The sequence below is a fragment of the Chlorocebus sabaeus genome, chromosome 25 (assembly GCF_047675955.1).
Source record: "Chlorocebus sabaeus isolate Y175 chromosome 25, mChlSab1.0.hap1, whole genome shotgun sequence".
Taxonomy (NCBI): Eukaryota; Metazoa; Chordata; class Mammalia; order Primates; family Cercopithecidae; genus Chlorocebus; species Chlorocebus sabaeus.
In genome coordinates, this window is record NC_132928.1 from 72726905 (window position 1) to 72798993 (window position 72089).

Consider the following 72089-nt stretch of genomic DNA (forward strand, 5'->3'; position numbering starts at 1 on the left):
ATTCACATACTGAAATACCCGCAATCAGATGGTATTAGGTGGTAGGGATTTGGGAGGCGATTAGATCATGAAGGAGGAGCTCTTATGAATGGCACTAGTGCCCTTATAAAAGAGGCCCCAGAGAGCTCATCTGTCTCTTCCACCACGTGAGGACACAGCAAGGAGACTGCCATCTATGAGCCAGGGAGTGGGCCCTTGCCAGAGACTCATCTGCTAGCGTCTTGATCTGAGACTTCTCAGCCTCCAAAACAGTAAGAAATAAATATCGGTTATTTATAATCCACCTACTCTACGGTATTTTGTTATGGCAGCCCAAACACCCTGAGACATTGTCCAGGATCACATAATTAACTTTTGATTATAGTTTCTTCATTCCCTAATAATCTACATATAAAATTTAGCTCTTTCTTTATGTCGGCATGTAATGTCATCTCTTGCTCTCTAATTATCCGTGGAAAGTAAATCTACAGTCTGAGTTCACATTTCAGTTCTGCGCCCTACTACTATTTGTGTAACCCGAAAAATTTTACTTCACTTCTTCCCTGTGCCTGAATTTCTTACATGTAAAAACGTAACATACAATGTGTTTGCGAAAGCTATTAATTTTTTATATTACTTTAAAATATGTGTGCCTTTTCCCTTGCCTCCCCGTGCAGACTATGAGCTTCATGAAGTCGAGAATCATTTGTATATTTCTGTGTTCATTGTGGAATCGAGCACCATGTTGAGTGTTTGTTGATTGACAAGTATTTCTCCTTTCTTTTTTCCTACCAGTTTGGGTTTTAGCCAGTGCATTATTATAAGCCAGACAATTACTGGAGTTACTAGAAGCAACAGAAAATATGCTCCCAAGTTCCATAAGCAAAAGCTATAGATCTAAATGACAAGCAACATGTATCAAAAGAGGCCGCACGTTCGTCTTTCTGTGTGATCAATTTTGGGCAGATGTGATACTACTTTTCTTATAAAACAAGCAGTGATTTTTATGTTCTGTATAAGGGCTGTATTCTATTTCTACATTTTGAATGAAGGTGGGTTTTACCCAAGTTTACTAATGATAGCTACAATTATTGAGTGCCTACTGTGCAGCGGTATACTGATAAGTAAGTTCTTCGGGAAGCAATCACCGCGCTTTGTGGCACTTGCTGATTTCCATAGTGGAAATACTCCTGCCATGGCCAGTTTCAAGCTACCAACGTAATGCCACCAAACACAATCTCACCTCACCTGCCTGCGGGAGCTGCTCCTGTCACCTCCCAAACTATGTCAGAGCTATACAACTATTCACAAGAATTTTCACAACAACCCTACAAGGAAGATATTATTGATATTATTGGCTCCCATCCTACCAATGACAAAACAGGCTGGGAAATTATTTGCCCAAAGTTGCATAGCTAATAAGAGGTGAGTTTGGGATTTAAACAGAGGTCTGCATGACTCCAGGGCCTACCGTCTTTCCACTGCACCACACTTCCTCCCCACACAGCTGTGCGCCAATGGAAGAATGTGGGGACCCGCTACTCACAAACTCTGGCAAGACTGGGTGAGCGGAAGTGTCTCCAGACAAAGACCTGTGACTGCCCCCAAAATCCAAACCCAGCCTTGAAAGACATGAACTTTCTCACAACCTATGAGATGGCTTCGCTGGGCAGTTGTTATCTTGCTCGGTTTTGGCACATTACCGTGTGATGCAATCGAGCCGGTCACGTGGCACCCACTCAGCGCATCCAGCGGCACCGTGAGCAGTCAGAATGTCTGGAAGAGGGCATGGGAGGAACCTTCCTCACGGAAGGGCTCAGAAGGGACACAAACGCCCCTGCCCTTCCAACAGCTGCTGGCCAGCAAAGTACATCATCGGCTTTCAGCCATCCTGTGCGTGAGTAGAAAGGGTGTTTCCAGCACATCCCCAAAAGGGTTTCAGGTAAGTGCTGCAGCTTAAGGCTCTTTCTTCCACAACTCCTCCCTATTTTTTAAATGGGGGACAAGAGTGCTTGTCTGTCTATAACCCCAGGGGATTCATGAATAATGTCCCGAAGGCTGTAAAATGACAAGATGACAAGAGGCACATAAACACATTGTTATCATTTTCCTCCACAACTTGGTTTTCTGGATGTTGCACCTGGATATAAGCCCCAGACAGAACCAAAGCAAACCAAATAATTGCTTTCCACACTTATTGCAGTTTTAAAGAGGTCCTGCTTTATGAAATAATGATATTGACAAAAATAATAATAATACCTTGTGTTTGAGTAACACCTTTCTTCCGAGGAGCTCAGAGCACTTTACAGACACAAGAAACGTTGTCAACAGACGGACAATTAATAGAAAAAAAAGGACTCATGTTTTAAGAAGTTACTCCATGGGGGATAATGGTTCTGTTATCCTCACAAATCGACTGGCGGACATAATATCCGTTTCTGCTCTAAACCAGGAATAAAAATGCCAGGTAGGACAGGAGCAAGGGTACCTGGAGTGAGCAAGGAAATCAAGAGGGCTCCTCTCCCGTCATCTACCTGAACACAGTCTAAACACAGCCACAGCCTGGGACAATTCTGACCCCAAGTGACCCCGTGACAAGAGGCTGCGCAGTGACCTGGGTGATTAATATGACGGGACAACCACCCGCTTTGTAGACTTTTCTCGAGGCTTCTTTCTGGAGTTCAGATGGAGGCTGTTGAGTCATCACAGCAGATGCTCAAAAGAAAAGAAAATCCAGAAGCCCATCCCCCTCCTGCTAAATGAACGGCAGAACCACCCTGCTCCTTACCCTCTTCCATCCCCTCTGCTCCCTGAAACCTCCTGCGTTTACCTCCCAGTACTCACCCAAATCTACAAGCTCTGCAAAGCCAGCTGCAGATATCACAGGCAACTTTGAGTTGTAAGAAATCATGAAGCAAAGGCATTTGCTGAGAGGCCACTCTGCACAGTGCAGTGTTGGATTGAAAAGGTGGGGAGTGAGACCAAGGAAAAGGGAAGGGAAGGGGAGCAGCACTGATTTAAAAGCTCAGTAGGGAATGTACCAGGTTTGTTACCTGGGCTAGCTCATTTGATCCTCATCAAATGCCCTGTGATAGAGGTATTGTTATCCCAGTTTTTAGATAACAAAGCCAAGGATCAGAGACCTTAACCAACTTATCAGGGGCCACACAGCTCTCAGGTAGCAGAGCCAGAAGGAAAATCCAGGTGAGTCTGGGTTTCCACTTCAACGAGAAGTTAGGGAGAGGAGCTGAGAGTGAGCGCTGAGAGCTGTCAGAGCGGGCATTGAAGACCGTGGTCAGGAGTTGGAGGCTGGTTGTAAGGTCATGGGAAACTACATCCAGGCCTCATCCAGATGAGCAGGGAGGAGGAATGGATCTGAGGGGCACTGTAGAGAAAGAACTTGGGGGATGGATTGTCCTTGGTGAATAAAAGGAAGAAGTTGTCAAAGAGGATCCAAGGCAGCAACATCCTTGTTGAGTCGAGAACCCCTGTGTGATGTGCAACTGAGAACACGGGACGCTTCCCCCAGAAAATGCACACAACCCACTCACAAACATCAGCGTCATTTTGGGGGAGTCGCTTGGTTCAAGATTAAGGTTCCTCGCCCTGTGAAGGGCCTGAAGTGGTGAGAACATCGGCATCCTGTGTTTGGCTTGTAGGACTCTCAAGACAATTGTATATTTATTTTCAGAGAAGAAAGGAAAGATCTCTGAAACTTGAAATTGAACACCTTATTTATTTTAATATAAAAGACGAGTTTCCTTTTTTTTCTATGTTTCTTCTGTAAATCAGATTAACAGGACCACCACGGATGCCACTAAGGGTCACTTTGCAAATCTCCATATTCTTCTATGCTTACAGATACCTATTTGCAAAAAGGCTGCAAGTTATAGTAACTGGATGAAAGACATTTGGGGACAAAGGTCAAAAACAAGGGGAGGTTGGGCATGGTGGCTCACACCTGTAATCCCAGACCTTTGGGAGGCTGAGGCGGGTGGATCAACTGAGGTCAGGAGTTTGAGACCATCCAGGCCAACATGATGAAACCCTGTCTTTACTAAAAAAAAACAAAAATTAGCCAGGTGTGATGGCATCCACCTGTAATCCCAGCTACTGGGGAGGCTGAGGCAGAAGAATCACTTGAACCCAGTAGGCGGAGGTTGCAGTGAGCCGAGATCACGCCACTGCACTCCAGCCTGGGCAACAGAGCGAGACTCCCTCTCAGAAAAAACCAAACCAAACCAAACCAAACAAACCGAGGGGAACAGGGTGGATCCACAGCTGCTCTGGAAAGTCAAGTCTCGAATGCCCCAGGAACATGAAGCCTTCACAGAGCCAGTGAAGGGGGTCTGTGTCCAGGATGTGGAGTGGGCTTGCAAATCTGGGAAGCTACACAAGAAAATTTCACTGATACACACGAGACAGAAAGAGAATGGGTAGAGGCTGATTGGGAAGAGGAATGTGCCTGGATGTCCCTGGTGGCAAGTCCCGTTCTACCTTTCCCACGGAGAAAGAGGGAAAGACAAAGGAGGGTGAGGAAAGGCCTGGGAGAGGAAGCCCCACAGTCACTTATCTATGGGGTGGAGAAATCAGAAGTCCCCACAGCCAACTTTAAACCCGCATTTCATCCCTCACCCCAGTGCTGATGCTACCTAGGCAAGCTTGGGGCCGTGTGCTGGTGCGAGAGGAGCCCAGGCGCCCACCACAGTGCCCCCAGGGAGTAAAACTCGGGATGGGGAGGGTGACTGCATCCAGGAAGGACCATCTCAGGCCAGCTTCACCATCGCGTCCGTGCATGTCTGCTGGAAACCCGCCTCTCCCAAGGTTGCCTAATTTTCTGTCTAAACTATGGGCTGACCCGCAGCTTACTCCTTCAACATGCTGTCCAGTGGGGGTGGGGCGGGGGTGGCAGCTGGGGCTTAAGGAGAGAGAGAGTTTGGTGGAGATAAAAAAATAATAAGCCTGATCCACCATTCTGGACACCCTTTCCAGCTCTCTGCTCCATGCAGCTGTGTGTGTGTAAGAAAAACAGGGGGGGTGTGTGTGTGTGTGTGCACACACCAGCAATCAGTGCGGCGAGGCTAGAGGCTTTCATCACTGAAACACAGAGTTCCTGTTTATAAACATTTGCTCACTGTTTTGTTATATGGGGGAATTAACCACAAAACATGACCTATGACATCAAGCCCCCCATCTTCACATCCTTCATACCGCGTGCACTTTCTCTGTCTACCTGAAAGCGCTGAGTAGAAAACAATTTCTCTGCAACAAAGTGGGGAATGCCCGGAGAACAGAAGGTGGCTCTACACAGACTTGAAGGCTTCAAGGGAGGCTGGGGAGGCATGGATCACTGACCCATGGGGCTGACTCCGGGAAAAGGCATCACATGGGCCATGGCTGAAGGCATGACTCTTTCTGGCGCTTTTTGGAGCCCCAAAAGACATTGGGACCAAAACAAATGTATCTCAGTGGCATTTGCAGTGCCGTAGCGGGCAGGGGGTGAAGGTCTAGTTTGTATGAAGAGGAGAGGAAGACCACGCAGAGCAGAAAGCAGCTGAAACCTTGGGAGAGAATGGAAGAGGGGATGGATCCACTGAGAAGCTCTGGGGCGCCCAGGTTGGGAGGGTTGCAGACTGAAAGGTGACCTCAGGAACAGAGTTCTGAAGGGAGGGGCACTGGTTTTTGAGTTTGTTTTCCTGACCATCTGAACAGCAGATGCAGGTGTTCTGTGAACGATATTCCACAGAGCGCTGGGGCTCCACAGTCACCCTGGAGAGCCCGTGGCAGGGGGTGGGATGAGTCCTGCCGTCTGAGAGCCCTGCCCTGCCTTCAAGAAGAGCAGTTCCTCTTCCATCTGCTTGAGGCCTTGGAGCTCCTCACTGGATTTCGTGATAAGAATTCAATCACCAGGAAAAGTCTGGAAGCCTCTGGATCAGCAATATCCGAAGTCTCTGATCTCAGCTTGGAGGTGCTTTGAGCCTCTGGCCCCGGTGCTCTGCACTGTCCCGGAGGAAGGCGCGGGCCACTTTTGATCCTAACAAGCAGTTCACCAAGGACAGGGCAACGGCTGAGAGATGAAGGATATCCAGATGCAGATGAGGAATCCCAGGCCCTGGAGAGAGACAGCTACAGGACACCAAGATTCCTGGTGGTTTTCCAGGGCATTGCAGTATTAGAGCCCTCAACCTCCTTCCCGAGGTTCTGTGCTGATCCAGTGCAGAAGTCGCATGCATTGGAGAAAGGGCTAACTCTGTGCCCAGGGCTGGACGGAGCAGCATCGCAGATCAAAAGGCCGCCACCCCCAAGAAGCCCATGAAAGGCAATCGCCCTCCAAGCAAACCCCTCTCCTTTCCAGGACTCGCAGAGATTGTGAAGTCCCAGCTCTTGCACCGCAACACGCCCTTTCCCTTCCTGCCTCATTACTCTCTTGAGGTTCCATTCCTGTTCCACAACCACCCGGATCTCTCCCGTACACCTGCCTTCCTTCCCAGTGAGAAGCAGGGGGGAATGCTGGGTGCCCATTCTTGAAAACAGACAGGACGTGGGGGAGGGGGAGCTGGGGGGATTGAGGGGAAGGGAGAGAATGGCATTCAGGGACTGGAGCTTGACATTCTAATGCTTTGGGCAGGGAGGCAGGAGGCCACCGTGCTTTACTAGGCCATGGAGAGGCGGAGCAGGCCTCTGAGCACACACTCAGGCCAGGGCACCCCAGTGCGGGTTGCTCACACGCTCAGGCCAAGGCAGAGCAGTGCAGGTTGCTCAGAGGCTCCCCGTGCCCAGAGCATGGACGTCAGTTTCACCCACTCTGGGCATTTGCTGCCAACTCAAAAATACCCTTCACTTTTCCATTACTTCTGCATGGCAAATATATGTATAGATATTATAGTCTGTGCATGTTGGGGGCGGGTGTGTGTGTGTATACAATCAAAACTTACCCTCTTTAGTAAAAAAAAAAAGTATTAATTATGTTTTGGATTGTCTTCATAGAGGTCCGAGAGCATAATTTAAGTAAATACTGTAGTCATAACTAGCAATGCTATATTATTCTTATTTGAATTTGAACTCTAAGAATTTTCCAGTCTGCTAGCCAAACCAACACTTGGGCACATTTATGGTTCTCAAAAGCTAAACTCATCCCAGTGTTCTCCTGACTACTATGAGAGGTTTGGAGTTCTGGAGCTCAGACGTGACACTGTTTCCCAGGATGTGTGATGAGATGTGTGTGGATGTATCAAAAGATCGGCCTTTGGGTCAATATGTATTTGGGGTCTTGCTTCTTGCTCCTTTGGGTGTGCCCCAGGTCCCATGGCCTCATTCACAGAGTTCTGAGCAAACCCATTCCTGTTCCCCCGCCTCATGGTTCGCCAGATGTTACTGGGGCAGGAGAAGGACTGTCAGCTGGGACAGTCAGCGAGAATGACTCTCTGATTGCCCTGGCTGGGAGCCCCTCCCTGATACCCAGGTAAGAGCAAACTGTTCCTGGAACCGTGCACACAGGGCATGGAAACCCTGCTTGTCACTGGATTAAAATGAAAATCCCAAATTCTACTCTTTCTGTGACGAACAAACTGCTGGGCTTCCTTTGACTTCATCATCGTGGACTATAATTCATAACTGTTTTGTATGTTATGCAACTAGATAATCATAACTATAGTATAGAATACTCTATATGTATGTAGTATAACGTGAACACACACACACTAAATGTTAGGCTGGTGTGTTCCAGCATAAAGACATGCACACTCACAACCACACAGAAACAACCCCTCTAAGGGTTCCACAGCCACCAGTGTCTCAATCAACCTTGGGCCGCCCGATCACCTCCTCGCCTCCCGAAGTCTGTTCCGTCCATTTGCAATTGTATCGTCTGCATTCTTGGGCACATTCTTTTCTTTCTTTTTTTTTTTTAGGTTACTGAAGTGAACTAATTTATTTGGTCATTTTAACACCAACAATTATAAAAGAATAGGCCAATTATTTTTATTTATTTATTTTTATTATACCTTAAGTTCTAGAGTACATGTGCACAACATGCAGGTTTGTTACATATGTATACATGTGCCCTGTTGGTGTGCTGCACCCGTTAACTTGTCATTTACATTAGGTATATCTCCTAATGCTATCCCTCCCCCTCTCCCCCCATCCCAGGACAGGCCCTGGTATGTGATGTTCCCCATCCTGTGTCCAAGTGTTCTCATTGTTCAATTCCCACCTATGAGTGAGAACATGTGGTGTTCGGTTTTCTGTCCTTGCAATAGCTTGCTCGGAATGATGGTTTCCAGCTTCATCCATGTCCCTACAAAGGACATGAATGCATCCTTTTTTATGGCTGCATAGTATTCCGTGGTGTGTATGTGCCACATTTTCTTAATCCATTGTATCATTGATGGACATTTGGGTTGGTTCCAAGCCCTGCTATGGTATCGGGCACATTCTTGACAGCAGAGAATTTCCATCTGGACTAGGTGTTGATGGAAACAGCATCTTCTCCTTACAGTTTTATACATCTGATAGCTGAAAAACTCTCTGAAGACTAGACTCTGGCTCCACACATTGTGAATCCTGTTTCCACTTTTCTATCGGCCTGGCTCTGGGGACATGGGTCACAGGACATGTTTATCCTGGGATATGACCTCAGGCCCTGTCCTCCCTGTGGAAATGCCACAGGTGCCAGCACAGGGAGCTGAAGGATGTCCCTGCAAGCCACTTCTACATCAGAACAGCTGGTGATAGCTTCATATAGGCTGAAGAGACCGCAAATTGCATCAATGTTCCACCAAATTCAAACTAAATATCTCCCGGCCTTAATTTTCACTTAACCAGATGCCAAAAATGTCCAAAGCCACTTCAATACAACAAGAAACTAATGAGGTGTGTGGAGGCAAAGTTGAGGTGAAAAGAGACAAAAGTCTTTATTTTGTTTTGCTTATTTATTTATTTTTTCTTCTGAGATGGAGTCTTGCTCTGTCACCCAGGCTGGAGTGCAGCAGCATCATCTTGGCTCACTGCAAACTCTGCCTCCCGGGTTCAAGTGATTCTCCTGCCTCAGCCTCCCGAGTAGCTGGGATCACAGGTGTGCACTATTACGCCTGGCCAATTTTTGTATTTTTAGTAGAAATGGGGTTTTACCATGTTGACCAGACTGGTCGAACTCCCGGCCTCAAGAAATCCACCTGCTCGGCCTCCCAAAGTGCTGGGATTACAGGCATAAGCCACTGCACCCAGCCAAAAGTCTTAATCTATTTATGTTATTTTTGCAAAACACATGGTCTTGGGAACTGACTGCTATGGTACTTCCAGGCCCATGTAAGGGATGAACCTGAAATGGAAGGAGCCTGAAGCTTAAAACTCATTAGCCTTATAGTAAGTTCACCTCTGTGCACAGGATTTGGCAACTAGTGGTCAAAAAGAATAAGGGAAGCAAAGTCTTCCAGCTGCAAGGAAAAGCTTACGCAAAGGTGCAGAGGCCAGAGAGCTCAGGACTGTTCGGCGAGCAGGGAGAGCAGTCGTAGGTGAGAACCATGCAGTGGATGTAGATCTGAAATACTGGGCAACTGCAGACCACAGAGGGTTGCAAATGTCAGGGTAAGATATGTTAATGTCAACTGTACAGCAAGAAGCTTTGAAGATTTGCATGCCCATGGCCTAAGGCAAGGACTACCCCTCTCCAAACCCTGCTTTAGAAAAAGAAATTTGGGATGGACAGATAGGAGGCAGAGAGACCAGCTCAGAGGCATCAGCAGCTGATATGCTGCAAATCAGGATTCTTTGGGAAAGGAGCAACACAATGATTGACAGAAATACACAAAGACTCACGCGCGAGCCTTGAGTCAGTGTCCTGCTCCTGTTCCTCCCCTGACCCCATTCACCCTTGGACTTGGCATAACCCTTTTCTCTGAAACCTGGCTGCTCTGATGTGTCCTCAGCCTAGCTTCACCTGTGGGGTCACAGTCTCTGGAACTACGCTCCACACCCCTCACTGTCCTACCAGGGTAGTGACTCTCAGTCACACTGTCCAGGATGCACCTGACATCCCTGGATGTGGTTTCTGCCCGTCATCTTAGACCAGGATGCAAGAGGAGGCGGTGGCTTAGTTCAGGCAGGAAGAAAGAGAGCCTCCACAGGACTGTAGCCTTGGGAACCGGTTGGAGGGACCAACTGGAGGGAAGGTCAATTAGGCAACTAAGTGTATGCAGAAGGCAAAGAAGACAGACACATCAAAGAGGACACTGATGGCCACAGTGGAAGGAAGAATGTCTGTATGTTTAGGCTGCAGGAGAAGCCCAGCACTGCAGAAATTGATGCATCTCAGCATGAATGTGCTCGGTTGGAGGCGGCGCACACCTCAGATTTGCCTCCAGCACAAGGCTTCATTTTACAGCTTCGTGTTCTGGGGCGTTGGTCATGGAGAAGCTGGAGAATCTTCTTTATCTTCTTGCCCCCCACCACCTATGCTCTCTCCCTGGGTGATCTTACCAGTGCCCTAGTTTTAACTTCAGCTTTGCATGGGGGCCCAGGCCTCTGCTTTGAACTATGCACTTGCTGCCCAGTGCTGGCATTTGACGGAGCTCTCTGCTATAGTTAGACCTTTATGTTCTTTATGGCCAGTACCCACTCTGACTGGTCAGTACCTCTGCCACAGTGATTGTTGAATTGCTTTTATTGTGATAAAATACACATAGCATGAAATTGACCATTTAAGCCATTTTTCACTGTGCAGTTCAGTGGCAGAAAGTTCATTCACATTATTTTGCCACCACCACCATCCATCTCCAGATTGTTTTCATCTTCCCAAACTGAAACTCTATACCCATTAAACACCAACTCCTCTTTTCTTTCTCCCCAGCTCCTGGCAACCACCATTCTACTTTCTGTCTCTATGAGTTTGACTCCTCTATTGCTTTCCTTCTTTCTTTCTTTCTTTTTTTTTTTTTTTTTTTGGAGACAGAGTCTTGCTCTGTCACCCAGGCTGGAGTGCAGTGGCACAATCTCCGCTCACTGCAAGCTCCACCTCCCAGGTTCATGCCATTCTTCTGCCTCAGCCCCCCAAGTAGCTGGGACTACAGGCGTCTGCTACCACGCCTGGCTAATTTTTTGTATTTTTAGTAAGACGGGGTTTCGCCATGTTGGCCAGGATGGTCTCCATCTCCTGATCTCGTGATCCACCCACCTCAGCCTCCCAAAGTGCTGGGATTACTGGTGTGAGCCACCGCACCCAACCCTACTCTATGTATTTCATTTGCAGTATTTGTCCTTTTTAACTGAATGATTTCACTTGGCATAATGTCTTCAAGGTTTATCTCGTTGTAGAATGTGTCAAAATTTCCTTCCCTTTCAAGGTTGAATACTCTTCCATCGTATGGATAGACCACCTTTTGTTTATCCATTCTTCCACTGATGAACACTGGGCTGTTGTAAGTAATGCTGATCTGGATATGAGTGTACGAATATCTGTTTGAGTCCCTGCCTTCAATTCTCATCGGATATACATCCAGAAGTGGAATTGCCAGATCATACGGTAATCTTGTGTTTTGTTTCTGAGGAACTGTTGAATATTTTTAACATCACACTTGTTATACAATACGTACAACTGCTACTTCACAGCTTGACTCAGGTGTTCAGTTAGCGTCTCATAGGGGAACTATCCAAGCCCAAAGTCTTAATGGTCCTAAGCTTATTCCTCCCCAGCTTCTCCCACCTGCATAAGTGGAATCACCACACAGCTGGGACCAGGGCCCTTGGCAGCATCAGCAACTCCCTCTCACTCTGCATCTCCAACCCATCAACAAATCTTATCAGATCAATGTGCAAAATATATCCAGAACCAAATCACTTCTTACCAGCCTGCTGCTGCCACTGGACCCAGCCCACCTTGACCTCTCACCCTCACTATTGCAGTAGCCTCCCCACATAGTTTATCTTTGCCCTTTTACCAGCTAGTCTTCATGCGGCTGTTAGCATGAGCCATTTAAAGCGTCAACCAGATCTCTTCCCTCCTTTGGTTAAAACTTCCAATCTTCTCATCATAATTGGACAGAAAAAAAAAAGACCCAAAGGTGTTACCATGTGCTGTGATCTGAATGTTTGTGTTCCCTCCAAAATTCATGTTGAAACTAAATCTTTGATGCAATGATATTAACAGGTGGGACCTTTGGGAAGTGATTAGGCCCTGAGCACTCTGTCTTCGTGGATGAGATTAGTGCCTATTCATGGCTGGAGGGAACTAGCGAGGCACTTTTGGCTCTCTGCCTTTTGCCCTGTGAGGAGCAGCAAGCAGCAGCAACTTGGACGCTGAGAGCAGCGCTCACCCAACACCAAACCTGCTGGCACTGTGATCATAGAGTTTTCAGCTTTCAGAACTATGACAAATACTTTCTTTTCTTCTTCTTCTTTTGTTTTTGTTTTTGTTTTTGCTTTTGTTTTTGAGATAGGGTCTCACTCCGCTTGCCTAGGCTGGAGAGAAGTGACGCAATCTCAACTCACTGCAGCCTCGACCTCTTGAGCTCAGGTGATTCTCCTCCTCAGCCTCCCAAGTAGCTGGGATTGCAGGCATGTGCCACCATGGCCTGGCTCATTTTTGTATTTTTAATAGAGACGGGGGTTTCACCGTGTTGGCCAGGCAGGTCTCGAACTCCTGACCTCAAGTGATCCATGCATTTCAGCCTCCCAAAGTGTTGTGATTACAGGCATGAGCCACTGCGCCTGGCCTAATTTCTATTATTTATAAATTGCCCAGTCTCAGGTATTTTATTACAGCAGCATAGATGGACTAAGACATCGTGGGCTGTATGAGTGGCCCTTCACTTGGTCTCACATCCTGTATGCATGCCCACTCCTGCCTTTTCTGCAAACACATTGATTAGGTCCTGCTTTGGGGCCCTGACCCTGGGTGTTCTCTCTGCTAGAAATTGCTTCCCACAGATCATCACATGGCTTATTCGAAATGCTACCCCCTCAGAGAGTGCTCCCGGATGATCCTATCTAGACTAGAATAGCAACTCTCATCACCAGCAGTCTCCTAATTCAGTTTCCAGCTCTTCAGCTACCTAGCACTCCTGCCCTTACAGTACCTGATTATTTACTGGCTGGTTGTTTATTTTCCCCCTAGACTATAAGCTCCGAGATGGAAGGGAGAGGGTTCTGATGGCTGCTGCATCCCTAGGGCATGGAGTAATGCCCGGCATGGAACTCCCTGCTCTCCAGGAAGAACGTGCTTCCCATTGTGAGATGCATCAGCACATCTCAGTCTCCAGGCCAGTTCAGTTCTATGGATACGAGGAAAGGGTGAAATGATAAGATCCACACCAGAGACACGTAGGTGGATTCAGTGCTTTGGGATTCCCAGAGTCTGTGGCCAGTTCTCTTCACCAGTGGAGTCACAGCCAACTTGGCCAGTAGAGTAGGGAGTGCACCCTACTTTAATTGCTTTAGGAAAACCTTGCACCCACAAATAGCTCTACCACTAACTAATCTATCACTATCTCTTAAATTTCACCATTAATAATGCAATTTTTTTTTTCAGGAAGAGGGGAGAGAGCTAAAATTTACTCAGTAGTTAGTAAATCTCAGGCAGCATTCAAGATGACGAGCCATCCCAGTGTGCCTGGTCAGAGGGATTTCCTGGGACTTTCAGAGCTACAACTAGGATAGCCTTGAACAACTGGCATAGTTGGTCACCCTACTTCGTTTCTTGGTTTACTTCTCTCATCAATCATATGTGCATTTTACTTATGAGAAGTCCAGGCCTTCAGTCATGCGGCCAGAGTGGCAGGATTGGAGTCAAGACTTCCATGACTCCCAGGTCCGGGTCCTCTCTACCACATCCCAAGGACTCCCTGACCTCCCTTCAGATGCAGTAATTCTGAGATAGCTCTGTGCAGCTCTCCCCCCAAAAATGTACTCTTCAGAGCACTCAGATCATGAGATATGGAAAGAAATGGATGAAGGCTTGCTGGAAAGGCAGGGACAGATACTTTGCAGGAAGAAAAGGACTTCCAAAGTGTGCACGGCAACTTGGGGTTTGAAAAATCTTTGTTCTAAGGGCCAGAACTTTAGTGTCAACCTGACACTGGGAAGGGGTAAGAACTGATGAAAATAGTCCTAACTGAGAAGCACTTTGAGCTTCTGGGAAAGAGACTGCTACACTGAAGTGGCCAGCTCTAGGCCACGTCATAGGACCTGGGTGGGCATCATTCTTTCTGACGCTTGTCTCCTCTATCCTAGTTATTTGAGATTTCAAAGTAGTCATCTGGTTTATCTTTTCAAGTGTGACCATATAATACACTATTCAAACAATGGCACTTCCGAGAATGAAAGGGGAACAATTCATAATTAGGCAAGGACAACAGTGGGGAATGGGACTCTGCCCCAGTTAACTGGGATGCCTGATCCCCGGACCAGCTCTTCTGATCATGAGGAACTTAGTTGTGATCTTGCCTTCTAATGCACCAAACAAAGCAGGAAATTCCCAGCCCCATGCCATTGCCATTGGGCTCTTCTGCCTCTCCCTGGTTCTGCCCCACATCCCAAGGTCTAAAGAATACCTTTTCCCCAAAGGTCTGAATACTCCTTTGAGTCATTTCCATCAAATATCAGCATAAGAATGCTTATTTCAACTACTCTTTCTTGATCACCACAGAGTTTTCTGAGCACTCACCTTAAACAGGGCCTCTTCTGGGTGCTACAGACATTTTCAAGGGAGAGAGGCCTCACCCACCCATCGGCAGTGAGCTGGCTGGCTGGTGGGTGAGTCTGTTGGGGGGTGAACCTGCCCCTCCTGACGTTGCCCCTCAGTGACTGACCACAGGCTTTGGAAAAACCTCTTCAGCAGGGTACCGCTTACTCTGATCTGCTTAAACATCGACTCCCACGCCCTGAGGAGGAGCCGAGCGTGCCACAGCAGCAGAATGCAACTTTGCTGAGATCAAAGTGCGAACCTGCTGAAGCTGTGTGTCTGAAATTACCCAGAAATCACTTTGTGCTCACCCATAGTGCAGAAGCGATGGTGAGCAAGAGTGCAGAGACCATGAAGAACTTGGTGCAGAGATGAATATTGTCTGCAGCTAGTTTTCTCCAGTCCCTGCCAGGGCACCTAAATAGTGTCTGCTTCTGCTCTACTGACGCCCTAGGCTCAGCACAGTGCCAACTACATAAGAGGTGCACAGTAAATATCAGTAAGTCATTGACTGCTCATCTCCATGGACCGTGCTGAGCCTGAAGTGGCCTATGTTTGGATCCATGCAATGGACCATGGTTGGAGGGCTCATGGCTTCACAATGAATCCTGGAATGTTAGCGCTAACAGTGTTCTTACAGGATCAAATCCAGTCCCAGTCAGCTTCAGCTGAGAAACTCAGGCGTGGGCCCAGAGAGTCTGAGATCCCTTGTCCAAATGTTGTGAATGCCAGAGGCAACACTGCACTGAGGTGTTCTGGGCAGTAACCCTTGCTCCCCTCTCCCTACCACATGCCCCCCAGGCCAGCTGGCCCTTCTGACCAGCACCATCTGTCTGATGTCTCTTTGCCATTACCCGGAGGCCTAACCTCAGCACCGACAGGCTGCTTGACCTGGAGCCTCGCCACTATGTCCTATCCATGCTCCCTGACACCCCTGCTCCCTAGCAAAATTACTCCCTTCCTCCTCCGCATGTGATTCATTCTCTCATGCAGCATCTCTTTTCTTTCCCCACTATACACTTGTTGGCTCAAGATGTGTCTGAATTCCTTACCTTTTTACCAGGAACAGTGTCTTTTTTCATCTTGTCTCTCCAGTGCCTCAATTGCGCCTACCACGCATGTCTTATACAAATGCGTGGCTTGCTGTGTGACCGTGGCCCAATTGTACACAGTCTCTGGGCCTTCTCTTGGATTTATAAAATGAACGGGGTACTACTGACTTATTTCACAGAGTGGCTGTGTCCTAATGTATATATTGTTGCATAAATATCTTGGAAATGCAGGGGCCAACAACAGCGCTTAACAATAAATGCTGTGTGCTGAGAGCAAGTGTTAGAGAACTTGAAAGGAGGCTCTTCTCTCTGCGATGAAAGAAACGGAAGGTGGCTCTGCAGAGCCCCTCAGATGATGCACGCTGTGGACCTGAGCACCGAGCCTGGGTGGGGGAGGAAGGAACTTAGGAGAGGTGTGAGGGCAAGGGCGCCTTGTGGAGAGGGCTTGACCAAACCCTGACCCTCCTCTTTGTAGAGCCCCCGGGCTCGTCTGCAGGGTCTGTGCAAGCCGCCTGCCCCCTGCGCCAGCGGGCGAGGGGGACAGCCTCCCCTTCTCAGCAGGACCCCCAGCCCTGCAGAGGGAGCTGGGAGCTGGCTGCTTTTAATTAGAGCCGCTTCTTTCCTGTTTTCCTTCACGGCTGGTTTCTGAGCTTCCCTCACCCTCTGCTATTCCCCCAAGCAATTTTTTAAGCATCCAAACTGTCTGGGATAAGAAAGGAGAGAGCTATCATTATGTGTGTGAGCTGTGCGGTGGCTTCCGCTGGCTTCCCAGACATTTGGAGGTCGTCAAAGGGGTGGCTCTGCTGTCTGGACATGGCCTGAGGAAGCCCAGTGCCAACTTTCTGCTTCATATGCCACAAGCTCTGCTTATGTATATATTGAGTACCTACTGTGTGCCAGGCCCCCAGATAAGCAAACATAGCCTCAGCCCGAAAAGCTGAGAACTACTGTCATGGCTCTCTTAGATCTAGAGCAATGACGGTGATCACCAGCACACTGACAGAGGTGTGAATGGAGCACCCCAGGCATGGAGCAGGAATGAGAATGACTGGCATGATGGGTTGCACCAATGAGAACCTTACAAAGAGAACACAGCCCCAATCTGGTTCCCGTTCCCTTTAGAACTCACTCTCATGCATGGCTTGTGGAGGCCACATTCATTCGGAATGCAAGAGGTTCCAGAAGGGCTGTCGGATTTAGCAAAGAAAAATGCAGCACGCACAGTAAGATGTGAACTTCAGATAAACAACATATTATTGTTTAGTGTAAGTATGCGCTAAATATTGCATGGGACATTCTTTTTATTATAACATTTAAGGTATATTTGCACTAAAAAAAGGATGTGTTGTTTATCTGAAATTCACATTTCACTAGGCATCCGGTATTTTATCTGGCAACTCTCTTCCAAGGTCAACAGAGAGTCCTAGACCGTAGACCAGAAAGTCCATTCTACCCGACACTGGGCTACAGGATATGTATCATATTTGTGGGGATCAGCCACACTGGGAGAAAGATGACTGTCTCATGTCAGCAGGGTAGGCGAAGAAAGGGTTCTAAAGCCTGATAGCATTCACATTATAGGTACCTGGGCTTGTTTTCAAAAATCAGCAATCAAGGGGAAACGACAGAGATGCTGGAGGAACCTGGTACTCCCAGAAGCTAGTGGCTTGGCCCAAGAAGGAAATGGTGGCTGCCTTTGGGGACCCGGGCAGTAGGCCAGTCATTTCCAGCCCTTTGATACTTTATTCAAACTCTCATGATCTGTTTGATGCCTGCTCTGGCTGTATCCCAAATACGTGTTATATGGCTTCCATCAGTATTTTTTATTTAGTGCAAGCTTAATTTAATCTGAGAGTGGTTTAAGAATACACATACTTCTCAGCCCATCAAAAGAACACGATTAAGAATCTCTGTGCTAGAAACTAGAAAGTTCTAGGAGATCACTGAAGGAGAGGCAGGAATGGGAACTGAGATGAAGAGGGCAAAGACTTAGCCACCGAGGGTCCATTTTTCGAGGAAGTGGCTGAGTGAAGTCTGGGAAAAAAAAAAAAAAAAAAAAAAAGACAACCAGACAACCTGAAAACCAGCTGGGCAGGAAGCAAGGAGAGGGCCCAGGCATTAGCCCGGCCCTGGGGGCAGCCCAGACACACCCTGGCATTTCTCAGGAAGAAGAAGGCACAGCCTGCTGTTATTTACAAAGCTGTTGAGAATTTTGAGGATCTCTTCCAGGTTCTCGCTTATGTAAATTCTAATTCACAGTACCCTGGGCCCACATGTCTCGTAAACCAGACCTGATATTGTAAACCCTCTCCATTCACGGAGCGTTTTAGCTTTGCCTTTGTTCTCCTCTCCAATTTCGCACTTCACAAACTTAGGTCTAAAGCTTTGCACGTGGTTGATAGGGAAGTGTCGTTTGAGCAGTTCTAAGAGGCTGTCTTCCTTCTTCCCCCAACCCCCACAGCTCTGGTTTCGTCTTGGATATCAATTATTGGCTTTTACATAAGAAGGCTAATGCATTTTCAAAGCAGGCAGATCACTCTCCCGTGTTTTGACAGTTTGGCTTTAGTTGAAATATAATTAAACTTTTTGAAAACAAGAACTTTGAAACTCGGTCTTCACACTGTTTGCAGTTTTTTTTTTTTTTCCCCCTGGCGCACTCAGTTTTTACTTGCTGCGGCACAATTGATTCGGCCTTCACTTTCCCCGCTCAAAACAAACACTGGTTTTAGGCTTTCTGCTCTCCCAGCACTGCATGGCTGAGGGTGGAAAAAATAACATCTGAAACAGGCCGGGCTTTTGATGATACCTCCTTATGACAGACACATCGAAAACCACGGACGGTGAGTCACCCACATTCTGTGCATACCCTCTCCGAGGAGCAGGAAGTGTGGCTATTTTAAACCCTGAGGCAATGAGAAGTTTTTAGACGCATCCTAAGGCACTCCGGCCAGCGCCCTGCATGCACATGGGGGCCTTCCTAAGTGTGGCCCCAGAACATCTGCAGCCCTGAGGCGACACACCCAGCCTTCTGCCAGCCTCTCTTTGTTTATTCCGCTTGTCCTGGTTTTGCGTTTACATGAGCAAGCCGAGTCTAAAAAACACAGAGCTACAGAATGTATAAAGTCAACAAAAACTTAAAAAAAAAAAAAAGAAGAAAACACCACCACCACCAACAATCGGAGCCTGGCGGTTGGTGGGGGCGGGTGGGGGCAAACAGATGGTGCCACAAGATGTCCTCGGGCGGCTCGCTGGGGACCGAGCCTTGTGGTTCTGTGGCCAAAAATAAATAAATAAGTCAGGGCCCAGCAGAAGCGCTTTCACTTCTAACCCAAGTCACTAGCTGTGGGTAATGAGTCCTCTTACTCCTCTTTCTCCATCTCCAAAGGCTAAACAAACAACTAGAAAAAAAAAAGAGAGAGAGAGAGAGAGAGAGAAGGAATTGAACTGACATGAAATGACTTCAGATGAAAGATATATACACACACACACACACATATACATATATATATATATATATATATATATATATAAAAAAAGAGTGGCGGGGGACTTGAGGGAAATGAGCCAGATGTCACCACGAAAGCAGTTATAAATCCTGACCTTGTTTGGTAAAAGGAGCAGGCTCGGCCAGGATGTGAGACATCTCCAGGCACTGGGAGCTCCTGAGGATGGTAAACCCCCAGACCAAGGCAGCAGAAATGGCCTAGAACCCATCACTGCGTGGGGGAGGATCCGGCTTCCCTGATGTTGGGGAAGCCTTTCCAGAACGCTGGCGGCGGATAGAACCAGCGGGCAAGGTGGCAGGGCCTGGGATTCAGGCAACACTCCGCTTGGCTGGAATGTTTTTTATCATTATTGACAGTTTTCTTAAAGAGAATGGAATTGTCTGGGAAATGGAAACCCAGCCTTCAGCATCTTTTAGCACATTGTGTTAAGACTCCCGAACGGGTTGGGAGCTGTATAAGCCACACAAGCATCCCAAATAATATACGCTCTTTCTATTGTTGCAGATGCTAGCAACCTCCTAACTCTAATCAAACCTAGAGAATGTGTTGGTGGAAGAAAGTCCTGGCGTTTTAGAAAGCAGCTGCACAAGACACCAGGCCGCCTGCAACCTTCCTTTGCCCTTTGCCTTGTAACCTAACACATTCCCAGGTTCCAGGGATGAGGGTCTACCCATCTTTAGGGGGCATTATTCTGTTGATGGTCAGTGGTATCCTTTGTCTCTGAGTCTCACCAAGCACTGAGACAGTTACTTGTCTGTCACCACAGTTGATTTGTTAGGACGTATGACCAGGCAATAGTTGCTCTGTATAGTAGAAATATAGTCAAATAATAGTGTAAATTGATAATACACATTTAGTATCTGCCAGGTATAAGCACTTCACTTCATGCGTGTTAACACTCATTTAAGACTCATGATAGTTCCATGAGGTAGGTACGATTATTAGCTCTACTGTACAGACGAGGGAAAGTACAGGGCGTATCCATGGTAGAGAAATGTTGGAGATAGGGTTAGAACCCAGGCCTCTGGCCCAGGTTCCAGATTCTTAGCTAACAGGATTAGAAAAATACAGGGGTGCTGCCCGCCAAATACCAAGGACAAGACACAAAAGCAAAGTGCCTTCCCGGGCCCTTCTTCCCCATCATCCCCCTATGGAGCCAATGGCCGTCTCTGTTATATCAAAGGTCCTGAACAGCAGGGAAAGGTGACTCAGAGAGTTCTGTTTACCCTATAGGCCTTGACACCATCTAAGACGTGGCCACATGAAGTTGAGCTTCCAGCTAAGGGGAGCCAGAAACACACCGTGCCTTGCGTGCTCAGCTTGGACTGTGACAGTACAAACCCAATGACAGCTGGTGCCTGGAAACCGTCTTGTGAGTAGGGAGGATCTTCTTTTGCAGACGAGAGGAAACAGTGTCATCCATTGGAGTGTGTTCCTATGCTTCCAGGGACCTGGAGTCATCTGCTGGAAGGGGAGACAGTGAATTCTCCAAGGAGAAGTTGGCTATGTGTTTTTGTGCCCCTCAGTAGTCAAATCCTATGGAAACAAACAAGGCTGGTCTCTGCAGATGGGACCTGCCACCCATGTAGGGTCGGTTTTTTTTCCCAGAATAACAGAGGGAAGGCAGGGCCAGAAACATGGTTTGGGGGTTGCTCTCCTAGAGACCCTGGACTGTTTCAGGGCTCATCACCTCCTTGGTCCAAGATGCAGTGGCTGGGCCCAGTTGGCAAAAGCAGCTCCAAACAAGAGGGTATGAAGAACCAACTCGTAAGTTCCTAGGGGCCCCAGGGAAGTAGGACAGAGAGAACCTCAACCACCAAGTTCCGCAAATTTCACAAGTTTATTACAAACCCCAGAAGTGTTGTTGGGTTGCTTAAAAACGATTTAATTTTTGCAATCTCCCAAAGAGAGCAGGTACCCCAAATTAAAACTGATGTTTGAAAAATAATAGCTATGAGGATGAAAAACAGTCCTTCTCATGGGAGGGGAGCAAGGAGGTGCACAGAGAAGCATCCTACTGTCAAAGCTGTAGGGAGCCCTTTCTTGTGATGCATGAGTCGTGGGAGTCTGTTGCCATGATGGGGCCCGTTCCCCTGTTATCTAACCAGAATGGTCACCTTCTTGTGATTCACCTAGAAATCTGATTCTTATCAGAACTCTGAGCAACACAAGGGAGGAGGAGACCTCCTGATGTCATGGAGAAAAGAATGAGCTATGGCATCAGATGGGCCTGGATCTGAATCACAGCTCAGCCACTTATACTTACTTTGTACCCCTGACAAGTTACTTTAGTTAACTGAGCCTCTATTACCTCAATTGCAAGATGAAGATGAACAGCACTGAGCTTGCTTGGTTCCGGAGTTGCTGAGATGAGATGATTGTGCTATTAAGCATGAAAACTGGTACCTTGACAATGGTTGCTACTATTACTGTTGCTTTTCATGCCATTATTGCTAGCATGAATATTATCCTCAAAGTGGCCTTCCTCATACAACTCTCACAAGTCCAGCGGTAACGGAATTGAGCATATGAAACTTTATACCTGTCAGAGCTCTCTTTGGAGGGTCCAGCAGTGGGGTACCAAGGTGGAGCTCCAGTTACAGCATGTACTTCCCCAGGCACAGGGCACCGTCCTTGACAGATGGCATCACTGCACCTGCAGTATCTGCCCCTTCCCAGAGCCTCTCTCTTACGCTTTTCATGTTACTGGAGAAGCAGTTTGCAGGACCACACTGTATTTCACTCTTACAGTGCAAAGCCAGAGGTGCCCAAAGGAGAAGCACCTACTCCTATGGTAAGAAAGTGGGCACAGGTGCAGCTGCAACTCACTGAGAGTCAGGCTGCCAGTCACACAGCCAGGGACACTGCAATGGGGGAAGGGGCAGCAAGGATGTGCCAAAGATATTCCTTTTCAAATGACTTCAGTTGAATGAAATGCTTCCGGTTCATAAGCTGGCCTCACATTGTATAGGTAAATACGAGCAGGGTGCATTGACAGAGCCCTTTTTGACATATTTCAATTGCATTGATTGTCTGACATCATTCAAGTCACCCATGTTTCCCCAGCACAGGCCACACACACAGATAGATTCGGTTGTTCGCACAAGGACAGCCTCCCCAGCCCTGTAGAAGTCATTGTCTTTTGCTGGGCAGGCCCTGTGGATGGGTTCAGCAGCAGTGACCGGCACACACGGTGGTTAATGGGAGTAAGAGGGAGAGGCCAGTGAAGGTCGGGGCTCGTATGGGAAATCAAGTCATTTCCCACCAGGAACGCTTGGCACACTGACCTCTCACCCAGGCAGCTGATATGATGGCTAAAGGGAACAAGTGACCGCACCCACTCCTGAGAGCAACTGCAAATTGCATGTGGCTGCGAGGGTCTCTGTAATCTGCTTCTGTTTGCTAAATGCCTCTCTACCGGGGGCAGTTAAGACACCCGGAGAGTGGACAAACTTGGAGGATGTTGCTCAGTTCCAGAAAAGGAAAAAAACATGTTACACGTACATTGGAGGTAAATCAGCCTGACTGGCTCTCGAGAACTTGACGATTTCAAATGTCCACAAATAATTATGCAAAGTGGAAACCAACAGGCAGAGAATCCAAGTAGATAGTGACAATGGTAAACACAGTGCTAGGCACTATTTTAAGAGCTTTTGTATATTTTAAGCGCTGTTTGGCTGGGCACAGTGGCTCATGCCTATAATCCCTGCACTTTGGAGGCTGAGGTGGGAGGAGTGCTTGAGGCCAGGAGTTCAAGACCAGCCTGGGGAACAGAGTGAGAACCCATCTATATAAAAAAAGTTTTTAAAATAGCCAGGTATGGTGGCACTCACCTGTAGTCCCAGCTACTCAGGAGGCTGAAATAGGAAGATTGCTTGAGCCCAGGAGGTCAAGGCTGCAGTGAGCTAGCATCTCGTCACTGCACTCCAGCCTGGATGACAGACTGAGACCCTGTCTCTACAAACAAACAAACAAAAAGGAGCTTTATGTATATTAAATGTTTGCATGTAATCCTTAATATATGAAGAACATACTATTATCCCCGTTTATGGGGTAAGTACTATTATTATCCCCATTTCACAGATGAGGAAATCAAGGCAGGCGAAGTCACATCCCCAAGGTCACAGAGCTGGTAAGTGACACAGCTGGGATTTGAACACTCGCTGTCTGGCTTCTGACAAGGGTCTATGTGCTTAACCTTGATGCCAAGTTGAATAAATATGGTACATCTTGCCAAGCAAAGAAAAGAATTAAAGATGTTCAAACTCTCCCTTCAGCCGAGGGCAGAGGATGGAAAGTAGCAGCTAGCACCAGGTGAACGAGAGGAGGCAGGTTGATAAGCCGACTTCCCTCCCAGGAAACCCCTTCTGTCTTAGAGGACCCTGTAAAACCTTGTTACTTCACCAAAATGAATCTCACAACTGTTGGAAAAACAGAGCCACCCTATCCTGTTCCCCCAAACACTGTCCCCAAGCCTATTATGCAAGTGCCTATTACAGCGAGTTGTGGATGTCTCTTTTGTGGTCATGGTTTTTAACTGCAAATGAAAGAAGAAACCCACGTCAGGAAGTGCGCATCTTACCAATCCCACATTTGGGGGTGCAGGAGACCCCGAATGTGGGCTGAGTCTTTGGAAAGAGTGGAACACTCTGTGTGGGGCCAGGAGGCTGCTGCTGGGAAGGATGAGGAGTGGTAAGGGCTGAGACAACCCCAAGACAATCTGGGGGAAAATCCTGGCAGGGGAAGGAAGGGAAGTGAGCCATTAGGGGTGACCCTGGCTCCGGAAGTTGAATCTCTCTCTGAAGAAGGACAGAGTGGCCACACACGGTTACTGGGATCCAGCCTCTAACCCGCGGAACAATTGTGAGAAAATGCCCAGGGGCAGTTCCCTGTGCTCTCAGAGGCCCTCTTCCAGCACAAGGCCAGCACAACAGCCAGTCACCCTTCAGAAGATGCTATTTTGTCCCAGGCCTGACTAGGTGAGCCAGTTGTTACTCACACAAAACCCGCTGAGAGCATCCCCTGGAATTCCCATGGGCTCCCTGACCTCTCACACCCAGCTGTGTGTCTTGATGTGAGATGGTGAGCACCTCAGGGACAGGGCACACAAGGAAGCATCCGGGCCCCTGGGGACTCCAACAATGCTTCGAGCTGACACCAGAGGAGGAGAGGGGCAGCCCGGGGCGGGGTGGGAGGTGGGGTGGGGCAGAGAGCAGGCGCCTTCTTTGGATTCCCAGCTCTGCAATTTGCAGACTGAGAGCATCAGCACAGCACCCTTCCTCAGAAAAATGATCATAAGATCTACCCCACTGAATGTGGTGGCTGTAACCGGAGACATTTGTACATTTATTTACTGAATCTTTGAGAACTCACTGTATGTTGAGCCCTGGAAGTGCAAGGTTTTGAGATCAGAAGAGCACCACATTGGCTGGAGGGAAGAGGTGGTCTTATCTCAAGAAGCAGAGCTCCTGGGGGTAAAGAGTAGACAGGGGAGAGGCCAGGAGGGCCGCCGTCCTCCAGGGACATGTGCCCAGGCGCAAGAAGCGCAGGAACTGAGGGGCTCCCACATCACTGGGGCGCCAGGTAGCTTCTGTCTGCAGGGAACACTGCTTGCCGCGCCTTCAGGTAACTTATCTGCTGTCAGCCCCTGAGATCCCAGATTGCGCTGGAAGAAATAAAAATATTTCAGTAGAAAACATAGGTCTTTGACGTATTTTGAGATGGTTGTTCAGAGAGCCAGCAAACAGAAGGTTCCCTGAAGAGTTGTCTTTTGTGGGGGAGATTTGCATCTGCAGAGATGCAACCAGGCCTTCTCTAAGACCTTCCCTTGTCCAGATCTAGGAAAGATTAACTGAGAGTCTGACATGTTTAAAGGTCTAAAAAAAGGATTAACCCTGTAATCCCAGCACTTTGGGAGGCCGAGACGGGCAGATCATCTGAGTTCAGAAGTTTGAGACCAGCCTGGCCAACATGGTGAAACCCATTTCTACTAAAAATAGAAAAATTAGCTGGGCATGGTGGCGCATGCCTGTAATCTCAGCTACTCAGGAGGTTGAGGCAGGAGAAGCGCTAGAACCTGGGAGGCCGAGGTTGCAGTGAGCTGACATTGCTCTACTGCACTCCAACCTGGGCGACAATGCAAGTCTCCATCTAAAAAAAAAAAAAAAAGAATTATCATCCATTCTCTTAGAGGGCTGCTATCTGTGGGATTTCATCTGCATAACAGTATCACCTTTGTTAGCCAGGACTCCCCTTCTTCCCCTCAATAATCTGTCTTGCCACCATAACCTGCTGTTCCACCATAGCCTGGTTTGGGCCATTCTCTGATCCCCCATTCTCTCTGTAACTGTAAAATGGGATGTAAGCTTCTATACCTTGATGCAGATGGTGGGGTAATCACTCCATGGTTCTCCCCCATGTGCATATTGATCTGTATGCCTTTATTCCAATTAATCTTTTGTGAGTTGATTTTTCAGCAGACCTTCAGAGGAAGAAAGGGATGCTGTTTCTTTGTTCCCTACAGCACCCTGTCCCTCAGAGCACCCCCTGAACCTGCCTGGGTAAGACCAGTGTGTGGAAAGGGGAGAAATCTAGTACACAGCCTCATTCAGCGCCTGTCCCTCCAGCCTCAGCCACCAGCCCCAGAGAGGCCCAGGCCACCAGGGGATGCATACCTGAGAGCTGCCTCCGGGGCGGCGTCCATGTTCCCTATACCCCTGAGATGGCTCGCCAGGGAGCCCATGCTGAAATCTGAAGACAGTCAGGTCTGAAGACTTCCTGCTTTCCCGGAACACCACCCAGAGATGGCCACGTCCTCAGGTTCTGCATCAGACTGAAGGAAGCTCAAGGATGTTAGTGATTCCAGCGCTGGCAGAGATCATGGCTTATTCCAGGCATCTTTCCCCACTTCACAGTGGCCAGCGAGACACCTTGCATGTGGCTCGCCAGAAGAAGCCGCCTTTTCTCTAGAGGCAACACCCACACCTGGAACACGTCTCCGTCCCAAGGAACTTGCGGTGCCTTCACAGGAGGGTGTGTGGCTGCCAAAAGGCATCAGGCTGGACTCTGAAGCACCCTGCTGTCCTCAGGCCAAGACCACTTTCCAGCACAATGAAGCTAGAACTAGGCTCTGAAAATGTCACATCAACCCTTTGCATGAAATCAGAAGACTGAGCCCCTCATCTTCACAACTCATTGGCTCTATGACTTTGGAAGAAGCTCTGAACCTCTTGGTGTCTCCAATTCATCATCCATAAAAGGAGTGTCATAACACTGTACTTGCAGGGATCAAAACAGAGTCCCAGGCGTGAAAGTACTGTGAATTACAAGAGCTATGAATGTCAATTGCTAGTAGTCGTATGTGAACCACCTTGAGGGAAGGAGGATTTACAATCCTGAATTCCTGGACTCTGAGCTGGTGTTCGTGTTTTCCAGCTAGCCCGTGATGACATGTTCACTTATGACCATTTGGTCTCTCAAAATGAACTCCCATCCGGAATCCAAGACCATGGCTGGCCTGAACCCTGGACCCACATCACACTTCCAAGAAGGAAGCTAGAGTGGCCCCTAGGGAACAACAGCCTGTGTCAGGACAGTCACTTTAAATACCCCTGCTCTCTACATTTACAACCTGGAAAAACTTAGTCGAAACCTAAAATGAACTGAACCTTGGCCCGTGGATGTTTCCAAGTAAATTGAAACCCTCGTCCACACCATTAGCCCAGTACTTCTGCAACCCAGTGATGCTTACCCACGTGACTCCTCGTGTCAGTATACCCCGGGATGTGTGGAGGCATTTAAAGGGCTTGTGACTTTGAGCTGGCTGGTGACATTTTGGAACCTGTGGTGCCAGCCACCATTAGGGAAATCCTAAACTGATTCATTGGCTCTTCTAGGTAAAGATTTCAAGAAGACAAGGTCTTCTTGGTAGGAATCTAAGAGAAGAGGCATCCTGGTTGTGTTGGAAAGAACGTGGTCTTTGGAGCCAGACAAATCTTGATTTAGTATGGACTCCAGAATGCCTGTGTAGACAGGGTTTGGGGCAGCAACAATCTCAATGAAAGGGAAATGGCAGGGGAGCACATATTGAAGCTTCATTTTTGCCTCCTACAGGCTTTTCTGACTTAGATTGTGTGTTTATCAGAATAATTGTGGAGAAGGGGCTGCTACAGATGACAGTTACAATGAAAGCCTCCCAAACCACCCCTTAATAATGTCACTGTCTGGATTCAAATTCAGCACCTCCCACTTACTATGTGACCTTGGGCGAGTAACTTAGCATCTCCGAGCTACTGTTTTCTTATTTGTAAAATGAGAAGAATAATTCCACTCTGGCAGGGTTTTTATGGGGAATGACATTAGATAACATATGGGAAAGGGCTTAGCACAATGCAAGCATATAATAGGCTCTCAACATATGGAAGTTTCTTTCCTTCTTTCCATTGCTGGTCCCCAGATGTCACAGGATCCTAATGAAATATCCAGATGAGGACTGATATCTAGAAAGGTTTTTTTTTTTTTTAAGTTAGATTTTTGTGGGGGTTTGCCTTTGGATTTTGGTGACCACCATTAAGTGTATTTCAAGGGGGCACCGCATCTGCCCTGCACATTGTAAGTCTGGAATACCACGCAGCTGGCCTACTTGAAAGGGAGCCTTCACAGGCTGAACTACACAGGCAGCACCAGTCCTGAGGATGAAAAAGCCACCATAGCAAATGAATTAGGCCAGTGGTTTTCCTAATGTCTAGAGGCAGCAGAATCTTCCTGCAGTGGGATTTTTTAAATGGTTTTTTCTTCTGTTTTTTTTTTTTTTTTTTTTTTTTTTCCTTTCTCACTGAACTCCTGGAGTCTGGACAAGACACAGGATGATAGAATAGAAGGAAAAAGAAGGAGATATTATAAGTACATACCCCAGTACCAAGTTCTTTGCAAGGAATCTCTGGAGACTCCTCGTGGAACTTATGGGGTTGGCAGAAAACTACTGACTTTGCATGGCCAACACTCACTCACTGGTTCATTCATTCTTTCAGGAAGCATTTGCTGAGGGAGGCTGACAACTCCCTGGGAGATGTTAATACATGACATAGTCCCAGTCTCTGCACTCTAATGAGTTATTCCAAATAACAAGTGTTGGGACTCAGAAAACAATACTCCAAAAGGAAGGCTTAGCCTCAGAGGCAAAATTTTTCTCTGATCGTCTCCTGCCCTCCTATCTCTTGCCCCTCATTCTCCCCGAGGCCAGCAATAGAAACCAGAATCCTTCTTCCCCAAGGCGGGTATAAAAACCAGAACCCCTTTTCCCCAAAGCCAGCCATAAAACCTAAAATACGACTCTAGCTTTCCTTCCACCTTTCTGTGTAAAAACTGGCTGTAAAGAACTCATCTGACCTATCTTGTTTGACTGTAGGTCATAAGACCCCCATTCCAGAAAGGGTCCTGTCCCATACCCAGAAGGAAGGAATGCTGCATGAATGCCAGGAAGAATCTAGGCAGACAGGCCTTCCTGGGCTTCCCACTCAGTCTAGCATTCCATCAGACCCTTTTTGTCCAGTCATATTTCCACATGACCGTCCATACTTTCTTGAACCTAAGAGTAAAAGTGGACAATTTCCCGTCTATCTTTGGGTCTTCATTCTGAAGGCTCCTGTGTATATACGTTGAATAAATGTGTATGCCTTTTCTCCTATTCATCAACCTACTTCATGTCAGCAATTTTCAGTGAAGCTTTGGGGGACAATGCTAGCTCAATTCGAAACAGAAATTTGCGGGCCGGGCACAGTGGCTCACTCCTGGAATCCCAGCACTTTGGGAGGCCGAGGTGGTGGATCACCTGAAGTCAGGAGTTTGAGACCAGCCTGGCCAACATGGTGAAACCCCGTCTCTACTAAAAATACAAAATTAGCCAGGCTTGGTGTTGCCTGCCTGTAGTCCCAGCTACTCAGAAGGCTGAGACAGGAGAATTGCTTGAACCAGAGAGGCAGAGATTGCAGTGAACCAAGATCACACCACTGCATTCCAGCCTGAGTAACAAGAGCAAAACTCCATCAAAAAAAAAAAGAAAGGAAAGAAAGAAAGAGAGAGAGAGAGAAAGAGAGAGGAAAGAAAGAAAGAGAGAAAGAAAGAAAGAGAAAGAAGAGAAAGAAAGAAAGAAAGGAAAGAAAGAAAGGAAGGGAGGGAGGGAGGGAGGAAGGAAGGAAGGAAGGAAGGAAGGAAGGAAGGAAGGAAGGAAGGAAGGAAGGAAGGAAGGAAGGAAGGGAAGGAAAGGAAAGAAAAGGAAAGGAAGGAGAAATTTGCAAAATGATCTGCTGTGAGACCTCGGCCAGTGGATCATGAAGCCACACACACCACACGTTGTTTCCTTGCAGGGACCCAGCCCGTCCCCTGAGAAAGCAGGTTCCTGACTTCTGGTCTCCCACACCCTCGGTGCTATGCAGTGTCAGCCCAGTGTCTGGCTCACAGCAGCCGTAGTGAGTATCTCTTGGGGAGTCCCCTTTACCGCCTGTGTATTACAGCTTCCCAAGGATTAGGAGTAAGAGGAAGAAGTCATTTAAACAAAATTGCTTTTGAAGCACAAATGAGTTCACAATCTAGAAAAAATGGTGCTTGGCAAGAAACGTTTAGGATTTGGCAGATTCTGAAGTTCACATTGTTTGATGTTTTAAACCAGCTGCTTCTCCCATTCCCTAAACATCAGCTCCTAAGAAAGCAAGTCAGCCCAGGACTCTCCAGGCAACGACAGTTCCTTGGATAATATGCAATCTCTTCTGGAAGGCCCATTCTGTCAGCACTCAGCTCAGCACCCATCCAGAGCATCTCACTTCCCTTCTCACCATGGTTTCCCTAACAATGGATTCCACACACACGTATGGTGATAGAGGGTCAGTTCAACTGAGCATGTTTCCCAGCAATTGACACAATAGATTCCTCACTGGGGAGTGAAGGAGTCTTCTTACCCGGGATTCCCCTTGTCTCTAGTGAGCCACTGGGGGCCATGGTACAAGCAGCCAATCCTAAGGACCCTCCCTCTCTCCTCTTGTTGTCCAGCCTGTTTTCTTAGTATGCACACTACTTGGTTTATGGTTCTTGTAGAACCTCAAGCCAAAAAGATGCTTGCCCCTGACTTCTCTGATTCCAGGGCTCCTTACTTCCTACTCTCCACCCCTGGTTCATAATCAGCTTGAAGGAAGACACAACAAAGATCCTACCTTTGCACCAACTGTGAAATAGGATCAGAGGATTCTGGTAAAAGTTTGTCAAGCCAAGTAGGACGTATCCAAGGCCTCAGAAGAAAGGAGGCTGGATCTAGCTCCAGAGCCATTTCTGGAGGCCTGGATAAGAATGGGAAAAGTCAGCCTCCCATTTGCAATTCGCAGACCCATGCTGTGTGGTCTTAAAGCCTCAGGATCAGTGAGGAGGCCCCAGGTCAAAATTCTGGCTGAAACTGTGGCCCCAAACAGATAAAGTCTTTCATTATGTACAAAAAAAAAAAAAAATGTTTCAAGTGTAGTGGGCGTTTGTTTTGGTTTTCAGAATATTAATATGGTTTAATACCGTTGTCTGGAGGGTTTAGAAGAATGACATACATTGCAGAGTTCTTGGCACCTAGTAGAAACTCAATAAATGGTAGCTATTGAATTTCCCCCTTCTCTGTGCAGCGGTAAGTCCAGACCTGCCCACTCTGGGCCTGCCTCCTTGGGAGCCTGAAGCATTTTGCAGAGGAGCTGCCCTTCCCCCAGCTCAGCCACCTCAGAGTGTTGCTTATGCCCCCTGCACCTGTCACTGGGTCATCTTTTACTTATGGCCCGCACTCAGCAGAAGAAATCAAATGAGTGTTAATTGAGGGCCGGGTTCGTCAAAACTACTGCTCTTTTCTGGTGTGCTTTATTTAAGTGTAAGCCAATCCAAGCTTACCATGGGGTTTCTATGTAACTGAGAGTTCCCAGTGCTTTGTGGCAGGGCTCGCATTCATTCCAGACAAAGCATAATGAACCCCAATCTCACATTACCTAATCACATGGAGGCAGCGCGGATCACAATGCCGCATTTGGCATTTCTGTGGTGCGCTCCATCTGAGGAGCTCAAAGGGCTTAAAGAAAACCCTTTCTTTATTTGGGAAGTATTATTATCTGGGTTTTACAGAGAGAGATACCGAGAGGTGAAGTGACCTGCTTTAAGACCACACAGCAAGACGCCTCTGGACTGAGATGGAGCCCAGGCAGCTGACAGGCGTTCCTTGGCCAGACATCACAGGCTCAAAACAGAAAGCTGCTCACACAGAACCTGTCCTCACCAGGCCCCGTGGGGGACTCACGGAGGAGACCGAACTCAATAGCAGAGACGAAGACAGAGGGAATTTAAAAGCATCAGCCAGAGGAAAGGTGTGCAAAGACCTGGCTCAGCCTCAAGAGAGCCGACAGCAGGATGAGACTTGCTCGGATAGAACATGAAGCCATGAACTCTGTTCAGCAGATATTTCTCCAGCTTTCCTCATGGATTGACCCCCAGAGAGGATCCTTTTATCACCCTGCTTCTCTGTGACATTATTTTTAGTAATAGCTATGAAATGAAACAACAAAAATAATGGATAGAAGAGGAAAGCAGTGAAATTTCTCTCTTACTGACCCTTCTGTGGATGGCTATGCCCATAAAATAGAAAAATAAATACGACAGTAAATATTACAGTATCAAAAGTAGTGGATTAGCACCTTTAACTACATTTTTGTTAGTTAATTTTTTTAAAAGGAAATACACTTAGAGTTACTTATTGGTCTATTGTAGTCATGAGGAATGACATGATGGTCTCTGTTTTTAACACTTAACTACTTTAATTTCTCCATGACCTTGAAAAAAAATTGATCTTCATAGTTTCATGTTCATTGAGCAGTTGTCCATCTCCCTTTGTTCCTGGTTAATCACAGAACACTGTTTAGTGATTTTAATTTTGAGAAGTGTCTTTCACATAAAGCAATAGATACATACATTGTTACAAAAAACCTTAAGCAACAGAATATGTATGGCAAAGATTCATAAAAGTCCAACCTCGCAATAAATTCTCTGAAGTGCAATAGCGCCCACATCTCTGTTTCTCCAAGATCGATTCTGTTGTCTTTCAAATGTCTCCGTGACTGAAAAATTATGAACACAAATAAAAATGCCACGTGATGACATAGATTGGCAGAACTGGAGTAATTCAAGTTTTATGTAAAGACACACAGAGAGACAATATCATGGCAAAATACACAAAAATAAAGCAAATTCAGAGCTTGGGAAGAGAAGTAAGAGGGAGAAGCCAAGCCAGGGAGGGAAGGGCACTTTCAGTTATCTGCACACTGACATAGTTGCTATGGTTGAACAGTAAAGCTGGCTCAACAGTCCAGGCTTCCTGGCACCCAAAGAAAAAAGGGAGATGTGGCCAGTCACGCCATACCTATTGACGGAAAAGCAGGCACTTCGGGAGAGCCCGAACAACAGCCTAGTGAACCCATGCGGAGGCTTCCACGCAGGGGCTGGCCGAGCCCACGGAGGGGAGTCAGGAGCTACAGCACACTTGGATTCTGTTTGTTTTCATTTTGATTTCAGACCAGGAGAAGGTGAACTTGAAAAAGAGGTCCCAGATGCCCTGTGAACAATTATTAGAAAGTAAGTGATTTAAAGGATTAATTTTACTAAGAAAGTAGGAAATTTGTGTTCAACACATTTTAGAACTGAGATTAGGTAAATGGCAATGCTTGACTAGATCCAGAATAATGAAGATGATGAAGAAGAGAGCTGGAGAGCAAGAGGGCTTCACATTCCTTTTCAACTCCGCATTCGGTGGCCCGTACTCCAACATGGCAGCTCCTCCTGCCATGCAGGGGTGTGGGCTCTGAGGTCCAGGTGTGCACATCTGTGCCTACATCCTGGTTCCAGGGGATGTCCCCTGCTGGTAAGCGTAGATTGGCTTATCAGATGCCCTTCGTGCCAGGGACACTGGATAATGTGGACAAAACATCTTTTCAAAATCTGTTTGAAGACATCAAAAACTACTAGCTAATAGCAGCCTATAGTCCCAGCTACTCAGGAGGCTGAGGCGGGAGGGTCACTTATGCCCAAGACTTTGAGGCCAGCCTGAGCAACATAGCAAGACCTCTGGCTCCTAAATAAATAAATAAATAAGAATTTAAAAAAACAAACAACAACAATAACAACAACAAAACCCATCAATGCAGTGAGAAACTAAGGCACTAAGATCCCAGAAACAAGGTGTGAGCAGAGAGGTGCCAGCCACTTTTCTCCTGGGCATGTGTGGATTCCCCAGCAGTGGTTCAGAAACTGAGAAGTTGAGCAGAGTTTCCAGGACTCTTATGGGGCTGAGGCACAGAAAGGAATTCAGAGCCCAGCAAGGAGGAAGAGCTGGGTTAAATACCACTGGTCTTCTGTTGAGACTCCCCACAAAGGGGTGATCCAGGAAGAACTCAGCCTGCAGAAAGTCTGCACCATCTTTAAAGAGCTCAGTGCTTGGTTGGAATAAGGTGATGTAAAATGAACTAATACATATCTAAACAATCACGAATCAAAATAGGAATCACCATGGAAATTAGGAAATATTTCAATAAAAAGGTAATAAAACTAAAACATATCGAAATGTAAGGGATGCAGCCAAGGAATGCTTAAGAGGAATTTATAGCCTTGAATGCTTTCCTAGAAAAAAAAGAAAAGATGAAGAAACAATGAACTAAGTTTCCATCTCAAGATTTTAATAAAAGAACTGCATATTAAACCCTAAGACAGTATAAGAATGGAAATAATAAATAGCAGGAGTTAATAAAGTAGAAAACAATAATACAATTTAAAAAACCAACAAAGCAAAAAAAAAAAAAAAAAGTCTTTAAAAAAGACTAATACAGAGGCAGGCGCAGTGGCTCACGCCTGTAATCCCAGCATTTTGGGAGGTGGAGGGGAGGGGATCACCTGAGGTCAGGAGTTCGAGACCAGCCTGACCAAAATGGAGAAACCGTGTCTCGGCTAAAAATACATAAAAACAGCCAGGCGTGGTGGCAGGCGCCTATAAATCCTAGCTACCCGGGAGGCTGAGTCAGGAGAATCACTTGAACCTGGGAGGTGGAGGTTGCAGTGAGCCAAGATCACACTATTGTACTCCAGCCTGGGCAACAAAAGCGAAATTTCGACTCAAAAAAAAGATTAATGCAATTGATAAGCCCATGATAAGACTAATTTTTTTAAAAAAAGAAGAGTCCCAAATATTATCAGGAATGGAAAGGAAGCCCTAACAATAGAATCTGTGGCTCCTAAATAAGGTAAAAAGCTGTTCAGAACCAATTGATGATGATAAATGTTTAAATCTAGGTGAAATAGACAAATTCTTTGGAAAACACAACTTATTAAAACTGACCCAAATAAAAAAGGAATATCTGATATAATAGCCTTACATCTATTAAAGAAATAAAATCCATAATGAAAAACCTTTCCATCAAAACAAAAAAACAAAACTCCAGGCCCAGCTGGCTTCACCAGTGAATTCTTCAAAACCTTTAAAGATGAAATAACATCAGTATTTACAAAAGCTCTTCTAGAAAATAAAAATGACTTCTTGACTCATTTTTGAGAGTTTTATAACCTTAATACCTGACAAGGAAAGAAAATGGTGATTTCTTTCTCCTGAACATGGATGCTAATCCTAAATAAAATGTTATCAAACTGAATTCGGCAATGTATAAACAGGACAATACATCACAACCAACATGATATTTTTTTTCCAGAAATGCAATATTATTTCAGTGTTCAGAAATCAGTCAGTGTTATTTACCATAACAGAATAAAGAAGAAAATCATTGATCAACTCAATAGATTCAGAAAAAGCATTCGATAAAATTCAACCCTTGATGATAATAAAAGGAAAAAAAAATGTATTTAGGAAAGTAAGACTAGATGGGAAATGCCTTAACATGATTGAGTATCTACAAAAAAAAAAAAAAACCTCCAGAAAATATCATATAAATGTTCAAATATTGATACTTTTCCCCTAATACTGAGAATAAAAGAAAGGTGCTTCCTATCGCCACTTTTATTCATTAATGTATTGGAGGCCCTAGCCTTTGCAGTAAAGCAAGAAAACAAATAAAATTTTAAGAAATGGAAAGAAAAAAACTGCCGTTATTGACAGACTATATCATTGCATATGTAGAAAATCCAAAATAATTTATAGAGAAACTAACAGAATAAGTAAATTCAGCAAGGTTCTTGGATTGAAATATCAATATACAAAGTGAGTTGTATTTACATATAACAGAAACAAAAACAGAATCAAAAAAGAAAACATTGAAAAATTGGACTACATTAAAATTTGAGTCTTCTTTTCACTAAAAGATACTATTAAGAGTGAAAAGAAAAGCCATAGAGAAGACATTTAGAATCCATATAAGTGACAAATGACTCATAGCCAGAAACTATAAAGAAACTTCTACAAATCACCAGGAAAGACAGACAACCCAATAAAAAATGGGCAAGAGACCTGAATAAGCCAATAGATATCCAAATGACCAATAGCGTTTGAAAAGCTACTCAATTTCATTAGTCATCAGGGAATACAAACTGAAACACAGTTGTTAGGATGGCAAAAGTAAAAAAAAGACCAACAGTATCAAATGTTGGTGAGGATGTGGATGCCCCAGGACTCTCATAGCTGAAAGTGAACTGGTACAGCCGCTTTGCAAAACTATGTAAACCGTATCTACTAAAGCTGAAAATCCACATACCTTATGACCCATCTATTCCATTTCTTGGTATATCCCACACCGAAATATGCACAACAAAACACATGTACAGGTGACCCTTGAACAACATGGGTTTGAACTGCATGGGTCCACTTATACACAGATTTTCTTCCACCTCTGCCATTCCTGAGACGACAAGACCAATTCCTCCTCTTCCTCCTCCTCCTCAGCCTACTCAGTGTGAAGATGGTGAGGATGAAGACCTTTATGATGATTCACTTCTACTTAATGAATAGTAAATATATTTTCTCGTTCTTATAATTTTCTTAAAAGTATTTTCTATTTTGTAGCTTACTTTACTGTAAGAATACATTATATACATTCAAAATATGTGTTAATCAATTATGTCATCAGTAAGGGTTCTGGTCAATAGTAAGCTATTAGTAGTTAAGTTTTGGGAGAGCCAAAAGTTATACATGAACTTTTTACTGCTCTGACCCTCGTTGTTCAAGGGTCAACTATCCAAGCACATTCCAAGTAGCATTATTTGTCATAGGGCAAAATTAAAATCTACTCAAATAACCAGCAAAATGAAAAATGTATAAATAAATTGTGATACATTCATCCTATGAACATCTTTATAGCATTAAAAATGACCGAACTACTTGTACATGAATGACATTAGATCAACCTTACAGACATAATATTGAGTGGAGAAAAAAAGTCAGACAAAAAGTATGTGCAATGTAGAATTCTATTTTTATAAAATTCACAAACTAGCCATCTAATATTTGGTGACAAAAATGGTCACCCCTGGGGAAGAGGAGGTTATTGGAGTGGGTCTGGGATTTTTCTGATGCTGGTTATCTTCTAGCTCTTGATTTCAGTGATGGTTACACAGGTATGTTCACTTTTATGATAACACATTTAGTTGTACACTATGCCTGTCTTTATGTACATAATACTTCCATTTTTTAAAGTTTATTTACTAACTAGCTGTGTGATAGTGGCAAGGTACTTAACCAGCAGAAGTCTCTGACCTCATCCATAAAATTGATATAAGCATGACTACTTCAAAGGATTGCTCTGAAATATAAATGAAATAATGTAGGTGAAAAGCTTAGCACAGGTCCTGGCTGAATCAACAATAGTACTGTATAATCACCATTGAGGATTTTATTTTATTGTTTATTTCTGGGATTTTCAGGGTTTTGCCACTTGCAGACAGCAGCCAGGTCGCTTCCTGGCACACCTGTCAGCAGCAAACCTGAGATTTCTCAAGGCCTCCTGGGATACCAGCCTCAGGCTGTGTTTAGGGCTTGGTGTGGTGGCTCATGCCTTTAATCCTAGCACTTTGGGAGACCGAGGTGGGTGGAACACTTGAGATCAGGAGTTTGAGACCAGCCTGGCCAACATGGTGAAACCCCATCTCTACTAAAAATACAAAACTTAGCCAGAAATCGCTTGAACCTAGGAGGCGGAGTTTGCAGTGAGTGGAGATGGTGCCACTGCACTCCAGCCTGGACAACAGAGCAAGACTCCATCTCAAAAAGGAAAAGAAAAGAAAAAAACCGTGTTTAGAGGCCCCTGGTCCTCACACTTGCAGAGGCTCCCCTCCTAATGCAGAGAGTGTTGAGGGACCGAACTGCTTGGAGGTGGGGATTGAGTTTCTGTTGTCCAGACAAGCTCATGCCTCTAGACCCCCCTTCCCAGAGGCAGGGCTTTTGGATACCCCAAGGCAGGAAAATGCAATCATGTGATCCAGAGGAAGTCCCATAGAGCTGAGGCATCCCTGAGAGAGGGAGGGAGTTCAGGCATCCACCCCTGCAGCCCCTCAGCCTCAGAGAAGGCAGAAGGGAGAAGGGAGAGTGTCCAAGGCAAACCTGACCTGAGGCTTTGGGTGGCAGGGGAGTGCATAATGAATGCCTCACTGGAGCACCTCAGTGATAATGTGCATATTGTGGGGGCATCCTGAGTAGCACACAGGCTCCATTCATCCTGTACACAAACAGGACTCTGCAGATCCAGCTGCTTCTCTGGAAGCCATGGGAGGTTATTAAATATGAGCTACAGCTGCTTTTTTGCCAATTCACATTTTTTTTAAGGTTCATGTTGTTTTTGCTCTTGCCTTTTTGACTTAGAGCCCCTGTCTTGGACTTGGCTTTGTCCAGTTATTTCTTCATTTTGAGAGACAGCATCTTCAAACGCAGACATTGCCCAAATCTTTCCTGATTGTAAAAATCACCTGGGTTTCTGCTAAAAATACAGATTTCGGGGCCTCAACCCATACCCACTAAATGCGATCTCTAAGACTGGGGCCCTAGGAACTGATAGCTTTAAAAAGAGTACCAGGTGATTCTTTTAATTATTCAGCTTGGGAAACCATCCTTCAACCTGGTTCCTTCGAATTCCAGGGAATCTCCTCTGCTACCTGTTCCCATTTGGGCTCCCTTTACTTTCTTCCTTTTTTCTTTTTTTTAAACTCAAATTTCTCTTTTTCTATGCAATAAGCTCTTAATAGTAGTTCCATGTTCTGTCCATCCCAAGTTTTTTACCCTTTCCTTTTGTTTAGGCTCAACGCCTCAAACTCTAAAGCTGTGGTACCCTCTCTGCAATTCCCATGAGGCTGAGATAATGTCCCAAGCCATGGTTTCTCACTCCTATGGGGGTCGGGAGCAGGCAGGGGGAAATCTGGCTAAAGGACATATTATTTAACTCAAATTAAAGTAGATTTCTTCTGAAAACTATCCGATGATTGATAACATCCAGAGGTAACTCAAAGCCATTCTGCAAAAATCACTACAAACTTCCAAAACAGTATTTTGGGGGTTACAAGCACTACCAATAACCTTGTCTTAAAACACCATAATATGCCCTTTAAGAGTGTTTTTTTTCTGGTCAGTATTTCTCCATAATCCTTTATCCAGGGGCTACTGCTCAGAATTTGAAGTTAGAACATCTGAGTCTTGTCTGAGTTCTGATTTTAATGCGTTGTAGGAGATATCGCCATCTAATTGGGTTTCTTCATATTTCGTATACACTGATGATAATTTCATATACACTGATGATAATGGCTTACCTGTTTTCCAGAGTTCTTGATCATCTCGTGGGGCCATAGAAAGAGCCCAGAGCGTGGATGACAGGGGGTTCATTGAACGAATGAATGAGTGAGTGAATGAATGAGGGAATGGGTGCCGCATCAAGAAAGGCAGTTTTACTAAGAATAATTAGGAACAAATGTTGGATCTTTAAAAAAAAATAAATCCCATAAGGTGTGAGGCTGAGATCCTGTGAAGTGGTGCCGAATTTGGAGGCAGAGTCCTGCCAGGAGAATGTTCTTCTCTGCTGGTGTCTGTGCTGACCCTCTGCTCAATCTGCTAGTTGCCCAAAAAGACACGTTGGTGATCTTCATTTGAGTTTCTGCTTCTTTTGTCTTTCAGAGCATTGTTGGATCAGGACTGCCAGGAAGCAGAATTTGATGACAGCTTTTGGGTTTGACTTGCCAGTGAGCATGTTTGGCTGTCTGTGGGGCTTCCGTGGTGTAGCTGGCCCATGGCCTTGAGTCTCTTCCAATTTTCAGTGAGCCCACTGCATTTCCCAAATGGACTCTTGCAAAGGGCATCTTACAAGTCAAAGAGTGTGTGTAAGTGTACGTGCACGCACACGTAGAGAACAGACCTCCTCTTGGATGTCCGGCCTTTAAAATGATATCAAATCATCCTTGTCACCATCTGAAAACATGCCTTGAGCACTCACTATATGCAAAGCACCATTCTGGATGCAACAAAATAGAGTTCCTTCTATGGCTTTCAGAAATGTATAGACTCAGGCAGATAAAATCAATAATATCCCATTTATATCAGTCCGGTTTCTTGGTTGCATGCCTTAGAAATCAACTCTGGCTAACCTGTATTCCAGCTGGGAGGACCTGATAAGCCCTCTTCTAGGTGAGGTGGCACCAGATGTATGTGTCTAGAATGGAGCTTGAGGAAGTGAATCATACCTGGAAAAGGGTGTGTCTAAGGACCCAAGTGGGAAAGTGTGCACTTGCAGAATGTGACTACAAAAAGAGATGTAGAACAAATGCTCATCTTTGAAGGAGTGTGAAGGAGAGTGTTTTGACTAGTTGAACTTACAGAGTTGAAAGAGCAATTTTAAGAAGATGTGAAGGAACTCTTCACGTATGACCCCCTCACTATCCAGAAACAGCAGATGCAAGCCCCCACTGGACACAGAGGGCAGGGTGGGGCCCAATGAGCACCATGGCACTGATGATGACGGTTGAGATACTGGCCTCTGAGAGCAGAAGTGAGTGTGCCTGCAAAAGAACTCGTTGCCCTTCAGCAAGAAAGGTACACGGTGCCATCAGAAAAAGAGGCAGGACTCAAAATGCTTAATTACATCAATTTGTGCTTCTGTAAAATGAAGATGCTGGACCCTTCCCTGCCAAAAGCAAATGGATGTTGATAATAAACCAAGATAAGATTAGTATAGGGAAAAGGGCACAGTATGTGAGAAGACATGGGATCTGGTGCTACCACCATGATTTACTAGCTATGTGACCTTGGGCAAGTCATTTAAGTTTTCTGAGTCTATTTGCTCTTCAATAAAATGAAGATGGTAATTCTGGGTGGGTAAAGAACAAATGAGATACCATCCATGCAAAACTCTTTGACAAATTATATAAAATGCATGGCCAGAGTAAGGAACTATGCTTATTCTCCTTTTAAAAATGCATGTGGATGTTGTTATCAGTAAACTACAATGAAGAGTTTTAAGGATGTTTGGCCGGGCATGGTGGCTCACGCCTATAATCCCAGCACTTTGGGAGGCTGAGGTGGGTAGATCAGGTCAGGAGATCAAGACCATCCTGGCTAACACGGTGAAACCTCATCTCTACTAAAAACACACAAACAAAATTAGCTGGGCATGCTGGTGGGTGCCTGTAGTCCCAGCTACTCAGGAGGCTGAGGCGGGAGAATGGCATGAACCCAGGAGGTGGAACTCGCAGTGAGCCAAGATGGCGCCACTGCACTCCAGCCTGGGTGACCGAGTGAGACTCCGTCTCCAAAAAAAAAAAAGAAAAGAAAAAGAAAAGAGTTTTAAGGATATTCGTTAATAACTGATTCCTACAGTTACTTCCCCTGCCTTACACTCAGGCTGCTGGCCTGCCCTGCAAAGGTTCTGCTGGGACCCTGCTTGCCTCCAGAATAAGCCAGTGGCCAGAGAATCCTTTGAGCCAACCTCTCCCTGGGCCAGCATGGAGGTGATAAATCTTTTATATTGACCCAGGAGAAAGCCCCAGCAACAAAGACCAATTTATTTTCTTAGTAAATCACAAAATGTTCCTGCAGAAAATTCCTGGGACTGTGCAAAGCATCACAGTCCCTAGGAGGAAAAAGGGATGGGCTGGCTGGACGGGAGCTGAAATATGCCCATCTGGCCCAGGGAATGTCAGAGTGCACCCCAGCTAACCACATGAAACAGTCTCTATGAAATGCAGATGTTTGGTAGGCTTGGGTGTTGCTTCCCCCGTAATTTAAAAGCCTTCCATGCCTGCTACTTACTTATAGACTTCTTCCTCCCAACACTGTTTGGTTCAGTGGGTTCTAGAGGATGTTTTGGGGTGTTTGGATAACAGTGCATTGTGGTGGTGGGATTTATTAACAACAGCCATTCTTCCCCACTCCTGCAAGGTCCTGCCTCATGGTCCATATTTAATGTTTAAATTAAAGTGAATTAAAATTAATTTTGTTGGAGGAATTCTGCAGCTCCCGCTTGAGATAAATGGAAACACCCTGGGGTGATATAAAATTGAGGTTGGGAATTGCTGCATTGGAGTGTTGTGCTAATGAGGTGAAGGTCAGGGGTCCAATCCCCTTGTGAAGGGAGCAGTTAATTTCACTCTCCTTCATGGCCTCAGATTACACCTTTAACCCGGGCCATCTGCCTCCAAGAGGAGCCACTGGTCACCAGCAGGACAAAGTGAGATAGAGGACCAGATCTGTACAAATCCATCAAACCCATTAGAACAACAACCCAAAGCATGACCCATGAATAATGTGCCAGGATTTTTAATTTTGTAGATGACAGCACTATTATATTATTGCTTTATGTCAGAGGAAACATACAAATATGGACAAGACCAATGAATCAGATGTCATGGGTTCCAAAATCTCTAAGGCATTACTCTTAGTTCCCAAGTGTTTAGCTAACTTGTTAGAGAGACAGCTTAAGAAATGTATTGTGTATATCATGGTCACAGTCATCTCTTGTTGAGCCTTAAGAGGGAGAGAAGTGGTGTGGAACCTCCAAACAAAAGATAGTACCCATATCACTGATACTTAGTTTGGAAGAGATGATACAATTTAGGGACAACAGATTGCCCTCCTTAATTATGTTTTTCTTTAGCTAATAGTAATATTAGTTTGCATTCCCCTGAACATGTTGACGGATGGCAGAAAAGAGAGCCCAAATGCTCAGGAAGGGAGGAAGTTCAGGATTAAGCATTTGTCAGGGTTAATCCACAGAACAGAGATAATCCCACTTCATTAATCAAAAGCTATCTGTATCCTACTAATTATCAACTTACCATTGTCCTTGTTAGAAAATACAATTTTAGGCCATTGAATTTTTTCTAATTCACTCCCCTCTCTTGTGTATCTAGGTTCTACTCCTTCCCAAAGAGCAATCTAAGTGACACCTTGTAGCCAGAGCAACACTGGCCTCCGCTGCCTGGGGCCTTCTGCAGAACTTATGGTACATGCTAAATTGTGGTTTAGAAATTGTGTTTCCTTAGCGCTTAAGGGCAAGGCCCAAATTTTTAGGTTCCTATATGTCTCACAAGGCCTAGCACAACATTGAATATCCAATAGGTGCTTAATAATAGCATGCCCATTCACATTGACAGACTAATTACAGTAAGGAATAATGAAGAATTACCACCCTCTTCCTCCATTTGACAAAATTCAACACCCATTCATTAGAAAAACTCTCAGAAAAATAGGAATAGAGGGGGACTTCCTCAACTTGCTAAAAAGCATCTATAAAACTCTATATCTAACATTATACTTGATGATGAAAGGCTGAATGTTTTCCCCATAAGATCAAGGAGAGGCAAGAATGACCACTCTACCACTCCTATTCAACTTCTTACTGGAAGTTCTACCAGTGTAATAAAATAAGAAAATAAAATAAAAGCAGATAGTTTGGAAAGGAAGAAATAAAACCATCCCTATGACTATGAACATAGACAATCCCAAAGAATCTATAAGACAAACAAAAAATAAAAACTAGAACTAATGAGTGAGTTCAGCAATGTTACAGAGTAAAAGATAAACATATGAACTCAATTCTATTTCTGTATACTAGCAATGAACAAGTGGACACCAAAATTACAAATGCAATACCATTTGCAGTCACTCAAGAAAAATGAAATACTTAGATGTAAATCTAACAAAATATGTGCAGTACTTGTGTGCTTAAAATTCATATGAAAGAAACCAAAGAAGAGCTAAAATACATGAAGAAACATTAACAAATTCATGAATCAGAAGACTCAACAGTAAAGACGTCAATTCTCCCCATCTTGATATATGGGTTAACATAACTGCAAACAAAATCCCAGCAATATTATTGCATCGATCTAGACAAGATTATTCTAAATGTATATAAAATGGCAAAGAAACTAGAATAGCTAAAACAATTTTGAAAAAGAGAAATGAAAGAGGATAGATTAATCTACCTAATGTCAAGATCTACTGTATAGCCACAGTGATCAAGGCTACATGGTGTTAGTGAAGGGATAGATACACCGACCAGTGGAAGTTAATAGAAATAGGCCCATGCAAAATTTCCACCTGACTTTAGATAAGAGTGCAAAGGCAATTCAATGGAGGAAAGATACCCTTTTCAACAAATGGTGTGGAAGCAATCAATATTCATAAGCAAAAAATTAATAAATAAACCTCAATCTAGTCTCATGCTTTATGCAGAAATTAACTCCAAATTGATCATGGATTTATATGTAAAACATAAAACGATAAAACTTATAGAGAAAAAAAGAGAAAATATTTGAAAGCTAGGGTTAGGCAAGGAATTCTTAGACTTGATGCCAAAAGCATGAGCCATAAGAGGAAAAATGGTTAAATTAGACTTCATCAAAGTTAAAACATTTGCTCTATGAAAGACCCTGTTAAGAGGATGAAAAGTGAAGCTACAGACTGGGAGAAAATATTTGCAAACTGCCTATCTGACAAAGGACTAGTATGTAGAATATAGAAAGAACTCTCGAAACTCCATAGTAAAAAAAAATAATTAGAATAAGAATTTTTAAATTAGAAAACTGAGAAAAGACATGAAGAGGTACTTAACTGAAGAGGAGAATATACAGATGGCAAATAAGCATATGAAGAGGTAATTTAAAATCAGCCATTAGGAAAATACAAATTACAACCGCAATGAGATGTCATTACATGACTACTGAATGGCTAAAATAGAGTGACAACCACAAATGCTGGCAAGGATATGGAGAAACTGGATCACTCATACATTGTTGGTGAGAATGTAAAATGGTGCAATCACTCTAGAAAACAGTCTGACAGTTTCTTATAAAACTAAACATGCCAGTCCTGTGCCACCTAGCATGCACTCCTAGGCATTCATCCCCCCGCCGACCCCACGCTAAAAAAAAAAAAACAACTTAGGTTCACACAAAAACCCACATGTGAATGTCTGTAGCAGCTTTGTTTGTAATCACCCCAAAGTGGAAAAACCCAGCTGCCCTTCAGGCGGAAGGTGAGTGGTTAAACAAACTGCGGTACATCTCTATCATGGAATACTACTCAGCAGCAAAAGATAAAACTATTGACACATGCCACAACCTGAGTGAACCTCCAGATGGTTGTACTGATTAAGAAAAGTCAAAGTTGCATGCTGTGTAATTCCATTCATACGAAATTCTTGACATGACAAAATTATAGAAATGGAGAACAGTTGAGTAGTTGTCAGGAGTTAAAGACGGGGCAGAGATGGGGAGGGTAAGAGGACGCAGGTGCGGCCACAAAAGGGCAACATGAGGGACCTTGGTGATGACGAACATGTTCTAAATCTGGACTCTATCAATGTCAGTGTCCTGTTTGTGAAATCATACAATAGTTTTGAAGGTATTACCATTGGAGGAAACTGTATAAAACGTACATAGATCTCCACATCATTTCTTACATTTCCATGTGAATCTACAATTCTCTCAAAATGAAAAGTCTAACTAAATAATAATCACCCTTATCTGTTCATGCTGGAGAGATGTGTTACGCTGCCAGAGTTTCAGATCTGCTCTGAGCACCATGATCTGGGTTTACCATCATCCTCATAATATACTCCCTCTTGTATTCCAGATAGAAACAATAAGTACCTAAGAGTCAGCAAGCTGTGCCCAGGAATTGCACCAAAATGATAATGCTCCAGATGTTGAATTTGCCAGCACAGGGACTCTGGGTGGCAAATAGCAGCCATGCAAGTATGGATATAAGGCAAGGAACTCAATATGGAGCCAAGTTTCAGTAGGGAGATCAGAGAACTAGATTAGGGAATAGATCAGGAAGCAAGAAAATAATCAGGAGTCTAAAAGTATTTATTCATCAGGAATAAGGGCTGGGCACCTCACTGGGGACTCAAGGCCAAGACTTGGCCAAGCAACAGACACCTAAGGCCATGCTCGTGGTAGGCAGAAGGCAGAAGAGGCATTTGCTTATTCATCTCCTAGTTCATTCAACAAATGTTTGATGAGAAATTCCCAGAGATCACTCACCAAGGCAGGTGCCCAAGACACAGACCCGGTCACCTGAAGCTCCCTGGCTTCTAGAGGAAGTAGAATAGCAAGAATGCTTGGGAACACTCAGGAGGAACATCAGTTCCAGGGTTGTGCAGTCAGATAACACATTTTATGAGGAAGTGGTGTGGAAGTGTGGGGTGCAGAGGAGGAAAGATTCATGCAGAGAGAAGGTCACATGACCCTGAGCTGAGAGGTTGCAGGACCGTTAGCACAGCTGGGGTTCATCTGTAAAGACAGGAAAGCAGAAGTCAGGAATTGAGGGATAAGGCTGGAGATTGTGGGCTCTGCTGGTTATGAGCAAAGGCTCAAGTCAGGGAAATACCGCACATCAGGCGATTATGGACACTCTCACTCCGTGGATCACAAAGAACCATAGGCCAGCACACTGGATCATGGTTCACTGGAGGAGTCCAAACTCTGTAATCTATGAGGCCCTCGTGGGTTCTTTCATCCGCAGAGCTCCAGGTGTATCTGATGATCCTCCTGCCTCTGCTGGAACCCTCTGACTCTCAAATAGGCTTCACACATGAAGCCGGGAGATTGTTTTAATCCTCTAAATAACTTTCTGTTTCTACAACAGATAGGAAGACTGTATCTTCTAGCCTAATTGGAAGCTCACAATTCCAGGGAGACTTTTGGCTGGGCAGGAGCTCTCTTCCTCTGAGATTTTATTTCCTGGGGACATTCCATACTTGGCCCATGACAGAGGCTGCAGTCGCCCAAGGGAATAATGCGTCAAGGGCCACTCATCCTTTGGAAAGCAGAAGTCCAGATACCAGAGTAAAACCGTAACTCATTAACACTTCAAACAACTATTTATTATGTGTTGAGCAATCTGTGCCAGCCCCAATGACCTAATGGTGAGCAAAACCATGCTCTGTCTTCCTGCAACCTGCAATCTGGTAAGTGGGCCAAAGAGCCTAAAGAAGACATTAGTTAGAATACAGGTGCAGCAATTCTAACAGAACCTCAAAATACTAGGATTCAGATAAGATGGAGCTGCATTTACCTTTCACAAGGGTAAGCAGTGGAGACCCAGGTACCTTCCACCTTGTTGCTCCAGCATCCTGAGTGTGTGGCCATCATCCGTGTGGTCCAAGATGGTTCACCATCACCATGACAACCACACTCCAACAAGGACGAAGGAAGAGAAAGATGGGAGAGTGGAAGGAATAAGCCACTCTCCTTAAAGGCTTAGAAGTCACACCACACTAAAGCTCAAACTCTTCTTGCAGAAATTAGTCGCATGATCACACCAGGCTGCAAGGGATACCAGGGAAAGCAGTTTTTAACTAGACAGCTGTGTGCCAGACAGGCTTTTGATTATTGTGGAAGAAGGTGAGCACAGATACTGCAGGTGAGTAGCAATCTCTAATGAAGCAGGTGGGTGAGTAACGAGAGGACACAGCTCTCCAAAAACAAAAGCAAATAAGTGATCAGAGCTGAGCAGAAAAGGAAAAACCCACAAATGCACAGGATCTAAAGGGCAGGAGGAAAGGAGGGGAAATATCAAAAAACAAAGGGAACACGGATTCTGAGACTGGGCTTTGGAATCTCTAGGCACTGTGTCTATATTTCCTCCCAACACAGGCATCACCCCACATGTACAGGCGGGAAAGGTATGAAGGGAGGAGTGTTTGCCTGCAGCACGTCTGATGAAATGAGCTCTTCCAGGGCTTATGCTTTTAGCTCCAGACTGTCCATTATGAAAAATCACTAAGAAGACTAATGGTGCTGCCTAGCAGTAGTGCCAACCTATTGCCTTGCCAACCATCCTAATGGCCACAATGATGCTAATGGTGACGGCAGCGTTGATGCTGGATATGTTTTTTGTCTCACGGGAGTAGCAGTGGATTCTCTTGGCATCTTTGGCATCCTTGTAGTGAAGTAGAAACCTTATTTGGCGCAATACTGGTAGGCAAGGGAGAAATTCACAGCAAACCTAAGCCCTTCCTCTGTAGAATGGGAGGTAAAACAATAGCAAAGGCACTCTAAGAGTGCATGATCCTAGGACTCTCAGAGCGTGCTCATCTCCCCTCACTCAGTCCCCAACATGTTTCAGGTTTATTTAGCTTTTCATATTTTCATGTAAAAGGCACAATAACAGCCAAGTACATTTTCCAACCATTGAGTTCTACCTACTCTGTGCCAGGCACTGAGCTGAGTGTTCAGTAGCATTTCAAAATGCTTTCATGACATCTCCGTTGGGTCTTTACTCTGTGAGGTAAGGGTAGTAGGTATCAGAGACATTTCCATGTAATATGGAAGGAAAACATGATGGGTGATTTGTCCAAGATTGCACAGCCAATCTACAGCCAAGTCTGGTCCAGTTTCCCTCCTCCCGGTCAGTTGCGTCTTCTGAACCCATCTCTTGTCATACAATCCAATTTATTTCTAGGTTTACTTCTCCAGTGCCACTCGGTACACTGCACAGTGATTTTCCAATATAGGTCAAATCCCAGGACAGGTATATTTCACTCTTCCTCCCCTCTTCCCCCTCTTCCCACCTCCTCCTCCCTTTCCTACCCTTCCTCCCTCTCTTCCTCCTCTACTCCTCCCCTTCCTCCCCTTCTCTTCCTGCCCCTCCTCCTCCTCTCCTCTTTCCCCCTCCTCCTCCCCCTCCTACCTTCTCCCCCCTCCCCGCCTTTCCCTTTCCCCGCCTTTCCCCTTCCCCCATTTCTCTTCCCCCTCTCCTCACTTGGCTGCAGCCCACCTGCCCGGCTCTCCACCTGCCTCCCTGCTTGCTCCCTGTCTCCTTTGCAGGTTCCTCCTCTTCTCCTTAAACACCTCAGACCTCAGTCTTCAGACCTCCTGCTTCTCTGTTCACACTTGTTGCCCCCATCAATGAGCTAATCCAGAGTCATGATTGTAGATGCCAAAGTCCAGTCTCCAGCCCACATTGCCCCCTCAACTCCAGGCTTAGAGAGCCAGTCAGCCACTTGTCTTCTCCACTGGAATGGCTACGTGCAACTCCAATGGATTGTGTCCAAAACAGAGCCCCTAATTTTCCCTCCCAAATATGGTTCACCCCCCACCCCCAGCCATCCTATCTCAGGGAACATGATATGGTTCATATCTGTGTCCCCACTCAAATCTCATGTTCACTGTAATCCCCAATGTTGGAGTTGAGGCATGGTGGGAGGCGATTAGATCATGGGGGCAGATTTCTCATGAATGGTTTAGCACCATCCCTCTTGGTGCTGTCCTACAGATAGTGAGAGAGTTCTCATGAGATCTGGTTGTTTAAAGGTATGTGGCACCTCCCCTCTTGCTCCTGTTCTGGCCATGTGACATGCTCACTCCCCCTTTGCCTTCCACCATGATTGGAAGCTTCCTGAGGCCTCCCCAGAAGCAAAGCAGATGCCAGCACTATGCTTCCTGTACAGCCTGCAGAATCGTGAGCCAATTAAACCTCTGTTCCTTATAGATTTCCCAGTCTCTGGTACATCTTTATGGCAATGCTGGGACAGCCTAATGCAGAAGGTTAACTCTTTTTTTTCCAGTTGCTGAGGACGACACTTGGTCTGGCACCTCGCTCCAATCTGTTGGCAAATCCTACTAGCTCTATTTTCAAAACATTTCCAAAACCTGACCCTGCTGCTGCCCTGATTTAGGCTGCCATCCCCCTTGCCTGGACTAGCCATAGTCTCCTAATCCATGCCCCTGCCTCCACCCTCATCCCTCAGTCCACTCTCAACCTAGAGCCCAGAAGGATCCTGCAGAAATTGAAAATGGATTATGTCACTTCTCTGCTCAAAGAATGGCTCCTGTATCCACAGGACGGCCTCTGGGGCCCTCCATGATCTGTCACCCCTCAACATACCCTTACTCTGTCTCATCTCATCTCCCCCAGATACCCTCCCACCCGCAGCAGTGCTGGTCTTCGTGTTCCCAGAACACCCTGGCCACCCTCATGCTTGGATCTGGGCCTAGGCCCCTGTTCCCTGAGGTCTCTGCTTGGCCAGTCTTCCACCTCCTTCAGGTTTGTAGGCAAATGTCACCTTCATGGTGGGAGTTTCCTCAGCTTCCCTCTGCCCAACAACCCTTCCCCTCTGCCCACCAGCCCTTCCCCTCCACCTTCTCCAATTTTTCTCCTTGGCACTTACCAACCTCTGGCATGCTGTGTGTTTTATCTTGCATGTTGCTCTGTTTCCTCCATTAGAACTGAAGCTCCTGGAGAGCAGGAATTCTTGTCTATTTTTCTCACTGCTAGTCTCCTGGAACTTGGAATGGTGCCAGGGGCTTGGCCTATAGCAGGCTGGCAATGAATATTTGTTGAATAAATAAATTGAATGACTGGCTTTACCCCATTCTAACCTTGAGCAAGATGCCTAATCTTTCTGAGTGTTAATTTTCACCTCTGGGAAATGAACATGACAATGGCCATCCCACATCGTCCTTATAGGGTAAGAGATAGTGTGTGCAAAAAGCCAGGGCAGTGCCTGGTGGGCCGTCATTCATTGCAATTGTTATGATTTCAGAGGAAGGTTGAGCAACTTAAACATCTAACCCAAACCCAGTAGATGGAGATGGTGTCATAGATCTCAAAGCCCTCTTGGCCTGGTTGACCTCCAGGTTGGTAATCACTTTCCCTGCCAGAGGAGGGGGTTCCAAGATAGTAAGGAACCTCCTTGCCACTGTGTTCAACAACTCACTTGCAATTCACCCGTTCATGCAGTCAACAGTATTTACAGTATCTCAGAAGCTGGGCATTCACAGACTTCGGCTCTCCCCTCACGGAGCCCATTGCCCTTCAGAGGAGATGAACAGAGAGACAGCTGACGTCAGAGAATGTGGTCAGCTCCGGAATATCAGGGCCAGTCTGTTGCCTGCTCCCACCCACATCTCCACCTTACAGCCTGGCACACTCAGTGTCATCTCAAGGTACCAGACGATCATAAGCAAAGCAAAACAAAAAGTGAACAACATTGGCATGTCCTGACAGCAAAAATGTCAGCTGAGGAATTTGGCCTCCTGTCTTTGAGACCATAAACAAGAGCACAAACTTTCAAGGGTCCCTCATGGTACCAGGGCTGAGTGCCTGTACCTCAGGACCTCTCCTGCAGGCCACAGGCTTGCACTGAGGTGAGTTGGATCCAAAGGCAATGAAGAGTCACAAGGAAAGAGGTCCCATGGGCCTCTCTCAGCCTCTCTAGGCCAACCAAGAACCCACGGGAGCTTAAACAAAGGCCGAGGATGCTCTTGGCCTGGACCAGCCTCCCTGATTGAATGGGAAGGGCACGGTGCATTCTGGAGTATCCGGACCACAACTTCCTTCCCCCGCCGTCTCCTGAGGGGCAACTTCCGGCCCAGTTCCAGAAGAGGCGTGTTCAGGATCGTGGAGAAGGACAGGCTTGAGGAGGCTGGAGCCCACCCCCATGTGCCTTGGCCCTGCTCCAAAGTGTACCTCCACCCCTTCACTTCTCTGTGGCCATTTCTCCTGGGGACCAAGTTTTCCCTCAGATGGGTGCTCCTGAAACTGATTCACCCAAAAGACGTGGGAAGGCCTTGGAAGGGCCTTGGGTGAGAGGGCATTTGGCTCCCCTGTAAATGCTTCAGCAAGGAGTGAATCCGGAGACCATAGCAGGCGGGGGCAGGGGCGGGGTTGGCTCTTCCCTCTATGCCAAGACACAGGAAAGCCTGTGTTTGACTGGGGTGTTTTCCCCCATGGTGGCCGAGCTGCTGGCAGTTCCTGCAAGACCCCACTTGATGAGGCAGGGCTGAGAGGGGGTGATTAGGAGGTGCAGGTTTCTCGTTGGCAAGTGGCAAGTGGCAGAACTTTCTGTCCCCCAAGTCCTCTTGTTGGCATGCTCGAGTGGCTTTTCTCCCAAAGAGCTCTTCCATGAGCATGTCCGGAGAGTGTCTGCCTGGCCCCACGACCAACTCTCTTTTGCAGCAATGGAGAGGGGACAACTTCCTCCGGCGAGCTTAGAGGCTTTCCTGAGCCACCCCTAAAATGGCAGGCGCTCCTGGGACGCAGTCTGTATCCTGTGACCTCAGGTCACCAAATCACACACGGGGCCTGTTCTGAACTCACCAACTAGGCTTCCTTCTGAGCCACACACGCAAGCAAGCTCCTCAGTCAGGAAATGCACCCCCAGAGAAGGCCAGGTATGCACATGACAGGTGGGGGCTGGGGAGGAACCCGAGCTTACACCTTCACTGTCGAGCCAGGGCCCTGGATGCAGGGAGACTGTGCTGGGATCTTCACAGCCATCTGACACTGGACAAGTGATGGCACCTCTTTGAGTCTCATCTGAAAAATGAGGGTGATGATGGGACAGTGTTGTTGTGAGGCTAGAGGAGGTATCACGTGTCCAGCATCTACCAGTGTCAGAGACATAGGAATTGCTTGAGAAATAATAGACTTCGCCCTTGCTCATGTGGGGAGGAACAGGAGAAGGCGGCAAGTCGTACCCCAAACCACGAGTAACCCTGATGTGTGGGGAGGTGTCTCTCTCGTTGTCCACTGCAGAGTGCACGACCCCGCCTTCATTTACCAAACCCCGAAGTATCCCTCCAGGCCCAGCTCCTTCTGTGCACTTGAATTCCTGGGGCAGAGTGCACGACCCTCGCGCTGCTTCTGCTTTGGACACTGTGTGTTTGCATTCTGAGTATTTGCGTTTGTCTCTCCACCTGTCAGCAGCTGCTTGGGGATAGGAATTCTGCCTTGCTCAGTGCCCCCTCCTCAGCTCCTGTCCCCTTCCCTGGTGCAGAGGTGCCCGGTGAATGACAGTCTAGCCCTCAGCCCCAGTTCTGTTTCGGAAGGTGCCAGTAGCCCCAGGGGTGACCCAAGGCACAGAGGCACATCCGGGGAAGGCCGTGGCAATAAGGCTACTGCTCCTTTCTGCCCTCCCCGTCCTGGTCACTCTCTTCATTCCTGTAGAGTGCTGACGGCTGGTGAGATCATTGCTTGTCAGCTAGAGCACAAACAGCATGCAGGAAGGGCAGGTGATGTTTCAAAGGTCACTTTACTAAACCCACGGCAGAACCGAGATGAAAATGCGTCACCGCCTCAAGTTCAGAGCGGGGATTGGCCTGCACCGCATGAGTTCCAGGAACAAAAGACAACCTCACACCATTCAGAAAAGAGGATGGACACTCCGAGTGCTCAACTCAGGTCACCTCCTTGGGCAAAGTATCTTGTCTTTAAAACTGGAACCAAGCGAGGGTGTGTCCAGTTCTGGTTTCAGCTGGGAGTGCCCTGGAAGGCTCTGCCTGACCCCGCGTTGCAGTTAGGTCTCCCCGACTCTACTGTGTCACCTCTCCTTGTGGTTTTCTTGACAGCACTTGTCACATAAATCAATGTGTGTTTTATTTGTAAAATTATTTGTTCAATGTCCAATTCTCCTTCACACTGCTAGATAGGAGAACAGGGATGTATCCAAAGGGTTCAGCATACTACTGAGTGTATAGTAAGCTCTCAGAGTATTCATCCAACAACTCATTGTTAAGGTCTTCCACATGTAACGTACTATTCGTACTAGTCTCTATTCTTGGTGTTAGTGGACTAAAATGATACACAGGTGGATTGATGGATAGTTTGTTAAAATAATACAAGACGCCAAGCTGGGCTGTGTGACTACAATGCTTCCTATTGCTGCTGTGATCAGTTATCAAATTTAGGGGCTTAAAACACATCAACTGACTTGCCATAAGGGGAAAAATCAGTCTCACCGGGCTAGGACTGAAGCGTCCAGCAGGGTCAGCTCCTTCCGGAGGCTCTGAAGGGAGAATCTATTTCCTTGCCTGTTCCAGTTTCTAAAAGCTGCCTGCATTCCTCTTCTAGATCCTCCCTCCATCCCCAATCCCTCGCGCTCTGGTCTGTGTTTCAGCCATCACGTCTCCTTCTCTAACTCTGACCCTCCTGCCTCCCTCCTGTAAGGACCCTTGTAATTCTCAGAAGACCCGTTCAGAGAATCCAGGATCATCTCATCTCAAGATCCTGAATTTAAACACATCCGTAAAGTCCCATTTGTCATGCAAGGTAACATAGTCACAGGCTCCCGGGATTACAGCGTGGATGTCTTGAGAGCTCATTATTCAGTCTGCCCCCGTGACCCATGGAATATGTATTTGGGAATCTTTGAATGAGGAAGTCTTCCTAAATTGCAGCAGTCTCTTACTCTAAGTCTCAAAACGTTTTAGTAAATTATGCACTCTATATTTTGGAATCACATCTTATCCAAATCGGAGATTTTGGGTTCTCATCTGCTCAGCATGTTTACAAAATACGTGTGTGATACGACTACCCGCCTAGTAGCAAGGGGACCTCTCCTGTGGTGGGCTGAATAGAGTCTCCAGCCCCAAAAGATATGTTGATGTCCTAACTCCGGTGCCTATGAATATGACCCTATTTGAAAATAGGATGTAATTGCAGATGTAATCAAGTTAAGATGAGATCCTACTGGATTAGGGCTTAATTTAGATCTCTAAATCCAATGACTGATGTCCTCACAAAGAGGAAAAGATTTAGAGACAGAGACAGAGGGAAGATGGCCATGCGACAGCGAAGGCAAAGACTGGAGAGATGCAACCGCCAGCTGAGAACTGCCAAGGACTGCCGGCAAGCACCAAGAGCCAGAAAGCGGCAAGGAAGAAGTGTGGTCCTGCAACACATTGATTTCAGACTTCCAGCCTCCAGAAATGTGAGGCAATACATTTCTGTTGTTTTAAGGCCCCCCCCCCCCAAATTAACAAATTTGTGGTAATTTGTTACGGCAGCCCTAGGAAACGAACACACCCTGTCCCCCTCCCCCGCCCCTACACCGTGGGTTCCCATAAGCTCTCCCTGAAGACCCTCTGCTAGGGCAACTACAGAGCACCCCTGTTTCCCAAGCTATGGCCCGTTTTTCCACTGTCCCCGACACTGGGTGACAGGGAAAGGCTTTGCCACGGGAATGAACCATCCACTTACACTGCTTTCTGCAGACAAGTCACCACTGTGCAGTCAGTTTTTTCCTCATTTCTTGGAAAGCACCTCTCAGGACCATTTCAAGAAAAACAAATTGTGAGGTTAAGGATCTGTTTAAAGTGAATCATCAGCTCTAGTTCCAATAACAAACCAGGCCAGTCGGGTCGCTAGGACAAGACTGGAGCCACTGTGAGCGTGCACTAACTGTGGGTCAGGCATGAGCGGGTCTCTGCACACACGTCACCTGGCGTGCCCCCTCCCCCTGTTCACTCAGCAGGCGGCCTTGGTGGCTGCCTTCCCAATCCTCTGCCCAAAAGGGACGCAGAACTGCATGCTCACCAAGTAAGAATTTTTAAGCAGTTTTGAAATACGGTTTACCATTTGGGTGAGCTTAACAGGAACACTTTGAACCCATATAACCCCTTGTACCCAGAAATCCCCAATTGCTTGGTGATAACTGGTTGTATGTGTGCAAAGCTCCCTGCTAGCCCTCCAGGAGCGTTGAGTCCTCAGAGTCCAAGAGCAACCTGAACCTGGATGCAGCACAGATGCCTGTGCCCAGCTGGGGCTCAGAGTAAGCCAAGCACTTCTTTCATTTCAACATTCCTGAGTTGTCTTTCCATAGGTGGTGGCAGTAGAATGAACCACTCATCAACTTTTTCTTTTTTTCTTTCTGAGACAGAGTCTCACTCTGTCTCCCAGGCTGGAATGCAGTGGTGCGATCTCAGCTCACTGCAATCCCTGTCTCCCAGGTTCAAGTGATTCTCCTGCCTCAGCCTCCCAGAGTAGCTGGGATTACAGGCAAGCAACCACCACACCCAGCTAACTTTTGTATTTTTAGTAGAGATGGGGTTTCGCCATGTTGCCCAGGCGAGTCTTGAACTCTTGACCTCAGGTGATGCACCCACCTTCGCCTCCCAAAGTGCTGAGATTACAGGCTTGAGCCACTGCGCCCAGCCCACCCATCAAGTCTTTATTTGAGCACCACTATATACCAGGCACTGGCAAGGCACTGGTTAACCCATTTCTCCATGGAGCATCTGTTGAAGTTGGGGGAAGTATAAAAAAAGATTATAACAAAAGGTAAACAGACAAGTAAATAAAAGAACTGTGGACTGAAATAAATGTCATAAGGAAATTTAGGAGCTGAAATAGAGAACAGACGAGGCCTGAGTTTTCACCAGGTGAGCAGGAAATGGCCCTGTGAGGTTACACTCAAGCTGAGCCAGAAGACCAGGTGCAAAGGTCCTGCGGCAACGAAGAGCTTAGCCAGCATCCAAGGACCTGAAAGAAGACCAGGGTGGCAGGAGTGTTGTGAGCACAGAGGCTCCTGCAAGAGGAGGCTGGAGAGGTTTGCCGGGGCCAGATCATGCAGAGTTTACTCAAGCATGGATTTTATTCTAAGTACAATGGGAAGCTCTTGAAGGGTTTTTGTGGTGTGTGTGTGTGTGTGTGTGTCTGTGTGTGTGTGCAGGGGAAGGGTGAAGGGGTGACATAACATAATCTCCTCCTCCTTTCCCCCCTTCCTCCTTCTTCTTCCTCCTCTTCTTTTTCTTCATTTTCTCCTTCTTCATCTCTTCCTTCTTCTCCCCCTCTTCCTCCTCCTTCTCAGATGACCACTTTTGCAGCTATGTGGGGACAGTTGATTTGAGGTAGGCAAGTGTGCAGGGGAAGGCCTTTTAGGAAGGATGTAGCAGAAACCTGGACTTGGGTCGCAGCAGTTGCAGGGGAGAGAAGGCGCGATCAGATGTCTACTGGGGACAGGATTGATAGGATGTGCTGACAGATTGCAGGGACTGGGAGTGTTGGGGAGGGTCCTGGGTGACTGAGTGTCTGCTTGCTCTTTACAGGGGTTTCTGTCCCACCAGAGAGTGGCATACCTGGCTCATGGGCTCCTGGGTGACCCTAAGAAGCTGTCCCAAGATGACCATCAGGGTCCCTTCCATCCCTCACTGCCACTGATAAAGCTGGACAGCTCTGCTCTTCTCTGGAACTCACCTGGGTCTGGGGCAAGATGTCTCAGTGACTCTTACCTCTTGCACAATAGGCAGTATTTTTTTCCAAATTTGATATTCTCCTTTGCATCTGATGGGGCCATTCTCCATTTTCTAATTACCACACAACAGTCTTGCCTGCAGGTGCCTTCCTAAGTTGGGGTCCTACCTCAGAATCAGTAGTCAGTTAGGAAATCACGTCTCTGGAGGGTGAGAAATTAAACCGCAATTTGCAACATGTACCAGTTTCTATGATATAAACACCCCATGCCATGGCCACTTTCAAGCTACCAATAGTTAACCAACTCAAAACATTCCTGAACAGTGAACACTTGGCTCTCACCAGCCCATAGGAGCCAGGCCTAGCTCAGGAGCGCATGACTGCTGGCCTAGAACACTATGCCAAACAATTTCCTCCAGCTTCTCAAAATGCGCAGTTGTCCAGGGCAGAAGCTGAGTGTGCAGGAGGCTTGGTGAGGTGATGCACTGAATCCACAGGTCTGGGAACGAATCCAGTCAGCGACTCACTGCATGTTCAAGTGTGTCTGAATAAGTTAACTTCAAAACCAAACCGAGTGCTCAAGGCAACGTCTCTCCACTGGTGGTGGAGAACAGCCTGGCAGAACTTTCCCCATGGGTAGGTTTTGGGGAATGAATGGGGAGTCGGGAAATCTGGGTGACAACTCTGGGTCTGCCACTAATTGGCTCAATGACCTCAGACATGTCGCCTGACCACTCTGAGTCTCAGCCTTCACATCCCCAAAATGACAGGCAGATGATCTAATAGTCAGCCACTGAGTGTCTTCCGAGGCCTATGGACTTAATGCAACACCAAGGTTCCTGGAGAACCCGTTTCTGACCCAGGCGACCATGCAGGTTGTGAAGCCAGAGGGGAGCTTGAGCACCAAGTTCAAGACGGCAGTCTTGCAAGGCTTTCCTCGAAGCAGCTCCTGCAGACTGGCTCTTTCACCTTAAACTCCATAGTTTTGGACACAGGTAAGAGTCATGGGGACAGAAAAGGAAGGGAGACAGAGACAACCCAGGGAAGAACGATGACACTTGGTGACTGGAAGGGTATGGGAAATGCAGACAAACGAGATCAAAGAGAGCTCCCCAAGTTGTGCCCATGCCATAGTTTCCCACACCACACGGAACAGCGGGAGCAGCAGCTTTTGGGCTTCTCTGGCTGGTAGACTGTGTTTAATGGCTGCAGAGCCTGCACCTTCCTAAGCGGATGAAGAACTTCCTAGAATGTCCCTTAGGACCCCTCCTATGAAATGGTACCAACACCGCTCTGTGACTTTGTCCAGGGGCTGTGTGTGGAAAACACTGCCTACTGTGTGGGCCAGGAGAGGCTGTGAAAGGAGCTGCATAGACGTCCCTCACCCAGAGATCGGGGACCACCCTCATGGACAAACATCCCCTTTGCCATTCATTCCATGTCCTCCCCAAGCGCATCCTGAAATGCCTTCCTCATTCTATAGCCGCATACCTAATATCCTCTTCTATAACCCCAGTTCTCTCCATTCGAGGCCACAGAGGTGAACGTAGTTAAGAAGTCAGAGGACGGGGCTGAGAGATGCTTAAACACCCACAGAGTAAGGACCAGACCTTTTTCTTCCTTCCTTGTTCTCAGGCTTTTCTGCACGTACCGGGGGCATTGGCTGTTGACACATGAAATATTGAGGCAGCCTTGTCTATGCTCTGGGCACCTTATTTGGGTGAATGTACCTTTTCAAAATCAAGATGTTCTGGGGTTTTATAAAAATAAGAAGTATGAAAATATCCCAAAACAGAAAAGAGGACTGAGGATAACCATATAAAAACAATTTAAGCTGAGAAAAATAAGCCAGTCCTGTCGAGTCCCAAAGAGAACCTTGGTTTCCATGGGACGTTAGCAAAGTGCAGAGCTCCTAGCAGTGGGTAGGATGGAATGTTTGCAGCCTTTCCAAATAAGCAAACATCCCCCAGAATCCAGCATCCGTGCCCCACATGCTGTGGTTCCAATTTGCTTCCTGTTTTCAGGCCTCCCAGAAATACATCTCACAGACTTTTTATTTTCATCTCCCCACCTTGAAAAGCACAGATTTGCAAGTGTGAGTGTCTTAGCGGGGAGACGAATCCAGCAGGCATTCGAGACATTCAGGCAGGAAGAAATGCATCTCGTCGGAAATTTTCCATCGCCAGCACTTTTTAAAAAATTCCCAAGATAAATGGGTTTTTACTGGTAGGACTAAGGGCTCCATTATTTTTCAAATACTTTGCTGCTTCTAAGGAGCCAAGAAAATTGGCCATGCACCTGGCCAGCCGATCCAACCTCAAAAATCTTCTGACCTCAATGAAAAGGCCCTAATTTTTCCTTGCCTTTAATAAATGTTTCTTCTCTTCTCCCCAGCAGTATTCAGCATGTGGGGTGGGGAGCGGGGGGCCCAGTTCATGTAAACAGGCAGGAACACTTGATTCATCAGGATTCTTCCCACGGCTCCACTCCAGGGGTCTCTGCTTCAGACAGAACCCCTGTGCAGAGAAGCTTGTGACTTAGGACTTCCAGGGGATTCGAAGTGCGAGTACATTATGGCACAGATTTCAATGTTTACCTGTCTATGTGTATGTTAAAAAATCAATTTCTTAGAGATGGTTTGAAGGTGTCAAAAAAGCCAATTCAGGTAGAAAACATGTCCCTTGCTCTGTAGATGCCTCCATTCTGTCTTCCAGAACCTGCGAGAGAAGAGCAAGGATTTGGACTGTGGCCTGGAGATGGAACCTGCAGCGCTCTTTCCCAAGGAATGCATCGCAGCCCCTCAGGCTGGAACAGGCAGGTGCTGTGAAATCTGGCTGACAAGTCAGCTTCAAGGTGATGTGCTTGCTGAGTCTTCTCTTCTTTCAGCGAAGCTCACATCACGCCCCTGGTGCCTGGCAAAAGTAAATAATGATGAGTGAGTGTATGAAGCAGGAGGGTCTCTACACACCTGTAATTACTACCTGGCAAGTCCCTGCAGAATGCAGGAGTTCCCCCAGAAAGCCAGTGGGGCCATTTCTGGAGAGAGGAAGTCAACGTAGGTCCTCCAGGCAAGATCTAGCTGGAGGAACTAGAATTAAAACTTCTATCACTGGACGGATGTTTTGTCGCTTGGCGGGAAAGTTCTGAGTCAAAGCTCCCAGTTTCCTAAGCTGTTATAAACCCGGTTGAAATGCTCACATACACCTGTGAGTGTCTCAAAACAAACAAAGCATAATCGCCTTAGAACAGCACTGTCTTATAGAAATATAGTGTGAGCTACATGTCATTTAAAATTCTCTAGAAGCCACTTTTAAAAGAAACAGGTGCGATGAATTTTAATAATATATTTAACTTAACCAACCCGAAATAGTATCACTTCCTCATGCAATCAATATAAAAAATTGCTCGTGAGATATTTTACGAAGTCTTCCAAATCTGGGTATATATTACATTTTCAGCACATCTCACTGTGGACGTGCTTCAGGTGCTAAGAGCCACACAAGCTGTGTGCCATGTTGGACACTGCAGCCTTTGAGGTTGACATGTACACCTTTCCACCTTTTGAGATCACCTGATGCATGATAGATTTCCCACAAACATTTCATATAGAAGAATGAACCTGTTATATGTGAAATTTTACTTGATCTGAATATACTAGTGCTCTTAATAAAATAAGAATTACTAAACAATTTCCTTTGAATAGTACCAGGCAGGTCTGAAACCCAGCCTTGGTTGATATTTTCATGTGCTGATAACAGCAACCAAAGTATCATGACTTCTGTTAATAATTGATTGCTCCTTGCAGGGGAAAAATAAATAAAACCGGAGTCTGACTGCTCCACCCCTTAGGGTCGCTTACTAACGTCTGGATAAGCATGCGTTCTCTGGGGATTAGACGCAAAAACTGCCCTCAAGGACAGCATAGCCCAGGGACAGCCAGGCAGACCAACAATGCCTAATGCTGCATTTGTGCAGGGGCTCGTGTTGGCAACAACGTGAACGCTTCCTGGAGAGGAGACTCCAGCTCTGCATCCTGAACAGGGACTAGGAGTTCCTCAGGGAGGAGGGCAGGAAGGAAACATCCAGGGAGAGGAAGCAGTAGGCACAGAAGTTTGCAACCACCTGCAAAGCAGGGAGGCACAGGACCTCAGGACCCTTCTACAGGAGTCCTGTAGGCCCAGAGGGAACTGTTTCACCATGGAACAATCTACAACAGTTGTCCGACCAAAATACTTGCAAGCCACATGTGTGACGGATTTCAGGAGCCACTGAAGGGTCAAAAGACGGAGATACGATTAATTGTAATGACCTATTTTTATCTTAACCCACGTTGTCCAAATCTTTATCGTGTCACTGTGTGAGATACCTCACGTTCTTTTTCATGAAGTCTTTGAAATGTGGTGTGTCATTGACACCAAGAAGACATGCACAGGTCTGGATGCAGTGTGTGTATATAATGAGTAATAACCTCTGCTCACGTTCTGGGGTCCAAAAGAGAGGTCAGGACAGCTTCAAGGAAGAGGGCTAGGGATGAAAGAGGAGATAAAGTCGCCCACCACTTCTGAGGGGGCAACAGACTGTGCCAGGCGCTGTAACGCAGGGGGAAACGGAGGCAGCAACTTCTCCCACGTGCTCTCAAAGGCGTCTGTGTCAATAGCATTAACTACCAAACAGAGCACTGAGGAATGCTTGCTAAATGTTGCCCAGTGCCTGGACACCAGACCATAAGGCTAGCCCAGAAAAGAGCAAGTGCACCTGTGTGGGAGGAGGGCAAGTCTCCTTCATCAGTCATCCCGAGTCACAGGGGCGCCTTTCCCTCCACTGCCGGGGAAATGCAGATGCAGGCTGCCTAATGTGGAAATGTTTGGATCTGGAACAGAGAGGCTCGCAGGCCGGCGGGGAGGAGGCAGGGTGACAGTAACCAGCCGCACCGGAATGCTGATGGGGAGCGCTGCACCTACGACTTGCCAAGACCCCAGCAATATCTTTCCTAATAAGTCTAGCAGTGCCTGAGGCTCCCCTCTGAAGAACAGCCTCTCCCTTCCGTCTTGGTCTTCTTTAAGGGAGAGCGCGTGCAAGCCAAACCCTGCAAGCACTTGGGCGCAGCCCTGCTCTCCCCGGGGCTCTGGGCTCTGCAGTAGATCCGCTTTGTGAATGAAAGGGGCGTCTCTCCAAGATGGCGCGCTCTACCCTGCGGGCACACCGTGCACACGCCACTCCTCCAGCTGGTCTTGGGGACTGCAGTCCTTCTTTCCTGGATGGGTTGGGGGTGGGGGCTGTTGAGAACTTTCCTCCTCCTTTTCTTCTTCCTCCTCCTCCTGTCTCCCTATCCCTGGAAGAGGGCCATCCACTGAACTTCAGAAAGAGGTCACCCTCCCTGAAAAGGAGACTTGGATTGCTGCATTCAGAGCCACCCCCGTGGTCCCTCAATCCTGGCCACACTCAGTTGCTACAGCAGGGAGAGGTTTCCTAGGCGGGTGTCCCGGCCCCACACAAACAGAGCTCAGGATGACGCCACATGTGTGTTTGGGTCAAAGCACTTTTAACTGTGGCTCCAAGAACAGCCTGTACAGCCACTTGAGTTTCCCAGTAACAAGGAATGTACAATAGATGAGACTTTACTGGCAAAACAATTTAAAAAAAAAAAAGAAGAAGAAGAAGGGAGAAGCAGCCCAGCCTGGTCTCTTTATAGGGTCCTAGAGCAACCAGTCGTGGCTGGGTTGAAAAGCACAGCACTCAGCCATTCAGCAGTTTATGACCTCAGTTTACTAATAAGTCCTTGTAACAAGATTACCAGAGGGATTTTTCAAGCTTCTAGACCCAGGTGTGGCTGAAGGTGAGCTGCTCAGGGACAGGGGTTCTCTTGCCATTGGGAGAAGGTTAGGAAGAATAATTTTCCGGCCCCAGGACTTGTAGATGATTAACGTGTTTCTTTCGGTTAACCAGAGAGTTAATGGTTATTCAAAGCACTCATCGATAATGGAGGGTGGAGGGGAGAAAATGAATGTGTTAACCATTAATCCAGGGAAATGCCATAAAAATTAAAATGAAAAACACTCAATCTGGGAAAGGAATTCACTGGCTGGAAGGGTCAGCCAGGCAAACCTGGTGAGGAAGGAGGAAGAGAGGGAGCCGGAGGGAGGCCTTAAAGTTCATGCATACTCAGAGCTGGCGTTTGTTATTTTTTGTTCCTTTTCCTTGTTTCATTGCTCCGAGGAAACAGAGTAGAAATAACAAAATCACAAACATGAGAACATTACAAATAAAGTCAGTTTTATTGGTCTTTTTGCTCCAGCCTCCCACAGCTGAGCCTGTCTGACTTGTCCCCTGTCTGACTTGTTCCCTGGCCTCTTTGGGGAGCAGGAGTGGAGCTCAGACAATCCATGCTTGGAGAAAGTCGAGAGTGTTTTTAGGAGGCTGGTGCTGACAGAGGCATGCAGCTCTGGCTCCCGGCCTCTTCTTGGAGTCACACTGGCGAGCACCCAGACACAGCCATCATGGTGCCTGCCCCATTCACCCTGTTGGCCCCTGGGACAGCATCCTCAATGTCTTCCAGCCCGCCCAGGGCAATAAACAGGAAGACTTTGGGGCAAAACTCCTGCTTTGCATAGGCTACTCCCAGACACCATCTGGGACACGTCCTGACGAGCTACAAGCTGGCATCGGTGGGAATCTCTGATGAAGGATGGGACTCCCTGAAGCATCACACATGTGTGGAGCATTCTCTAGTGTGAAGACCTTTTTAGAGTACAAAGGCCAGATTCTGCCCTCAAGGGGTTTACAGGCCATTAGGGAGATAAAACAACCTAGGGCAAGTGCTGGAGATGCAGCATCAACCAACTGCTGAATACACTCAAAGAAATGAGAGCCCACCGGACTGTCTGGTAGCCTCCTAGGAAAGCTGAGTCCGAGCTGGGCATGGAGATTGGGTAAGGCTGTGGCCGGGAGAAAAGGAAGAGGCAAGGCAGAGAGAGAAAGGAATGGCAGAAATTTGTAAGGAAGAGACCTATTTGAAGAGGAGGAGAGAAAAGAAGTTAACATTGGAAGACAGGTTTGGGTCTGTCTGTGGGAGCCTCGATGCCCAACTGCATTTATACCCCATCAATGGCACTGTGAAAAGTTTTGAGAGGAGAGTGAAATTAACAAAGTGGGGCATGGGAGGAGGGTGGGTCATGAAGGATGAGAACAAGCAAGTCACCATGTGGTTACAACAGTGGCCCAAGGGCGCCCTCCAGGAACGTGGGGCAGGGGAGCCCAGGACACGGGGAGGCCTCCACCTCCTCTGTGCTCTACAAAGGGAAGGGATCAAGGGGTGAAGATTCCAGCCCCTTTGGAAGTGGAGGAGGCTAGGGAAGAGCTCTTGCTACAGGGAATCCTGTTCTCACGGACCTGGAGGCCAGGGCCTTTGCTAAGAACATGGCAGGAGAGGGCAAGGGCTCACAGAGGGAAAAATCAAAAACTCCAACAACTACTGGGAAGGAAGTGCAGTGAGGGAGGGATGAAGAGCGTGAATTTGTGGGTTCAGTGGACAAGGTTATCTGGCTCTTTCTTTTTTTTTTTTTTTTTTTTTTTTTTTGAGACGGAGTCTCGCTCTGTCGCCCAGGCTGGAGTGCAGTGGCACAAACTCGGCTCACTACAAGCTCCGCCTCCCGGGTTCCCGCCATTCTCCTGCCTCAGCCTCCCGAGTGGCTGGGACTACAGGCGCCGCTACCTCGCCCGGCTAGTTTTTTGTATTTTTTTGGTAGAGACGGGGTTTCACCGTGTTAGCCAGGATGGTCTCGATCTCCTGACCTCGTGATCCGCCCGTCTCGGCCTCCCAAAGTGCTGGGATTACAGGCTTGAGCCACCGCGCCCGGCCTATCTGGCTCTTTCTAGCATCCCAGGAGTTCAGAAAGCACAAGATAAAAGCCACTTACTTTCTCCCTCTACCCTTATGGAGGGTTGACTATGGGCCAGTGCTAGTCTAGGAACTGAGGGGAGATGAAGGACCTCAGATACATGTTCTCTGTCTTCACCAAGCTTGTTGCAGAGTGAAGGTAAGAAACATAATACAATTGCAATAAAGAGAAATGGACATGGGTCCTGCCCATTAGAATCAGAGATTGTTAGAAGTACAGACTTCTGCCAACTGATTAAATCCTACCACCACCACCACCGTCATCAGAAACTTTCTTGGCACAGGGCACAAGCTTGTGTCTTTTTTTCAAGGCTAATTCTAACACACGGTATAACATCATGAGTCAGATTGTCTTGGTTTCTATCCCAACTTTACCACTTACTGACTCTATGTGTGTGCGACTGCTCTTGCCCCAGCTTGTCCATCTGAAAAATAAGATAATAGCAATACCTACTTCATAGGATTAAATGTGATCATTCTTATAAAGTCCCAAGAAACAGCCTAACAGAGCAGGCGCTTAATAACTGTTGGCTGTTCGCTAAAGGGCATGACTAGGGTTGTGGTAGGGGAATCACACGGTGCTGTGGGAATCCAGGTGGGGGATCTAACCTGGACCAGAGGGTCGGGGAAGGCTTTCTGGAAGAGGTGACTTCCAAGCTGAGACATGCAGGAGAGTGAGGAGTGAGTCAGGTTGTGTGGGTGAAAGTGAGAGTTCAAGCAGAGAGAACAGCAGGTGCGAAGTTCCCAGACAGGAGACCCAAAACCATGGAAGGGACTGACCGTGGTTTGTTGGGGCTGGAATGCAGGGCGAGGCAGGGCTGCAGAGGGGCAGGAGATGTCCAGATCCTGGAAGTGTTTGAATTCTGTCCTGAGGGCCACAGGAAGCTGCTGCAGGGCTTTAAGAAGAGATGGATCCGATCTGTGATTTGAGGCATCCCTCTTGCTACAGTTTGGAGAATCAGTTGAAGGCATAAGCCCAGAGCCAGAGGCAAGTGAGGAAGAGGCTGATATGATCACAACAAGGGAGACAGAAGGTCTGAACTAGGAAAGGGGCTGTGGAGAGGGAGAGTGTGGGCAAACTGACAAGCACCGGGGTGGCCGATGGCAGTGAGGGGATCAGAAAGATGAGCGTGCCAAGTGTGGCTCTGGACTTGGACTTAAGCAACCTCTCCACTGGATGGATGTTGAGAAAGGGAACATGGAAATGGAACACATTTGGGGAGAGAAATATAAATTCAGGTTTCAGTACATTGAGGTTTTTAGTGCTTATGAGATCTCCCAGTGGAGATGTCTGTCCACTGGGCAACTGGACATCAGACTTTGGTGCTCAAGACCTATGGTGGGTTGTAGATATGTTTTTGGAAACCATGAGCATTTAGAGCTGAGGCTGAGAATTGACATAATGTTCAGTGAAGACTCTAGGAGACGTAGGAGGGGTTCATAGGCTCGAGGAAGCAGTATTGAAATGGTGGGCCATGGGCCTACAGTGGAGTACAGGATGGATGAAGTCAGAAAGAGTACTTGGCAAGTGGCAGAAGAGTTAGTAGTCAGAGAGGGATACCTCTGGGCCCAATATTTTTGTAGTGAGACAGTTATGTGTGACTCTGAGCATAGCCATAGGCATAGCCATGTGGATGACCAAAGAAGGCAACGAGGAAGGTGAGTGGTCAGCTCAGGAATGGACACCCTGAGGCTGAAGACACTGCGAATTCCCAGGAGATGCAGCAGAAAAGAATAAGCTGGTGTGGGACTCACTGGGGAAGGTGAGGTACGTCCCTGTGTCCCAAGAGGAAGAGGGCAAGAATGAAGAGTGTACAAGAAATATGAATTGCCAAGAGACTCTAGACAGTGCAGGAGCACAGCTGCAGAGGCCTCCGGAGAGCAGCCCACCATCTTCATTCCCAGGGACTGACATGGCAAAGGTATAGATGTCTTTGCACCCACTCCCCACCATCTGGCTCCTGCAGGGACCCTGACCAGGGAGAGCCGACTTCAGAGAAGGCAAATATGCCAAAACCCATGTTACAGAGACATTCGTGTGGTATCTCGCCTACTTGTGCAGGCAGAGAAAGACTTGGCATCTCTCCCAAGCTGTATTCTTGACTCACTCTATGAATGAGGGCCTCAGATTTTCCACCTATTAAATGGGATAATAATTCTTGACATCTACTTGCTTCACTTGAACACTATGAATATAAAAGTTTTCCCAAGTGCATTGAGCACACATTAAAAGACTCTACCTAAACATTAGTGCACTCACTGCTGGATTGTCTTGGACACCAATCAACTTAAATGGATAATAATAAATTCCTCTGCCTATCTTTGTTGAGAGATTAAAAGAGGGAGAATCCCACAAGACCTTGCTTCTAGAATCCTCTGCTCTATAAAGTCTCTCAGGAAGTCTCTTAGGAAAGGAGTCTGAGGATGCACTCAGATGCAAGAGGTGTCTAGAACTGTTTCTAGAGCCTGAGCCATCTGGACTAAAGCATACAGCACAAGAGAATGAGGATGGAGTTGGGTAATACTTTGGGACCATGGGCAGATATAGAGTAGATTCCAGGTTCGTTTACTCATTCACGTGTTCATTTATTCCGTACAATTTCACAGAGCTTTTTTCATGGGCTCCCTGCAAAGCTTCTAACCACCAACCCGAGCATCTGGTTGCCTCTGTCTGGCCGCAGAACCAGCTCTCCCTGGCTGGACTTGTCTTCGGAGTCAGGTTGCTTGCCTTGCAGCCCCGCACCCACTCACATTCTCCTCACTCTCTAGGTCCATGAGGTGAGATCGCTGACTGGCAGAAGGAAGCTGTTCTCTGGGGTGTGTGTGACCCAAAGACCAATGGAGGGAGGAAGAACAGATGCTCCAAATGGCCACTGCACTTCTCCAGTGTCTGCAGGTGAGATTTCCGTGGGGGCGAGGTGTACAGTCATCTTGTCCAGCTGAAGTTTCCCACCTCCCTAAGGAGTTTGTAAGTGTCTCAGGCTTAAGGATCTGAAATCTCTTAACCCGCAGGATGGTTCACACAGTAGGAATGTGTTGAATGCAACTGGATAGATGATTTAGTCCATAAATTTGAGGACTGGATCATTCCCTTTAAGCTCCTGCTGGGTTAGGCAGATGCCGCAGAGGCTTCCCTTGCTCTTCCATAATATGTTGGCTTGCAGTTCCTTATTTTAACTAGAAGTGAAAGGCACAGATCAGAACAGCAACAAAGATGCTGCCCTTAAAGGCTCAGTCCCGTTAAATTAACCCCAAGCAGTGTCTCATTTAAATGGGCTGCCACTTGCCAGGGTTTATAAAACCAAGTTTAGAAAGAACCGGAACGGAAATTCCCCTCGGATCCTGAATTTCTTCCATTCCCGCACAGGGGTTTAAAGAGGCCCAAGACTGACAGAGCTTTCGAAGCCTTTCCTGCTCCATGGGACTCACCTGAGCCTAGTCACGTTTCTGTTGGCGTAAGGAAGAACATTTTGCAACCACATCCACCCAATGATAGAATGGGAGTCCTCTCCACAGAGTGAGGGTGGACCCTGTGTTTGCTGCAAAGGCTGTGCCACTGTCCACGTGGGATGCTGTAAAAGGGACTCCTACCTGGGTGAACGGTGACACCAGCAGACCTCTAATGTCTTTTCCAACTCGAGGTTTCTTTAATCCTGTGGTTTCAAGGCCGGGTGAGGTGGCTTACACTTGAGACCAGCCTGGTCAACATGTTGAAACCCTGTCTCTACTAAAAACACAAAAATTAGCTGAATGTGGTGGCTTGCACTTGTAGTCCCAGCTACTCGGGAGTATGAGGCAGGAGAATCGCTTGAACCTGTGGGGAAGAGGTTGCAGTGAGCCTAGATCGCGCCACTGCACTCCAGCCTGGACTACAGAGAGAGACTGCATCTCAGAAACAAAAACAAAATCCTACGGTTTCAGGTAATGGGACTCTGGAAAGAATGATGGCAGGACATAGGCTCTGAATCTACAAGAGAGAATGATGGCTTGAGAAGCAGAATTGATTTGATGTTGGGGGCCATCCTCGCTAACAGGTTCCCCCATGAGCAAGCTAATCCAATTCACGAGACAGAAGCTGGTCATTTGGATAGCTGGAAAAAAAAAGCATCACCCATGACCCAGTTTCAGTGACAGTGCACAGTAATGGCCTCAATTAGGCGGAAATTGCGGGCGCTCCTGTTCTGCTTCTCCACGCTCATCCTCCTGGGCACTTTGCACCTAGATGGCGATGTGCGGTTGGTACACAATGTGTGTGAAAGGCGCTGGCATAAAAGTGGTTTTATGGCTGTAGCTTGGGTTTGTAAGCAGAGCAAACAGAAAAAAAAACTCAGGAATAAAAGGGGCAATAAAATAATTACATAACGCTTTGAACTCACACTAAATACCACCTTTATTTCAAGGCTCTCAATGTGTTTCACAGGCAAGTTTAGAACTGTAGTTGAATCCCCTTTTATCACAGGAGAAACTGAGTCACTGTGTAGCAAGGGCTGGAGGGCATACAGAGTTAGTTATAAGGGAGGGCTCTGGGAGACATCCCCACTAGAAGCCCTTCAGGGGGCGGGCCAGTGGCAGAGCACCCCTGACCACACCTTTGTTCTGCATTTATATGTGCAGATTCTTATCCCTACGTATAAATTCTACCCGCACATCCTGAGCCATGTCTGAGCTCCTTGACTGTGGCATTAACAATAGGAATAACAACACTTACCAGTTTTGACGCCTACCGTACATCAGGCACTGCCTCCCCTACACCTCATTACCATCTGTGAAGTTGGTGTTATTATCCTCATTGTGTAAATGGAGACAATAAGAGGTGCAATGCTCTGGCCAGGTGACACCCCACACCCTCCAACCCCAAACACACACACACACACCGGAGGTGGCCTCGGAGCACACACTTTCCTTACCAGGGACTCCTGCTTCCAAGATTAAAGAACCAGGGTAACATTTTTCCAAAGAAGCCAGAAACTTCCATTTATCCCTCCAGTCTTCGTTTCAGAATATGGAGAAGACCAGGACAGATTCTGACAGGCTTCCCTTAGAGTTGAGGAAAACAGTTTGGGAGACAAACAGCTAAAAAAACAAAACCATGAAGTGAGCTGGACAGGCATTCTAAGATCTAACTGTAAAGAGCTCCACAAAAGTTATAAGACATTATTAAATAATGGAGAGAATTCCAGAGCTCCAAAAATACTACTATAGAGTGTTCAAATGAGGAAGAAGAATCTTTTTCTTTCTTTTTCTTTCTTTTTTTTTTTTTTTTTGTTGTTGTTGAGATGAAGTTTCACTCTGTCACCCAGGCTGGAGTGCAGTGGTGCGATCTCGGCTCACTGCAAGCTCCGCCTCCTGGGTTCACACCATTCTCCTGCCTCAGCCTCCCCAGTAGCCAGGACCACAGGCAACCGCCACCACGCCCGGCTAACTTTTTTGTATTTTTAGTAGAGACAGGGTTTCAGCGTGTTAACCAGGATGGTCTCGATCTCCTGACCTCGTGATCCACCCACCAAAGAATTTTAAAGTATTTATTGTTCTTGGATTCTGTGTGTGTGCATGGCTGTGTGTGTGTGTGACTGTGTGTTTACTATTCAAAATTTGAAAACCGTCCCATTGAATGTATTTTAATTGTGTAATATGGGAACAACTCAAGAGTGACAAGATTACATGTCACTGACACAAGCACTACCCACTGTGGATTCTGCGGGACTCAGTCACTCCTTCTAGGGCATGGCCACAGACCCTCCTGGTTCCAAGGGAACTCTGGCTAGGTGTTCATCAAACCCTCTTCCCTTTCCTCCTGGACAAGATGGGCTCTATTTCCCAGACTCTTTGCAGTTGAGCATAGCCATGTGACTGGGTTCTGGCCAATTCTCCCTCTTCCAATGATCTGTAAAACTTCCTGGGCCAATCACGGTGGCTCACACCTGTAATCCCAGCACTTTGGGAAGCCGAGGCGGGTGAATGACCTGAGGTCAGGAGTTCAAGATCAGCCTGGTCAACATGGTGATACCCCGTCTCTACTAAAATTACAAAATTATCCTGGCATGGTGGCGCATGCCTGTAATCCCAGCTAGTTGGGAGGCTGTGGCAGGAAAACTGCTTTACTCTGGGAGGCGGAGATTGCAGTGAGCCGAGATCTTGCCACTCCAGCCTGGGTGACAAGAGTGAAACTCCGCCAAAAAAAAAAAAAAAAAAAAAAAAAAAAGCTTCCTGGGCAATTCTCCACTGTCTTTCACTACCATCTGTCTCCTGGAGGCCAACACCTGAGGGATCTAGAAAACACACATTAAGGACGACAAGAGACTTCATCTGCCTGGAACCTGAGGGGCTGGATGGGACAGGACCCCTTCCCCATTCCCTGCTGCTGATTAAATGTGACTGATTTGATGTTGAAAGCCATCCTAACTAATAGGTCCAACATGTGCAAGCTAATCCAATTCGTGAGGTAGACCCTGATCATTTGATTGCTTAAAAAAAAAAAAAAACACACACACAGAACAGTTTCAATGACAGTTATAACATGTTATAAAATGTTATAATAGCCAGCATTCCCTTCACTAATAGAGTAATTTAGAGATAAGAATCCGCCCTTTCCAGGAAGGTGAAAAGTTTGATGATCTTCTCCCCCTGATAACACAGTAGAAAGAAGCCAGAGGTGCAGAGATATTGTGTCGTTTTCTTTGTTGAAGTGGTGGCCTGCGATAAAACTCAGCTTCTTCAGTACCCTTCCTGGAGGCTCTAGGCTGAGGATGACAAATTGGTTTTGTCTTGAAGCTACCTGCAAATGATTGCTAGTCACTGCCTGCACTGAGGATTCTGAGGCCAAGTCGAGGCTTAGCAGGAAAGAATACTGTGACCTACATGACTTCTCAGCCAAACGCACAGAACGGGAATGGCCACACGTGCCCTCATGTCAGCCAGTGTTCCCAGGGGCTTGTCCACGGGCAGATTCCTTCAGAACCCCTTGGGATGCTTGCAATAATTCCATCTCAAAGCCCTCACCCTCACCTCTCAAGGTCTACTCAATTAAAATCTTTGGGCATGGACCCTGGAAATCTGCAGTTGTCTCATCTTTTTGTGGAATTTTGATGTACAGTCAGCTTTGGAAATCACCCAGGAGCCTGTAGGCTCCTGCACAGGCGGTGCAGCAAAGTGGCAGCAAAGGTGGGCTGCCTTCACCACCGAGAGCGGGTAAATTAGGGATAATAATAACACCTTCCTCATAAGGACGGTGGAAAGATTAAAGGAGATTTTACATAATAAGCACTCAACAAATATTAACTTTTATTATGTTTTCTTCTTCTAAGAGTCTATAAGAGGCCTTTTGCCCAAGGCCATGGGCACAGGTAAAAACACCGTTTTCTAAGATTTCCAGATGACCTGGACAGCACCATCACGTGCCCAGGCAGTGTGGATATAGCAACATCCAGGGCTTGGATGCGGGCATGGTCTTTGCTCCCTGCTTACAGCTGTAAGCAGCTCCACCTCAGTTTCACATCCAAGCTGGCTAAGAGCCCTGGACAAAGAGAAT

At 46.6% G+C, this 72089-nt stretch overlaps 2 long non-coding RNA genes and 1 pseudogene across 3 annotated transcripts; 1 reads left to right on the forward strand and 2 right to left on the reverse strand.

The window, feature by feature from the left end:
• Positions 1–4028: 4028 nt before the first annotated feature.
• On the reverse strand, positions 4029–25953 carry LOC119619748 (uncharacterized; annotated as a pseudogene).
• A 6062-nt stretch (positions 25954–32015) lies between these two features.
• Positions 32016–54803, reverse strand: LOC103230788 (uncharacterized). Of its 2 annotated transcripts, none has more exons than XR_005236198.2 (3): positions 54673–54803; positions 32638–32829; positions 32016–32335 (listed from the first exon to the last, which is right to left on the reverse strand). It is a non-coding gene; the product is annotated as an uncharacterized lncRNA (long non-coding RNA). The 2 variants fall into 2 exon arrangements; XR_496692.3 differs by lacking the exon at positions 54673–54803 and adding an exon at positions 49862–50050.
• Positions 54804–66294: 11491 nt separating this feature from the next.
• Positions 66295–69778, forward strand: LOC140710296 (uncharacterized). Its single transcript, XR_012091312.1, has 3 exons — positions 66295–66483; positions 67331–67457; positions 67929–69778. It is a non-coding gene; the product is annotated as an uncharacterized lncRNA (long non-coding RNA).
• Positions 69779–72089: the final 2311 nt, after the last annotated feature.